Below are 72,089 nucleotides of genomic sequence, written 5' to 3'. Positions count from 1 at the left end.
CAAAAGGCACCTGAACCTCCTAGCCGAAAGCTATCTTGACCCTCTATTTCCACCCTAACTATATTAGCAAGGTTTTTTTTTGGGGGGGGGGACTTTGATATCGTCGGGCTAGAGGTATGCTTGTGGAGCATCGGTTCCAACTTCCTTCTAGATTCACTGTGTCTTCCACACGATGCTCAATAAGAACTTAGTGCCCCTTGCAATCAACTCTAAAGATTTTGGAATGTCTCTATCTGCTATGCTCCACACAAGTAATTGTAGATGTTAGCAAACCCTAGTAGATTCTAGGGTTGAAGTAGAGAAGAAGAAAGAAAAGAGAAAGAAGAAGAAGAAGAAAGAAAGGTTCGGCCAGACTAGAAGAGAGTCAAAATCACCCTTCCCTAGCTGACCCACTTGTATTTATTTAAAAAACATAGAGTTACAGGAAAGACCATTTTGTCCCTTATAGAAGATGGGACACTTAACTTAAACACAGATACAATAGACCTTTCACTCTCAAGAAAGATAATCTAGAATGACCAAAATACCCCTGACTCGAGCATTCTAACACTCCCTCTCAAGCTGGAGAGTATATATCATATAGTCCCGGCTTGTTACAAATGTAATCTATTCTTCCCCGAGACAATCCCTTTGTGAGAAGATCTGCCCACTGATTTCCTGAGCTCACATGAGATGTGGTTATCACTCCACTTATCACCTTATCTCTTACAAAGTGACAATCAGCCTCAATATGCTTAGTTCTCTCAAGAAAGACGGGATTGGAAGAGATGTGAATAGCAGCTTGGTTATCACAGTATAGTTTCATGGGTTTGTCAATTGAGAATCCCATCTCTTGAAGCAAGTTCTTCAGCCATACTAGCTCACATGTGGTATGGGCCATAGCCCTGTACTCTGCTTCTGCACTTCTTCTTGCCACCACTGTTTATTTCTTGCTCTTCCAAGTTACAAGATTGCCACCGAGCAAGGTACAATACCCTGTAGTTGATTTCCTATCTGATATAGAACCAACCCGGTCAGCATCTGTGTACCCTACTATCTCAAGAGTTCCTCCACTTTGGTATAAGAAACCACGACCTGGAGCACCTTTTAGGTACTTAACAATTCTCAGAACAGCTTCCCAGTGAGGAACCCGAGGATGTTGCATAAACTGGCTCACCACACTCACAGCAAATGATATATCTAGTCGGGTAATGGTTAGGTAGTTCAATTTGCCCACCAACCTTCTGTATCTTCCAGGATCATCAAGCTCTTCACCCGCATCAACACTTAGCTTGGCATTGAGTTCCATAGGAGTCTCTGCTGGTTTAGCACCTAACAACCCTGTCTCTTCAAGTAGATCAAGAACATATTTTCTCTGACATAGGTTGATCCCATGTTTTGACCTCGCAACCTCTATTCCTAGGAAATATTTCAGCTTCCCCAGATCTTTCGTATTGAAGTGATCCTGTAAGAATTTCTTCAACCTGTTGATTCCATTGCTATCACTCCCAGTTATGACAATATCATCCACGTACACAACTAGCAAGATTTTCCCATCCTTTGAGTTATAGATGAACACAGAATGATCAACCTGACATTGTTTCATCCCAAAGGTTTTCATCACTTCACTGAACCTGCCAAACCAAGCACGTGGAGATTGTTTCAGTCCATAAATTGCCTTTTTGAGCCTACACACTTTGCCAGACTCCCCCTGAGCAACAAACCCTGGTGGTTGCTCCATATACACCTCCTCAACTAGATCACCATGCAGGAAGGCATTTTTGATGTCAAGCTGTACAAGAGGCCAATCATACATAGCAACTAATGAAATCAGCACCCGAACTGAACCAATCTTAGCCACAGGAGAAAATGTCTCCATATAGTCCACACCATACATCTGAGAATAACCCTTGGCCACCAACCTCGCTTTCAATCGCTCCACACTGCTATTTGGAAGAAACTTCACTGTGTAGACCCATTTACACCCAACTGTGTGCTTATCGGAAGGAAGAGCGGTGAGTTCCCATGTGTGATTATGTTGTAGAGCAGAGAGTTCTTCTTCCATGGCTTGCCGCCACCCTGGGGAGGCAAGAGCTTTCTGGACAGTCTTGGGAATGGGAACAGATGAGAGTAATGATATAAATTTGCAATGAGAAGCAGAAAGGTGAGCAGTTGAAACATAGTGTGAAATGGGGTGAGAAGTTCAAGTGCGTTTACTTTTTCGCAGAGCAATAGGAAGATCAGGGTTTGAAGGGGAAGGAGCAGTAGTAGGATCTGTCGACAGGGGCTGAAATGGAGGAGGGCCTGATGCACTTTTGCGGGTATACACTTGAGTGATTGGCGGCTTCTCAGTAGTAACAGGCATAGGATGTGCATCTGCAGTAGAAACAGGAGCTACTGGAAGGATGTCCACAACAGGTATCGGAAGGGGAACCACAGAGGGAGAGGAAGAGACCCCAACATTTGAGAAGATTGGAACTGACTCAAAGAAGTTGACATCAGAGCACACAAACGATTTATAGGATTTTGGGTTATAACACTTATACCCTTTCTGAGTCCTTGAGTAGCCAAGAAAGATACACTTAGTAGCTCGAGCATCTAGCTTGTCTAACCTAGGCCCCAAGTGTTGAACAAAACAAACACAACCAAAGATTCTTGGGGTAAGAGGAAATGGAGATAAAGTGGGAAACAACACGGAGAAAGGGGATTGACTTCCAAGGATTGACATGGGCATCCGATTGATCAAAAAACAGGATGTGAGAACAACATCACTCCAAAAATGTTTTGGGACATTCATATTAGTCATCAAGGATCGAGTAGTTTCAAGAAGATGTCGATTTTTTCGTTCAGCTGCACTGTTCTGTTGTGGGGTGTAGGCACAAGAAGTTTGATGAATGATCCCATGATGTTCTAGGTATTGTTGAAATGGTGAAGAGTTGTATTCTTTGGCATTATCGGAGCGAAGAATTTTAATATGAACACCAAATTGAGTGCGTATTTCAGCATAAAATTTTTGAAAAATAGGGAACAACTCACTACGATCTTTCATAAGATAAATCCATGTCATCCTTGAAAAGTCATCAACAAAGATTACAAAATACTTATACCCATTGTATGATACCACTTTAATTGGACCCCATGCATCGGAATGAACTAAAGAGAAAGGACTTGAGACACGACTATCAACTCTTGGACTAAATGAGACTCTATGATGTTTACCCAATTGACATGACTCACAATCTAATGATGAAAGATGACTCAAGGAAGGAACCAGTAACTTCAAGGCCTTGAGAGAAGGATGATCAAGTCTGCAGTGCCATTGAAGAGGAGTAAGAGATGACTGAAAAGCTCCTGAAACACACAAGAAGAAGGGTAGAAGGTTACAGAACAATTAAGAGACTTGGTTAATCTGTTGACAGACATAAGGTTAAAAGGAAACTTAGGAACATATAAAACAGATTATAAAGACAAGGAGGAGAGATTAACATTACCAACACCACAGATAGGAGATGTAGAACCATTAGCAAGTGTAACTGTTTGAGGTGTGGAGGAGTGGGAAAGGGAGGAAAATACATCATGAGTCCCAGACATATGGTCCGAGGCCCCGGAGTCAATGATCTAGTGTGAGTCTTTGGAAGCTAAGCAAGCCATATCTGAATGGGCAAGTGTGGCGGTGTTCTGCTGAGATGTTTGAATGAACTGCTCATATACTTCACGTGGCACACTCACCATTTCCTTCTTAGAAGCACAAGTAGATGTGGAGAGGATTGGGTCAATTTGCTGACTTTCGGTAATTGTGTCACTACCCTTAGTCCTAGCGTGGTTAGCCCAAGTGTTGGGTGCACTACGCAAATCATAGCAGAAATTAACTGTGTGTCCCTCTAAACCACAATGTGTACACTTTCTCTGAGTATTACTCCTTCCTCTTCCCGGACCTCCCCCTGAGTCTCGGCCTCCAGCCCGGCCACTGGCCCTGCTAAACATGTGACCACCACGGTTGCTTGGGAGTCCACTCCTGACACGACCACCCTCTTTAGTCACTACCAAACCAGATCTGTTAGAGAGGGAAGAATGTTCTCCCGACTCAATAGATGTCCTCTTAAGACGAGCAAAGACTTCTTCAAGTGAGGGAAGAGCAGATCCTCCCAATATTTGTGCTTTAACAGGCTCATACTTAGCCTTCAACCCCACAAGAAACCTTGTCACATCAAGCTGCTCACGTTGCTGTTGTTAGATCTGAACATCTGATGTTAGAGGATGATACACATTAAGCTCATTCGAATGTTCCTCAAACTTGCATAGTACTCTTCTAAGCTTTGACTCCCTTGCTTCAAATTGAAATACTCTTGGTACAACTGATACACCCTAGTTGTATTGTCTTGTCCAGAGTATAACTTCTTAGCATGATCCCAGATTTCCTTAGCTGTATCTAGGAACATGAAGTTCACAGTAATCTTTGGTTCCATGTTGTTCCAGAGCCATGTCATTATCTGTGCATCTACTTGTTCCCAGTCACTGAACTCAGGGGTATTAGAGGGAGGTTTCTCCTCTCTTACATGTTTTACCTTCCTCTTGGCCTTCAAGAACTCCTCCATAGATTTTGCCCATGGTACATAATTCTCACCATTCAACTTGATGGATGTCAGTTGAACACTTAAATAGTCTGGAGAAAGCATGGCACCTGTTTTGTTATCATCCCCATTTTCAAATGAAGCTATCTTAATTATTTCACCTTCAAATATACAGCACAACCTCACACTCTTTCACAAGACTTATCTCACTTATAACACCACCAATTTCAGCTTCTTTAAATACACATTACACACCACACTTTAAGGCTGAAATCACTCAGTCTTCACATCAAACACCTGGGCTGCACACTGCAGGACCATTCACCATCAACACACTAAGACTGAAATCACTCAGTCCTCACATCAAACACTTGGGCTGCACACTGCAGAACTGATTACACACAAGGTATAGGAGATTACTTTTAAATATTTTTGAAACATAGATACACCAATCACCACGACACAACCACCACCAATCTACTGCTGTTGTGAACTTCAGCAGTCGACAACTCTTCTTTCAACATACATACGAAGAGAAATGCAGAGGAACGCGACTGAGATCCATATCAGTCACACTGAGCACCACCACAACCAACTTTTGAGACAAAAGGAAGCATTCGCAGTTCCTTACTTGGACAAACAACAGTAGTGTTCATACCTGTACACATTCAGCCCTCTTCGATACTGAATAGAGGGTTTAATATACCACTCCAACGACCACCACAGCAACGACCGGAGGCATCCTCACCTCCAGGCCCACAAAACGACAGCTCCTTTTCAGCCCCTTATCGAACCTCCACTCAGATCAGTCGAAAAGGAAGAAGATGACTGTGAAAGTTGACGGCGAACCCAGAAAGAGAACAACAGCAAGAAAGAAATGAGGATACGACCTTACGGCTCTGATACCATGTTAGCAAACCCTAGTAGATTTTAGGGTTGAAGTAGAGAAGAAGAAAGAAAAGAGAAAGAAGAAGAAGAAGAAAGAAAGGTTCGGCCAGACTAGAAGAGAGTCAAAATCACCCTTCCCTAGCTGACCCACTTGTATTTATTCAAAAACATAGAGTTACAGGAAAGACCATTTTGTCCCTCATAGAAGATGGGACACTTAACTTAAACACAGATACAATAGACTTTTCACTCTCAAGAAAGATAATCCAGAATGACCAAAATACCCCTGACTTGAGCATTCTAACAGTAGAGACTCGATGATGTTCCACAAGAGATTTTCCAAATTGGCAGCTATGAAACCTTTTTTTTTTATCAATAACAGAACCAATTTTATTAAAAGAAGAAATTTAGTACAAAGAAGAGGGAGGGATAAACACTCTTAGCCCTTCCCAAAAGGAAGATTACAGTACAACCAAAAATAACTCATTCCTTCCCACTCCTTGTTTAGCAAGTGTATCAGCAACAGTATTTGCATCTCTTTTAACCCGATTACAAGCCACCTCTACCCATTGCGGCATATTAACAGCTTTTCTCTTCTCATTAATGTAGCATCACCATCCCTCTTCCTCCCTTTTTTGAAGTCAACTAATTACAAGCTTCGTCACCTTCTATCACCAACTTCCTGATATTCAGCTCTTTAACCTTTTGGATCCACTCCATAACAACCATAATTTCAGCTCGTAAGGAATCCCCTTCACCAATTGGACCTGAGATAGTGCAATGATATTTCCTTCTTCATTCCTGAAAACTCGTCCAATGCCAGAAGGACCAGGATTGCCTTCACTACTGCCATTAAAATTAAGTTTAATGAACCAACTAAAGGGTGGGGACCACAATGGCCTGACCACCTCCTTAGCTGGAGCAGAATCAGCCACGTCCCTCCACTTCCTTATCACCTCAATGCCAAGAGCATCTCTGAAAATATCCAAAGGCTTTACCCAATGGACTACCTTGATGGTGATAGTTTCAATGACAGCTTCTATACTTCTTGATTTTTAATGGATGGGCCTTTGATTCCTCCCCTCCCAAATTGTCTAACACACACTACCCTTGTGCATCTCCACAGTATTGTTCCCCTCTTTTTTGACCAGCTTAGGAAGTTAGAAGTGAATCGGTTTTGTACACTAGGTGGAGGGTTCCACCTACACCCAAACAAAGAAAGGAACCATTCTCAAATTGATGAAGAAAAAGGGCAAGAAATTAATAAGTGATAGCAATTCTCACCATTAACTTTGCAAAGGGAGCACTAGTGAGGGGTGTGAAAACCTTATCTAGTCCTAGGTTACATTAGAGAAGAAGGAGAAGAAGAAGAAGAAGAAGAGGAGAAGAAGAAGGGTTCGGCCAGTAGAAGAAAAATCAGTCTTCTCTCTAGTCGACTCACTTGTATTTATCTACAATAACATAGTTACAAGAAAGACCATATTGTCCCTCATAAGTGATGGGACACATAACTTAAACTTAAATAAAACAAACCTTTCACTCTCAAATAAATAAACCCAAATGACCAAAATACCCCTGTTTTGTGTACTCTAACACTCCCCCTCAAGCTGGAGAGTGTATGTCATATAGTCCCAGCTTATCACAAGTATAATCTACTCTGCCCCGAGACAATCCCTTTGTAAAGAGATCTGCCCACTGGTTTCCTGAGCTCACATGAGATGTGATTATCACTCCACTTATCATTTTCTCTCTCACAAAGTGACAATCGACCTCAATATGCTTGGTTCTCTCATGGAAGACTGGGTTGGAAGAGATGTGAATAGCAACTTGGTTATCACAATATAGTCTCATGGGTTTGTCAACCAAGAACCCCATCTCTTGTAGCAAGTTCTTCAGCCATACTAGTTCACGTGGTATGAGCCATAGCTCTGTACTCAACTTCTGCACTATTCCTTGCCACTGTAAATAAACCCTATTCGATTCTAGGTTGAAGTAGAGAACAAGAAAGGAAAGAGAAAGAAGAAGAAGAAGAGAAGAAGGGTTCGGCCATACTAGAAGAAAGGAAAAGTCACCTCTCCCTAGCCGACCCACTTGTATTTGTTTCAAATATTAGAGTTACAAGAAAGACCGTATTGTCCCTCATAAGTGATGGGACACATAACTTAAACTTAGATAAAAAAAGACCTTTCACTCTCAAACAGATAAACCAAAATGACCAAAATACCCCTGATTCGAGTATTCTAACACTCTCCCTCAAGCTGGAGAGTATATGTCATATAGTCCCATCTTGTTACAAATATAATCTACTCTGCCCCGAGACAATCCCTTTGTAAAGAGATCTGCTCATTGATTTCCTGAGCTCACATGAGATGTGGTTATCACTCCACTTATCACTTTCTCTCTTACGAAGTGATAATCAACCTCAATATGCTTAGTTCTCTCATGGAAGACTGGGTTGGAAGAGATGTGAACAACAACTTGGTTATCACATAATGGTTTCATGGGCTTATGAACTGAGAATCCCATCTCTTGTAGCAAGTTCTTCAACCATACTAGTTCACATGTGGTATGAGCCATAGCCCTATATTCAGCTTCTGCACTACTCCTTGCCACCACTGTTTGTTTCTTGCTCTTCCAAGTTACAAGATTGCCACCAAGGAAGGTACAATACCTTGTAGTTGATCTCTTGTCTGATATAGAACCAGCCCAATCAGCATTTGTGTACCCTGCTATCTCAAGGGTCCCTCCACTTCGGTTTAGAAACCACGACCTGGAGCACCCTTCAGGTACCTAACAATCATCAGAACAGCTTCCCAATGAGGAACCCGATGATGTTGCATAAATTGACTCACCATGCTCACAGCAAATGATATATCTGGTCGGGTAATGGTTAGGTAGTTCAACTTTCCCACCAACCTCCTATATCTTCCAGGATCATAAAACTCTTCACCTGCATCAACACTCAACTTGGCATTGTGTTCCATAGGTGTCTCTGCTGGTTTAGCACCTAACAGCTCTGTTTCTTCAAATAGGTCAAGCACATATTTTCTCTGACATAAGTTAATTCCATGTTTTGACTTTGCAACTTCTATTCCCAGGAAGTAGTTCAGCCTACCCAAATATTTCGTATTGAAGTGGTCCTGTAAGAATTTCTTCAACCAGTCGATTCCGTTACTGTCACTCCCAGTTATGACAATATCATCCACATACACCATTAGCAAGATTTTCCCATCTTTTGAGTCATGGCTGAACACAGAATGGTCTACTTGACATTGTTTCATCCCAAAGGCTTTCACCACTTCACTAAACCTGCCAAACAAGCATGTGGAGATTGTTTCAGTTCATAAATTGCCTTTTTGAGTCTACAAACCTTACCATCCTCCCCCTGAGCAACAAACCCTGGTGGTTGCTCCATATACACCTCCTCAATGAGATCACCATGTTGGAAGACATTTTTTATGTCAAGTTGTACAAGAAGCCAATCATACATAGCAGCTAATGAAATCAACACCCGAACTGAACCAATCTTAGCCATAGGAGAAAATGTCTCCGTATAGTCCACACCATACAATTGAGAATAGTCCTTGGCCACTAACCTGGCCTTCAATCGCTCCACACTGCCATCATGAAGATACTTCACTATGTAGACCCACTTACACCCAACAACATGCTTAGCAGGAGGAAGACCAGTGAGTTCCCACGTGTGATTGTGTTGTAGAGCAAAGAGTTCCTCTTCCATGGCTTGCCGCCACCCTAGGGAGGTAAGGGCTTCCTAGACAGTCTTGGAAATGGAAACAGATGAGAGTAATGATACAAAGTTGCAATGAGAAGCAGAAAGGTGAGCAGTTGAAACATAGTTGGAAATAGGATGAGAAGTACAAGTATGTTTACCTTTCCGCAAAGCAATAGGAAGATCAAGATCTGAGGGAGAAGAAGCAGTAGCAGGATCTGTCGACGAGGGCTGAATTGGAGGAGGGTCCGATGCACTTCTGCGGGTATACACTTGTGTGATTAGCGGCTTCTCAGTTGTAACTGGCATGGGATGTGAATCTGCACTAGGAATAGGAGCCACAGGGACAGGAAGAGGAATTACGGAGGAAGGAGAAGAACCCACAACATCTGAGAAAAACGGGACTGATTCAAATAAGGTGACATCAGAGCACACAAATGACTTATGGAATTTAGGGTTATAGCACTTATACCCTTTCTAAGACCTTTCCGCAGAGCAATAGGAAGATCAAGATCTGAGGGAGAAGAAGCAGTAGCAGGATCTGTCGACGAGGGCTGAATTGGAGGAGGGTTCGATGCACTTCTGCGGGTATACACTTGTGTGATTGGCGGCTTCTCAGTTGTAACTGGCATGGGATTTGAATCTGCACTAGGAATAGGAGCCACAGGGACAAGAAGAGGAATTACGGAGTTAGGAGAAGAACCCACAACATCTGAGAAAAACGGGACTGATTCAAAGAAGGTGACATCAGAGCACACAAATGATTTATGGAATTTAGGGTTATAGCACTTATACCCTTTCTGAGTCCTCGAGTAGCCAAGAAAGATACACTTAGTGGCTCGTGCATTTAACTTGTCTAAACCAGGCCCCAAGTGTTGAACAAAACAAACACAACCAAAGACTCTTGGGGTGAGAGGAAATGGAGACAAGGTGAGAAACAACACTGAGAAGGGGGATTGACTTCCAAGGATGGACATGGGCCTCCGATTGGTCAGAAAACAGGATGTGAGGACAACATCACTCAAAAATTGCTTTGGGACATTTATATTGATCTTCAAGGACCGAGCAGTTTCAAGGAGATGTCGATTTTTTCGTTCAGCTACATCGTACTATTGTGGGGTGTAGGCACAAGAAGTTTGATGAATTATCCCATAGCGCTCTAGGTATTGCCGAAATGGTGATGAGTTGTACTCTTTGGCATTATTGGAGCGAAGAATTTTAATATGAACACCAAATTGAGTGCGTATTTCAGCATAAAATTTTTGAAAATTAGGGAATAATTCACTACGGCCTTTCATAAAATAAATCCATGTCATCAACAAAAATTGCAAAATTCTTATAGCCATTGTATGACATCACTTTGATTGGACCCCATACATCAAAATGAACTAAAGAAAAGGGACTTGAGACTCTGATGTTTTCCCAATTGACATGACTCACAATCTATAGATGAAAGATGACTCAAGGAAGAGACCAGCAACTTCAAAGCCTTGAGAGAAGGATGACCAAGTCTGTAGTGCCATTGAAGAGGAGTAAGAGACGACTGAAGAACTACTGGAGGGCCACCACCATCAAGGTAATACAATCCACCTGCTTCATGCCCTCCACCAATCTTCCTCCCCGTCTTGAGATCCTGAAACACACAAGAAGAAGGATAAAAGGTTACAGAATATTTAAGAGACTTGGTTAATCTACTAATAGACATAAGGTTAAAGGGGAGCTTAGGAACATATAAAACATATGATTAAGACAAGGAGGAGAGATCAACATCACCAACACCACAGATGGGAGATGTAGAACCATTAGCAAGTGTAATTGTTTGAGATGTGGAGGAGTGAGAAGGGGAAGAAATTACATCAGGAGTCTCAGACATGTGGTCCGAGGCTCCGGAGTCAATGATCCAGTGTGAGGCTTTGGAAGCTAAGCAAGCCATACCTGAATGGGCAAGGGTAGCGGTGTTCTGCTGAGATGTCTGAAGGAACTGCTCATATACTGCACATGGTACACTCACCATTTCCTTCCCAGAAGCACCAGTAGATGTGGAAGGGATTGGGTAGGTTTGTTGGCTTTCAGTAATTGTACCACTACCCTTAGTCATAGCATGGTTAGCCCAAGTGTTGGGTGGACCACGTAAATCATAGCAGAAATTAACTGTGTGTCCCTCTAAACCACAATGTGTACACTTTCTCTGGGCATTACTTCTTCCTTTACCACGACCTCCCTCTGAGTCTCGATCTCCACTCCGACCACCAGCGTGGTTAAACATGTGACCACCACGGTTGCCTGGAAGTCCACTACTACCACCACCACTTTTATTTCCACGGCCACCTCCTTTAGTCACCACCAGAGCAGATCTGTCCGAGAGAGAAGAATGCTCTACAGACTCAGTAGATGTCCTCTTAAGACGGGCAAAAACTTCTTCAAGTGAGGGAAGAGCAGACCAATATTTGTGCTCTAACAGGCTCATACTCAACCTTCAAACCCACAAGAAACCTTGTCACATCAAGTTGTTCACGTTGCTGTTGTTGGATCTGAACATCCGATGTTAGAGGATGATACACATTGAGCTCATTTCGGATATTCCTCAGACTTGCATAGTATTCCTCCAAGCTCTGACTTCCTTGTTTCAAATTAAGGTATTCTTGATACAACTGATACACCCTAGTTGTATTGTCTTGTCCGGAGTTTAGCTTCTTAGCATGATCATAGATTTCTTTGGCTGTATCTAGGAACATAAAGTTCACACTAATCTTTGATTCCATGCTGTTCCATAGCCATGTCATTATTTGTGTATCTTCTTGTTCCCAGTCACTGAACCCCGGAGAATCAAAGGAAGGTTTCTCCTCTCTCACATGTTTTACCTTCCTCTTGGCCTTTAAGAATACCTCCACAGATTTTGCCCATGGTACATAATTCTCACCATTCAGCTTGATGGATGTCATTTGAACACTTAGGTAGTCTGGAGAAAGCATGACACCAGTTTTATTGTCATTCCCATCTCCAATCGAAGCCATCTTAATTATTTCACCTTCAAATATGCAACACAACCTCACACACTTTCACAAGACTTATCTTACTTACAACACCACCAATTCCAACTTCTTCAAATGCACATTGCACATCAAATACTAAGGCTGAAATCACTCAGTCATCACATCAAACACCTGTACTGCACACCACAGAATCATTCACTCACCAAAATACAAGGGCTGAAGTCACTCAGTCATTACATCAAACAGTTGTTCTACACACTGCAGAACTGTTTACACACAAGGTCTAAGAGTTCACTTTTAAATATTCAGAATCATAGATACACCAATCAACACGACACAACCACCACCACACCACTGCTGTCGTGAACTTCAGTAGTCGACAACTCTTCTTTCAGCACACGTATGAGGTAAAACGAAGAAGAACACAACTGATATGCATATCAGTCACTCCAAACTTCCGCAACAAACAAATTTTGTAGCAAAAGATAGCATTCACAGTCCCTTACTTAGGCAAAAGACAGCAGTGTTCATACCTGTCCACATACAGCCCTCTTCGTACACTGAATAGAGGGTGTTTAGTGCACCACTTCAACGACCACCACCACAACGACCGGAGGCATTCTCTCTTCCAGGACCACAAAACGACAACTCCTTTTCAGCCCCTTGTCGAACTTCCACTCAGGTCAGCTGAAGAATGAAGATGGCTGTAATAGTTGGCGGCGAACCTAGAAAGAAGACAACAACAAGAAAGAATGAGAAAAAAGAGGAAAACAAGACTTTACTGGTCTGATACCATGTAAATAAACCCTATTCGATTCTAGGTTGAAGTAGAGAAGAAGAAAGGAAAGAAAAAGAAGAAGAAGAAGAAGAGAAGAAGGGTTCGACCAGACTAGAAGAAAGGAAAAGTCACCTCTCCCTAGTCGACCCACTTGTATTTATTCCAAATAATAGAGTTACAAGAAAGACCATATTGTCCCTCATAAGTGATGGGACACATAACTTAAACTTAGATAAAATAAACCTTTCACTCTCAAACAGATAAACCAAAATGACCAAAATTCAATTTTCCCACCAACCTCCTGTATCTTCCAAGATCATCAAACTCTTCACCTGCATCAACACTCAACTTGACATTAAGTTCCATAGGAGTCTCTGCTGGTTTAGCACCTAACAGTCATGTTTCTTCAAGTAGGTCAAAAACATATTTTCTTTGACATAAGTTAATTTCATGCCTTGACCTTGCAATTTCTATTCCCAGGAAGTAGTTCAGCTTACCCAAACCTTTCGTATTGAAGTGGTCCTGTAGGAATTTCTTCAACCTATCAATCCCATTACTGTCACTCCCAGTTATGACAATATCATCTACATACACCACTAGCAAGATTTTCCCATCTTTTGAGTCATGGTTGAACATAGAATGGTCTACCTGACACTGTTTCATCCCAAAGTCTTTCACTACTTCATTGAACTTGCCAAACCATGCGCGTGGAGATTGTTTCAGTCCATAAATTGCCTTTTTGATTCTACAAACCTTACCATCCTCCCCCTGAGCAACAAACCCTGGCGGTTGCTCCATATACACTTCCTCAATGAGATCACCATGGGATAATTCATCAAACTTCTTGTGCCTACACCCCACAACAGAACGGTGTAGCTGAATGGAAAAATCGACATCTCCCTTTGATGCTTAATATGAATGTCCCAAAGCATTTTTGGAGTGATGCTGTCCTCACATCCTGTTTTCTCATCAATCGGATGCCCATGTCCATCATTGGAAGTCAATCCCCTTTCTCGGTGTTATTTCCCACCTTGTCTCCATTTCCTCTCACCCCAAGAGTCTTTGGATGTGTTTGTTTTGTTCAAAACTTGGGGCCTGATTTAGACAAGTTAGATGCACGAGCTACTAAGTGTATCTTTCTTGGCTACTCAAGGACTCAGAAAGGGTATAAGTGCTATAACCCTAACTTCCATAAGTCATTTGTGTGCTCCGATGTCACCTTCTTTGAATCGGTTCCTTTTTTCTCGGATACTGTGGTTTCTTCTCCTTCCCCCGTAGTTCCTCTTTCCGTCCCTGTTGCGGATCCCCTTCCCATGGTTCCCATTCCAGTTGCAGATTCACCTCCCGTGCCAGTTACTATTGAGAGGCCACCAATCAGACAAGTGTATACTCACATAAGAGCACCGGCCCCTCCTCCAATTCAGGCCTCATCGACAAATCTTGTCATGCTTCTTCTCCCTTGGACCTTTTTGATCTTCCTATTGCCCTGCGGAAAGGTGAACGCATTTGTACTTCTCATCCTATTTCACACTATTTTTTCAGCTGCTCACCTTTCTGCTTCTCATCGCAACTTTATATCATTGCTATCATCTGTTTCCATTCCCAAGACTGTCCAGGAAGCCCTTACCACCCCAGGGTGGCGGCAAGCCATGGAAGAGGAACTCTCTGCTCTATAACACAGTCACACGTGGGAACTCACTGCTCTTCCTCCTGGTAAGCATGTTGTTGGGTGTAAGTGGGTCTACACAATGGAGTATCTTCCAGATGGCAATGTGGAGCTATTGAAGGCTAGGTTAGTGGCTAAGGGCTATTCTCAGCTGCATGGTGTGGACTATATGGAGACATTTTCTTCTGTGGCTAAAATTGGTTCAGTTCGGGTGTTGATTTCATTAGCTGCTATGTACGAATGACCTCTTGTGCAATTTGACATCAAAGACTCTTGGGGTGAGAGAAAATGGAGACAAGGTGGGAAACAACACCGAGAAGGGGGATTGACTTCTAAGGATGGACATGGGCATCCGATTGATGAGAAAACAGGATGTGAGGACAACATCACTCCAAAAATGCTTTGGGACATTCATATTAAGCATCAAAGACCAAGCAGTTTCAAGGAGATGTCGATTTTTCCGTTCAGCTACATCATTCTGTTGTGGGGTGTAGGCACAAGAAGTTTGATGAATTACCCATGGTGCTCTAAGTATTGTTGAAATGGTATTGAGGTGTAATCTTTGGCATTATCGGAGCGAAGAATTTTAATATGAACACCAAATTGGGTATGTATTTTAGCATAATAATTTTTGAAAAATAGAGAACAATTCATTGCGATCTTTCATAAGATAAATCCATGTCATCCTTAAAAAGTCATCAACAAAAATTACAAAATACTTATAGCCATTGTATGACATCACTTTGACCGGACCACAGACATCAGAAAGAACTAAAGAAAAAGGACTCAAGACACGACTATCAACTCTTGGATAGAGACTCTATGATGTTTCCCAAGCTAACATGACTCACAATCTAAAGATGAAAGATGACTCAAGGAAGGAACCAACAACTTCAGAGCCTTGAGAGAAGGATGACCAAGTTTGCAGTGCCCTCCACCAAGGTAATACAATCCACCTGCCTCATGCCCTCCACCAATCTTCATCATCGTCTTGAGATCCTGAAACACACAAGAAGAGGGATAAAAGGTTATGGAACAATTAAGTGACTTGGTTAATCTACTAACAAACATAAGGTTAAAGGGGAACTTGGGGACATATAAAACAGATGATAAAGACAAGGAGGAGAGTTCAACATCACCAATACCAAAGATGGGAGATGTAGAAACATTAGCAAGAGTAACTGTTTGAGATGTGGAGGATCGAGAAAGAGAAGCAAATACATTAGGAGTCCCAGACATATGGTCCGAGATTCCGGAGTCAATGATCCAGTTTGAAGGCTTGGAAGCCAAGCAAGCCATACTTGAATGGGCAAGGGTAGCTATGTTTTGCTGAGAAGATGTCTGAAGGAACTGCTCATATACTGCATGGGGTACACTCACCATCTCATTCCCAGAAACACTAGTAGATGTGTAGGGGATCGGGTCAGTTTGTTGACTTTCAGTAGCTGTGCCACTACCCTTAGTCACAACATGGTTAGCCTAAGTGTTGGGTGGACCATGTAAATCATAGCAGAAATTAACCGTGTGCCCCTCTAATCCACAGTATGTACACTTGCTAGGGGCATTACTTCTTCCTTTACCACGACCTCCCCCCGAGTCCCGACTTCCACTCCGGCCACCAGCACAGTTAAACCTGGGACCACCACGGTTACCTAGAAGTCCACGACCACCACCACCATCTCTATTTCCATGGCCTCCCCCTCTAGTCACCACAAAACCAGATCTGTCTAAGAGAGAAAAATGCTCTTTTGACTCAATAGATGTCCTCCTTAGATGGCAAAAACTTTTCAAGTGAGGGAAGAGCAAACCCCCCTCCCCCCCCCCTAGTATTTGTGCTTGGACAGGCTCATATTCAGCCTTCAAACCCACTAGAAACCTTGTCACATCAAGGTTTGTTGCTGAATCTGAACATTCTGTGTCAGAGGATGATACACATTGAGCTCATTTCGGATATTCCTTAGACTTGCATGGTATTCCTCCAAGCTTTGACTGTCTTGCTTCAGATTAAAGTACTCTTGGTACAATTGATACACCCTAGTTATATTGTCTTGCTCGGTATACAGTTTCTTAGCATGATCCCAGATTTCTTTAGCTGTATCTAGGAACATAAAGTTCACGCTAATTTTTGGTTCCATGCTATTCCACAACCATGTCATTATTTGTGCATCTTCTTGTTCCTAGTCACTAAACCCTAGAGAATCAGAGGAGGGTTTCTCCTCTCTCACATGTTTTACTTTTTTCTTGGCTTTTAAAAGCACCTCCACAGATTTTGGCCACGACACATAATTATCACCATTCAACTTAATAGATGTCATTTGAACATTTAGGTAATCTGGAGAAATCATAACGCTTGTTTTGTTGTCATTCCCATCTCCAATCGATGCCATCTTAACTAATTCCCCTTACCTCACAAAGAAATCATTGCTATATTGTAGATTATTCACCTTCAAATAGATAAACCCAAATGACCAAAATACCCCTGTTTTGTGTACGATAACAAGGGGAAAGTCACCAATTGGGTCTTTTTCTTTGTAGTGGCTCACAAGTATTAATTCTTTCCAAATGCATTTCCCAACACAAGCCACCCACTCCAAGAGGAATAGGATTACACCAAATCTTTTTGGACGAAAAGGAAGGCCCTTGGTTTTCACTTGAATGAATAAGGGCTGAAAAAAATGAACTACAAGAGAAGGTACCTGAGGGTGAGGGGGTCCATATTCTCCTATCCCTCTTACTACCTTCCAAACACACCCCTTCCAAGTTCTATAGGAGGTCAATGGCAGCTATGAAACCTCCCGCATCTCCTATTTCTTTGAAGACTATTGGGCACCAAGCATGAAGGGGCACCCCAAAAACTCGAATCCACCACCTGTCAAAGCCAGAACATTGCCTTTAAAGGAACCCTATTGGTTTCCACCTTGACAGAGATACACACTGCCCGTTGAAACAGGTGATGCCAGAATACAACACTTCAATAGCTTTGGCCTCTGAAGAAAACAAGGAGCCGCTTATTTCTACCCATTCTCCTAGCTCTCTGCTTTTTCAACTTTCTCCAAGACACAATTGCCCATCTCTCAACTTCCTCAAGGACTGGACAATTTCCTATAAAGAGGACAACCAATCATTGAAGAAGGAAATCCTTTTGCTCCCATAAACCTTCTTCAGAAACGAGCACATAATTTCTTTTTTCTTTTTATCAATAACAGCAGAATTTATTAAGAATAAGAAACTTTAATTACAAGAGAGGGGGAGGTAAACTTAACTCCCCCATTTCAGCAAAACAAAAAATACAGGATTAGAAATGAGCCTAAACGAAAGATCCCCCTATTCACCCCTTGCTTGGCTAACCTATCAGCAAGTGAGTTAGCAGTTCTCTTTACCCACTGTATTTCACTTCAATGTCCCTAGTTGGCCACTTAAATTTTTTCTTTTCATTGCTGTAGTTCGAGATACCAGAGTTATCTTCCTTCAGCTCCCTTGCTTTTTGGGCACCTTCCATAGCCGCAAGGATCTCAGCCCTAAGAGAGTCTCCTTTACCAATAGGGCCTGAGAACATGGCTATAATAAGTCCCTCTTCATTCCTAAGCACCCCCCTATACCAGAGAGCCATGGGTTCCTTTAACTACTTCCATCAAAATTCAGCTTCATGAATCCGGGTAGGGGAGAGGTTCAAGAGGGAGAATAAACCGTATTAATTTGGGCAGAATTAGCTATCTCTAACCAATTCCTCGTCAAGTCATCCAAGGAAAAAACTGTGAATGGGTTCGGAGATTTCAGCCAATGAGCCACCCTTAAATGCATCAACTCCATTACATTCTCATTGGTTCTTTCCTTTTCTGAGAAGGTACATGAGTTTCTTTCTTCCCAGATAGACCAGCAGACTGCAGCCCTCATACATCTCCACATAATTCTCTCTCTTTTTAAAGGCCAACTAAAGTAAGGAGAGAAGAGGCTTTGCACATTCAAGGGAGGGTTCAAAAAGGGAGAAATCAATAGGTGGTTACTAGTTCCCTTTCAACTTTGCAAAGAATATACCTATGTGGGGATAGACAAGAATTGGGTCTCTTTCTTTGAAGTAGGCCACCTGTGTTAATTCTTTCCAGGAATGCTTCCCAACAAAAACTACCAACCCGAGGAGGAATGGGCTTGCTCCAAACCTCTTTAATAGGGAAAGATAGACCACTAGAGGCAGAAGGCTGAGATAAGGTCTTAAAGAAGGAAGCACAAGAGAAAGTACCAGAGGAGGATGAGGTCCAAATTTTGATATCTTCCTGAGAGGCCATCCATGCCAAGGTAAGCTTTCTTTAGATTGATAGTTTTTGATTGAGACATTTAGTGTATCATCGTTGGTGAGGGATGAATATACAATCACATTGTTGAAATCATAGTTTTCAAGGCACCAAGAAGACCCTATTCATGGGTTGGGTCGGGCTTTGTATATGTATTAACAGAATACACTTAGGACCGAGCCCGAGCCCGACCCTCGTATAAAGCCCGAAGACCGAGCCTGGCTAGAAATTTGAAAACATAATTTTTTTTTTCTTTTTTTATTCAATAAAAAAGTGTTTTATTTATATTAAAAACCTTCAAAACTCAAAAATAATAAACATCTCACTATTATTTGGAAAAAAAGAGAAGAACAAAGAAAAAATATTATATATATTATTAAATAAAATATAATTTTATTATTTGATATATAGTATCAAGTCGGGCTCGGGCTCGGGTTGGGCTTTTTTGAGAAAGCCCGAGCCTAGCCCGAAAAAAGTTGGGCCCGAGCCCGTGCCTGCAGGCCTAAAATTATGACCAAGCTCGACTTAACAACGGGCCAGACTGGGCCAGCCCGTCGGGCTACCCAGCCCATGTACAGGTCTAGTGCCAAGGTGAGGCTAGGCGACAAGGGGTGCCTTGGCAATGTATTTTTTTTTTTTTTTCAAGTAAAAACATGTATCCTAGGGTACAGGTCTGATCAGAAGGCCAATTCTGAGGAGGTGGTTAATAACATTTCAGTGGATTTGATCAAGATCTCGATTTAAAATCTTAAATCTTTTGCTGGAGAGAATTTTTCATCTTCTTTTTTGAGAATAGACTTTTGGGGGTCCTTAAAGGGTGTATATGGTGTACAGAATCTCTTTGTATAGAAGAGCATGTATACTTTTATGATATATGTTAACTTTTTCAAAAAAAAAAAAAGGAATTCTAAATCACCTACTAGGATCAAATTAAGCTTCATAAACCAAACAGGTCCTTTATAACTTGCAGCTAACTTCTACTTGCTAAATATACCCATTAACATTCTATTTACCACAGAAACCTACTTCTGACCTAAATTGGTAAATCACTATTTTTTATATGAACACAAGTGATAGATGGTTTACCTAATATGAGCCCACTTTTCTCCTTGTCAAGCCCATGTGTATTTAATGTCATTAGCAGTGTTGAATTATTTGAACTCTTGGTGAGAATTGAAACCGTGGACTATCAAATGGAGCAAACTCTTGATTGTAAAGGCAAAGTATGTGTGACAGGGGCATCAGGTTTCCTGGCCTCTTGGCTTGTTAAGCGACTACTCTTGTCAGGATATCATGTGAAAGGAACGGTTAGAGATCCAGGTCTCTCTCTCTCTCTCTCTCTCTCTCTCTCAACACTTAACAACTATGAAACATAGAGATTTTTATTGCATGTGGTTTCACTGAGCAGGGAATGACAAGAAAGTAGCACATTTATGGCAACTGAAAGGAGCAAAAGAGAAACTTCAATTGGTGAAGGCAGATCTAATGGAGGCAGGCAGTTTTGATGATGCCATCATGGGATGTGATGGTGTCTTCCACACTGCTTCACCTGTGATTGGACCTATCTCCGACCCCAAGGCATGTCCATTACTCTTGTATCAAGTATCAACTATCTGGAAAAAAATTTACTTGTTATGTTAGGTCATGTTGTTACTTGTACCATGATCAACTGGGCAATTTGAAAATTGAATATGCTTTTTAAAAAGGGTAACAACTAACAACGCTTTGAATGTGCTGATGTTGTCCCAGTGGGGTGGCAACCAACCAACCAACCCACCACCCAACCAACCCCCCACCCCCACCCCAAAGAAAAAATGAAGCTTGTTTCAAACCTTCATTAATCAAATGAAATTTGGATCGCTATTGTTGAAATCTAAGTTGTTTCATCTGATCATTAACTAGGCTGAAATCTTAGATCCAGCTATAAAAGGCACCTTAAACGTCTTGAGGTCATGCAAGAAGAATCCATTCCTCAGACGTGTGGTACTCACATCATCTTCTGCAGCTGCGAGAGTTCGATATGATTTTGATCCTAAGATACCTTTGGATGAGTTGTCGTGGAGCTCGGAGGAACTCTGTGAAAGGCTTCAGGTAATCAACATTACTATAAATTAATCACTAATTCATCAAATGGTTTTATACTTTGATTGCATGCATAGTTTTTTCATTTGCAGTAAGGCTAACAAACCTTCTTTTGCCATGGTGCTTTTCAAAAGGTTTGGTATCCATTGTCAAAAATTCTGGCTGAAAAGGCAGCATGGGAATTTGCCAAAGAAAATAACGTCAACCTAATTACTGTTCTCCCGTCTTTCGTCATTGGGCCCAGCTTGCCATTCGACTTGTGCTCTACTGCTTCTGACATCCTTCATTTACTTAAAGGTACCCTTCAAAATAAAATTGACATGAAGGAAATAATGAAAGAAAGAAGAAAGGCCTGGTTCACACTCCACAATCAACTTGGTTTAAAAGGTTTAAAATTTTCATCCGTATTGGCTCGTATCGGCAGATATGTATCGTATAAGTGGGTCATTGGTATGTGAAAAAGAGGGATAATTAGGCCTTTTACCAACCCTGCTGAATATGTTCGGAAAAAAACTAAAAAAAGTAAAGCATGTTATTTTAAAGTCCGTTATAATCGGATTGTATCAATGCTTTAAACTTTTTAAAAATAAAATCTAAATTGATTATTATCGTTCTGCATGTATTTAATAAAAAGTAGCATATTTCCATGCTGGAAATAGGTGACTCGGCAAAATTCTCATATCACGGAAGGATGGGTTATGTTCATATCGACGATGTAGCACTCTGCCACATCCTTGTTTATGAAAACATCAGCGCTCAAGGAAGATACCTCTGTAGCTCAAAGGTCTTGGATAACATTGAATTAGCATCCTTGCTAGCAAAGCGCTATCCGTTGCTACCCATTCCCAAGAGGTTAGTTTTCTTGTTTTGCAATTTCTCTTTCTCCAACTGCATCTGCATCTGCATCTTTTTTTTTTTTTTGGGTAAGAAAGATGCTGCATCGCATCTGTACCATAGGAAACAATTTATATTAAGAACGCAAAAGAATTGGTCTTGCTCCTAGATATCATGTTTAATTAATGGATTTTCTAATTTGGGTTGTTATTAATTTCATGTCGGCTTTCAGGTTTGATTCAGTTTTTGGCGATAGGCCATACTATGAATTCAACACCTCAAAGTTGGAAAGCTTAGGTTTCAAGTTCAAAAGTATTGAAGAAATGTTTGACGACTGTGTAGCGTCACTCAGAGAGCAAGGCCATCTCTAGGCCCTAGGCTCAAACTAGACCAAAAACGCCACTAACTGTTACAGTTGGAATGGAAGTTATGACAATAAAAATCCTTTCATTGGACTTCTGTTTGTATTTTAACCGGTATTGTCAGTATGCCATAATTGTCATTTTGTTTCAAAATGACATTTCCTAACCACGTCTACCCACAGGACGTCGCAACCACATTTGGATAACATTTCCTCTACTTGTATGTAATTAGAGGCCGAATCGGCTCTCACACCGGTCTCACAGCATATCACATTGGGAACATCTTCTATAATTGTATTTATCATTCACGGAGAGATGTTCCTAATACATGGTGGGATGTGATTGTGAGATCAGTTTAAAAAACATATAAAATCCTAAATCATATAATCATGGATGGAGAGATATTGTCAATGCATGGCCATAGAGATTCCAATTGCTATCTACATGCTGCATATTTTTCCTTGGGAAAATTATTAATTCTTCCACATCACAAATTTGTCATTGTTTGGGACATGGTTTTTAAAACCTAACCGGTGACCAAACCGGTCAGGGGTCTGGTTACCGGTTTGAACGGTCCAGCTGTTTGACCTGAACATTTGGCCCATTTTGACAAAAAAAGTTAAAAAAACAAAAAAACAGTTAAAACCATTCGAACAGTTCGAACAGTTAACTGACCGATTCAATGGTTTGTTGATCAAAATCAATGGTTTTGGGGAAAAACGAAACCGGTCAGGTTTTGGCTTTTTCAGTCCATTCATCCGATCCGGTCCGATTTTGAAAACCATGGTTTGGGGGAATCTAATACAATACAAAGAGAGGGTTTTATAAAATAAAATAAGATAAAAATTTGTAAGGTGGAAATGTGGAATAAATCATGATTTACCTAAAAGATGGATAAACCATAATACAAGGAGACGTTTGTAGTTGAGGGCTTCTCCCAACTTCTCCCACCCAAGTTGTAGAAACTGATGTCAAAGCAGAACCAGATTCAATGCCACAAGATGCCGATGAAATTTTCAGGAAAATGAAGGAAATGAGTCTCATCCCGAATGCTGTGGCAATGCTTGATGGCCTCTGCAAGGATGGGCTGGTCCAAGAAGCCATGAAGCTGTTTGGGTTAATGCGTGAGAAGGGTACGTTCTCGGAAGTTGTAATCTACACGGTTGTAGTTGAGGGCTTCTGTAAGGCTGAGAAACTTGATGATGCCAAGAGGATTTTTAGAAAGATGTAGAATAATGGGATTTCATTGAATGCGCTCAGTTACACAATCTTCATTCATGGATTGTACAAAGGGAAGAGATTGAAAGACGCCATAGACATCTGCATTGAGATGTTGGAGGCTGGTCATTCTCCAAATGTGACAACCTTTATAGGCCTGGTTGACGTGATTTGTAGGGTCAAGGGTGTGGAAGAAACGAAGAGCACCATTGAGAGATTGGAGAAAGGATACTTTGCTGATGAGAAGGCTATTAGAGAATATTTGGACAAGAAGGGGCCATTCACACCATTAATTTGGGAAGCTGTATTTGGGAAGAAAAGAAAACCAAAATTTGTGGACGAAAAGAAAACCAATTTTTTTTGTTCACCGCTTACATGACCTGTAAGAACGGTTGTAGGAAGGGAAAAGCGATGGACTTGTAAGAACGACTATATTAACTATACACTCAACTCTGCCAGCTGGCTTTTGCTCACCGTGGAACGTCGCAGGTGGACCTGCAACCAAACGCTGTCGCTGCCTGTTGTTGTAGGGTTTTGATTGGAAGAAGAAGATGATAAATTCGAGTGGTGGTAGTTTTGTCATTAAAGAAAAAAAAAAACAGGGACATGCTTGTCCCATTCGAATGAAGAAGCACATCATCAAAAAGTGCTAAAAAAAGTCACATCCATGTCACTTTTTTAAAAAATACTTTTTTTAATAATAAGTACTTCTTATCCTCTTTTTTACCAAATACCCATAAGTACTTAAAAACCATTTAATGTGTGATCTCATGTCTTAAAGAAATACTTGTTTAAATAAGTACTTCTTTTAAGTGTTCTCAAACACTAACTTAACCCGCCTTGCGCCATAACCCAAGCACACATAGCTCTCCCTCACAACCTCAGGCCCACCCAAAGAGAAACAAAGAAAAAATAAGTCTAACAAAACCTAATTAATTCTAAGGATAGGCAAACCCAAATTATCTTTGTGAATAAAACGAGTCAAATCTCTACGAATTTGGGAATTACCACTGATCACTTTAAACGTGCATCTTTCATTAGTTCCTTTGTTAGCTAGGAGATCAGCACAATGATTTCCCTCTCATAAGATATGGGTCCACCTAATATTCATTCTCTGCACTAAGTTCTTAATCTTGCACAAGATGTAAACAAAATTCCAAATATAATCCGATCTACCCATTAGAATGTCAATAATTATCATGTTATCACTTTCAACCTCAATCTCTTTATAGCCTTTTTGCAAAGAAAGGCTTAGACCATCATACATAGATAAAAGTTCTGCTTGAATAGAGGCAGACTAACCATAGCAACATCGAAAAGCAAATATGAGAGTTCAAAAAGAGTTTCTAACTAAACCCCCACCTCCTCCTTCACCAGGATTGCCGCGACAAGCCCCATCTACATTCATGTTGTAAGCAAAATTACTTGGAAATAGAATAGGCCATTCTAATTCTGATTCCAGATCACTATTCCCACGAGCCAAATAGACCCTTAATTTAGTTCTCAAATAAGATAAAAATACGGTCCAAAGGCTCAACTTAATTTAATTTCCCATGTCATCTTAAAAGATAAGCGAGACTTAACTTAGACTTAACCAGGATGCCAGGAACATGTGCCATTCATTAGGTAGTTCTTATTAAAATGATTAAATGTGGATTATTTAGAGTGGAAAAAGAATTCGAGCTCACATTCCATGGACCCTTACATGAACCCTTTACAAGAACCCTTCAATAAAAACTTGCCACATCATTTTAAAAAATAAGATAGAGTTAACTGACAACTAACTGTTTTCTACTCAGCCTCTTCCTTCAATTGAGAACTGACTATAAGAAAGATCCAATGTTTGATGCAAATTTCCCACGAAAATCCAAATATAAAAATAAAACCAAAATGAAAAGTAGAACAGAATAGAGACTTCGGATCTCCTGCTCACGGGAATTCTGCCCATAACACACTACCCCTGTGAATTGGGAACATCTCCCCCTGCATAATACTATGCAGAGGTTGAGATGTTTTCCACGTGTGGCTGCAATAAATGTGGGCAGAGTTTGTATAGGCAGGAGATCCAGACTCATGAATAGAACCCTAGGTGGGTGTGCAATTTCTTTTATTTTCTTAACTTGTCCAAGATTTGTGAGATCCCCAATTTTTCTAGAGTTCTTAACAAATTTTGGCTTGAATCAAGCAATATAGGCCGATATGCGGGTTGGGGCATATTAGCCAGTATCAAACTGCTCTTTTTTTTTTTTTATTTATAATTTTTTCTTTAAACTGGTTAGGGGATCAGTTTAAGACCCGTCTACCCCTTAAACCAGGTTAGACCCCGAAACACCCACTATAGGGGCATATCGGATGAGTTGTCATTACGATAAGTATTGACCAATATGCCCCAATATGTTTTGATACTTTGAACCTAAGCTTGAAGCTTTCTGGCAATGTCTATGAATTCGGCTTCAGCCAGTGGAATGCCCGTTCAAACAGCCTTTACAGCCTTGCATTGAAAATATCTCCGTATTTATGTGCTTTATTTCATAAGAGATATTCCCAATACAAGGTTGCATCTTGATGAACAAGATGTAAAATTTTCCTACTAAACACTAAAACCATATTTAGTTTGAAAGAAAAGATAGGGAAACCTTACAAACCTTGTATCGATTTCCTTAATTTTCTTTTTCTTTCCCTTCAAACTAAACATAACCTAAAAGTTCGTTGAACCTGAATTGTTGTTTGTGTTTTTTGATGCTGCTTGATATGTTTCCTTTTTCTACCAAGTCAAGTACGTGATAGAAATTGGAAAATTAGGTGAAAATTTCGCTTGGAAGCGAAGACACTATATAATCCAAACCAACATTATTTCCCTGCCACACCTACTGTGACAACCTTTGATAAAAGCTGCCTACCGGCAGATGCAACCCAAAATTATAAAAAATGAAAAGAATAAAGAAAAACCTTACTTTATTGTTATTTAAAGCAAATTCAATAGTGGCATGTGATATTGTTGTATGGTGGAAATAAGACCACCCTTTCTCTCAAAAAGGTGCAGGAGAACCACGGACAGTCGGACATGGATCAGATCATCTATGCATTTTTTACCCAAACGATCATGACTTTCGGGTAAATGATCAGAACTGAGCAACCAGTTCAAATAGAAGGTGACAAGATACAGCCAAGAAGGGTGTTTCAATACTTCCAATCTTTCACTTTTATTTTTAGTCTTTTTAAAAATTTCACAGAATTGTATTATTTTATGTATTTTATTTACTAGAAAATAAGTTTAATTTTTGAATCCCTCTAAAATAATCGAGAATCAAAATAAAATAATATGATACAATATAATATTAAAATTTTGAATTCACATGCACATCTCAGCGTGGCATTAGGCTGCTTGGAAACCGTGCATAAATAGAGTGTAAATGCTGATTTAGTATAAATATGCATTCTGGTTCAGTTTTCTTAGTATTTCACAAAAATGCATTTATGCTTTGACAATGACATAAAACACAATTTTCAAGGCATTTACACTCATTCGTACTCCATGTCTCATAGGATCCTTGGCCTTACACAGTTTCTTTGGGGCTTGAGGTCACTTGATAGATGGTGACAATTGACAATTGTTCTCTAGAGTGTTTTTTCACACTATGAAGATGAATGATTTTCAATCTTAATGTATAATCAAAGGATCCATCAAATGAAGTAAAGCGGTTAAAATCACTTTCTTTCACCATTTGTTAAATGCCACATATACATAGGTGGTAAAGTTGCAATGAACAATGATTAATTTTTTTAGTGTAAAAAATAATTTCTGAAGTGCTCTCTGTGGATGTACGTAATTTGGCCTAATTGTGTTAAATTTAATATTTTTTTCTTCTCTTCCTCTCTTTCTTTAGCTATTTACATTTTGTTTCCTTCTTTACATATGAACTAAGCAAGAGATGATATGTTGGATCCCAGCATCTCTGGGATGATGACAGCCAACAAGTAGGGAATGAAACCGATTGTTAATTCCTTATTCCTTGTCCAAAGATCTATTTGAATCTCGATTTTGCACTGAAGACACATCCTTTGCAACGACATCCCAGAGATGCTCGAATAATGGATGAGAAATTCCGTTGCAGAGAATTTTACAATATAGGGCAGGCCTTTCCTGGTTCTTGCCTTCTTCTCTAACAAAAAAGCAGTATTGACCACTAGGCTAGAGAGAGTCAAGGCGACTGTTGATACGTGGTCCCACGTTAGAGTTGATCGATCTTGTATGCAGATTTTGTACTGAGTACTCAAAGGTTATGGTGTTATATGTATGGATGATACTGCACTAGAGAAACATTTGATTTACTGGGTGATTGCAGTTCTGTCCACTACAGATTTTGGTGCAGGGGGCATGGCCTCATGGGTGATGTTGGATGGCCATGACAGAGACCTAAGATCTCTTTATTAAAAAAACAATTATTTTGGCTGCGTTTGGGAACGATGTGAATAGAGTGTAAATCCTGGTTCAAGTTAAATTTGCATTCTATTTCACTTTTGCTTGTATTTGGTAACATTATATTTATGCATTGACAAATGACAGAAAACACATTTTTCAATGCATATTTACATTGATAATAAGATGTAAAAGTACATTAATAAAAAAAATTAAATTTGCATTCAAGTGGATTTTTGATAAAAGAGGCATATGTTTTATTGGGATTCGAATTTGCATCTATTACAGATAAAAGTATGTTTGGTAAGAAAGTAAATTTGTCAATGCAAAACTAACCAAACTTTGCAATTTATATGGACCATTTTACACTCTACATATTTGCATTCACACTTATTTGCATTGTTTCCAAATGCAGCCTTCAGTCATCTCATCAAGTCAATGGATCGAGATGATGGAAGGTTTATCATGGAATATATAAGCCAGGTATCTTTGTGTGTATTCAAGAAGATGACCAACATTTCATATATCCTGTGTGATATCAGAGAATTATTTCGTTATAGAAAAATTTAAAGGTTTTTTGTCAAAATGTATAATTTGTTTTTATAAAATAAATACAAAATATCATCACCATCAGCCAGCCTTATCCCAACTATATGAAATCAGCTAATATCATGAGAATTTGAAAAAAGTTTTAGTGCCGATTACCAATCTGACACACCCTCCTCTTTTATTTGGACTTAGGACCCGCGGGATAAGACAAGCGCACACCGGCGGAGTTAAAACAAATAGAAAATATACATCAACAAAATAACATTGTTTTGCATGTTTTTAAAAGAGACCCAGAATATAGGAGGGCTGACTGACTTTGTGATCTAATTTGAGATTATTATTAGCTTTCCGTAAGTGCCACATAATTACTGCTATCTCCTCAAAAGTCCATCTCCTTTACATTAGACACTGAGAGAGTGAAAGAGCCATTCAACTATGGGCCTATCAATCTCTTCAGATCATATAGATAAATCCATGGCTGAAGGCCCCCCAAACAGACTTTGCTAAATGGCAGTGAGAGATGCTCCAATTACTCTTCCTTAGAGCATATATAGGAGACAAGAAGGATAAACATGAAAGCTTCTCTTAGCAAGTGGATAAACATCTCCATATGAATGTGATATAACCTGTGGGGGTAAATACTTGCAAATCCACAGTTTCTTTCACAGATGTGACCTAGTGCCAAGGCATGTTCTTGGCCTTAAAGTGGTTGATGACCTTGAATTGTTGGAATCCATGGGTCATGATTCATAGTAACTCTTGAGAGTCGAGCCATCTCTAATTAATGAACAACCCCCACGAGAGAGTATAAGTGTACAACTTACGATATATTAGCATTATTAGTACTGGATTTCAATATTTCATATCCCATAACTTGTTTTACCCCCCAAATACCTATCACACTTTTGCATTTCCTTCACCTCTAATATCTATCTATATATATACGTTTCGAAGGACTACACAATGGGATAGTCTATACCCAGCCATCCCCAATCTGGTATAGGGGGATTCGATCCCAAGTCTCTGCAATGATCAATAAGAGACCTTACCAACCAGTTGATTGGCACCTTGCTTCACCTCCGATATATGATTCGATGGAAACATTGATGGAAATTAGGACTGTGTAATAAATAGCAGATTTAAAATAACAAGTTGTCCTAACCACCTAAAATATTGGTCAAGTGTCTGAGTGATGATATCAATTTTCCTTCAAAGTGGTTTGTCCAAAAATATTAAGATCCTATTGCAAACATTAGGTGGGTTATGTCGATTGGGCTTAATATACTATGGATTTGGTGGGCCTCTTGTTGGATGCCTGTGAAGGCTGAAAATAATTTATTGGAGACCATTAATCAGAATGGAGATTAATGAAGTAGCAATGCACATGTTAATAAGAGAACAAAAATTTGTAGAAAAACCCAAGTAGGCAGAAAGCTGTCTAGGAACATCCAGTTCACCCTATCATATAAGGCTTCCACGTTTCCAATTTGGACCCACTCTTCTTTTCTTCTCCATAGTAATGAATTATGGATAACCTCCTGAACAATTATGTAATTGTCATAGATCAGCCGACCAGGAAAGAATGGATTCTGAAATGGGGAGATGATTTTCTTAAAAGAAGCCCTAGCCAGCTGGCAAGTATTTTAGCCACCACATCCTAGCTGGATTGTTAGAGCAATGCACGCATATCATCCGGGCCCGCTGCTTTTAAAGGGCCCATGCTAAAAAAGAACATCTTTGATTTCTTCCACTAGAGGAACTGAATGTTTGTACATAGAGAAGAATTTTTTGAAAAATAATTATAGAATTCTGAATTTTACTATAATTTATACAATTTAAAATGATAAACACCTCACCCTAAAACATCAATACCTACTAATGAATTAGCATCAATTTCAAGTTAACACTTACCCCAGTTATATGGTGGGACTAAAAATTGTTAGGGTGTACTTAACAGTCATTCACCCCAGAATTTTCCTTTTATGTAATAACAGGAGGAAAGAGATTCATACCATCCGAAGTGATATGTACATAGGGAATAAGGACTGATTAGAAATCCTAAAAAGTGGTCTTAATATTTTCATGATCAAATTAAATCACCACAAGCCATCCGAAGCTTTGACTGTAACCGACCTGTTTATTTGTGAGGTTGATTATATACAAGTCAAAGTTTAGAATTGAGTTTCACATGTTAGGTGTTCTTTCCTTATTCAGAGAGGTATTGGCTATCTAATAAAAAAGACGATTGTCAATAAGGGGCTAACTGGCTGAGGGCGTTTTTTAAAAATAAAATAAAGAAAATAAATGGGTTGCTCTCTGCTCTCTGTTTTGATGTTGTCTCACTCGGATCGGATGTTAAACGGTATGGTAAACCATCCTGATTAACGGAACATGGGTTCGACAGTTCAACCGTTCATTTTAACTGTTTAACTAGCACAGACCTCAAATACAACTTTTGAAAAATCAAAAATTAGAAAAGTGGATAATGGTTTCCAATTATGTTTAAATTTTATTTTACATCAAAACGAAGCTTGGAAATATTGGAGCGGTGCATTGAGAACATCTCTTTGTCCTTTATGGAGACATGTTCTCAATGTACAAGTGCAATGGCTGTTGAGAGCAGACCCAGACTCTTATCAATGTGTGGTCTATGTGCAAAGTTTTGAGTTGAGTTTGAGTTGGGCAAACTAAGAACCAAGAAATTTTATCAATCAAAAACATTTTTGGTTTAGCAAACCTATCCATTGAGAGTGAAATGGAGAGTTGAAAAGACTTGTTGATTGGCTTGATTCAAGCATTCTTCTTTCTTAGTCTTCACAGTTCATCCTCTGGGCCTGGAGAGGAATTTATAGTACGTAGCCTATGGCCCTTCACAGTTCATCCTCTGGGCCTGGGAAGGAATTTATAGTATGTAGTCTATGACCCTTCACAGTTTTCCTTTCTTATTCTTCTGTATCTTTTTTGGAATTTTTTCTGTATTTTTTGTATTTTATTATTTTTTCATATGTCCTTTTTTCTGTGTAATTCCTTTATTTTATTTAATTTTTATGATATTTTTTTATATATTTTATTTTTAGGTTGAACCGCTGAACCAGAAAACAGTACCTAAAACAGTTCCATTTGCAAATCGGTTTTTAAAACCTTATTCTTCAGCCTCATGTGTGGGTACAAATCTTGTTGGTAGCGGTCTGGATAGTTTTTATTGTGAACAGATCCGCAGCTTATGGTAAAGAGTCACAAGAGAGAGAAATGACTATGAGTTATGAGACTATGACTAATAAAGGATAAATATGCCAATACAGCGATAATAGCATCGGTTTCAGCAAGTAGCTCTGCAAGGTGGTCACTAGTTGTCATCTGCCCTTTTCCTTTCTGTTTTGCAGGTGGATGCATTATTTCATTTATTTCATTCAGGATAGGGCCGTAGGGGACGGGGAGAGACAGAGCCCGTGAAAACTATTAGTTTGCATTGGCAGGTAAGGCCCTCCCTACTTTCTATTGCATTCACCTCTGCATTATGTTCTTCAGATCATTAATACCGACTGCACTAGAGTATCAAATATTGTACATTTGCACTTTATTATGCTTCTTTTCGCATCGAAATGTTCAGGCTTCAACAATCCGAATCTGATCCTCACAAAACGTTCATTAGGCTTAGTTTCTATACTTATGTATTTTTATTCATGGGGAGACATATTCAGTACATATGCTGTGAAGTGTTCCTTAGGCTTAGTTTGAAAGGAGTGCGAATTCAAATATGTAGAGTGTAAAACTTTGTATTTTGTATATATTTATATTATACATATTTGTATTTGTACTCCTTTCAAACTGAGGCATTTATACTTCTTTCAAAAGGAGCAAATCTTGATTCATATGAAGATCCCATTCCCAACTAATGCTGTGGGGGCCGGACAGTCTAGATTTCCTACTAACTCTCCTCTATTCCCCTCTCTACTAACTCAATAAATTGATTCTAGTTGTTTTTAATCATGTTAGAGAAGTTCCACTTTAACGTAATAATTAACCAACAGCTTAACCCCTCCCTTAAATACTCTTTTTAAAATGTATCAATCCTTTCAACATTAATTAACCCTTTCTTTAAAAAAAGGTAAAAGACTTAAACCTCTCCAAATATTTCACCTAAATACTGAAACATCCCCTCATTTTTTTTTTTAAATTGGACTTACACCTCCCTTCTCAAGTGACATCATCAAACAAATACCTCCCTTTTGGTCAAGATATCTCTGCCCATGATTTCATGTGCAGGTAAAATCTATACTATTATAAAAAGTATGAATGGGGGTATAGAACTTTTTTTGACTAAAATGCCCACCTTTGTTATTTAGTCAATCTCTAATTATGAAGGTTGAAAATATAATTTCAATTAATGCTTTTTACTTCATTTAATCATCTCTCATTAGCTCTTCTATTTAAGGTATTAAAATGCTTTTTACTTCATTTAATCATCTCTCATTAACTCTTCTATTTAAGGTATTAACTCCATTTCTCTCTTATTAAATCTCATATTAAGTTATTTTCCACTAATAAATGCTACTAATTAGATCTATGTTCAATACTTTTAACAATATAAACCCATATGTTTTAAAACTTACTCAAAAACAAAACCATTCTTTATCCAAGTGATGATTAAGTAATTTAATTATCCAAATAAAATTAGTCAACTCATGAAGTCATTGTTAGATAATAAATTTTTTAAATAGAAATAAATATAGAAAATTACAAAAGTGTAAAAAAACATTTATGGTATTTTTATTAATCAAATTAAAAAAAGAAGTGTAATAAACAATAATTATTTTTATTGATGATGAAAATGAAATACATAATTTAAAACTGACCAAAAATTAAATTATTTTCCTGTTTAGTGGAAATCAATAGTTCAATTTTTTGTCAAAGCTTTCAACCTTTAATGCCATAATTAAATAATAAAATAAAAAAACACAAAAAAATACATAAGTTTTACAAAAAAACATTTGGGCACATGTATAATATCATATATTTATCATATTAAACAAAAAATAAGTGTACATAATGGTATTATTTTTACACACATAGAAATAAAAAATTATAGAAAATTTTGAATACATCTATAACTCCATATTTACACTACTATTAAAAATATGAATAAGATTGTGAAATTTTCTTTTGACTAAAATACCCATTTTTTGAATTTCATCCTATTTAATTGTGAGGTTTAAAATGTAGTTTGAAATGCAAATTTCACGTCATTCAATTCCCTCTCTTTAAATCTTTCATTTTTTTTATAAATGAACAAAAAAATATATAATAAGAAGATAAAACATTACAAAAAGAAGAGTATGGTCAAGTATGTAGGCCTATCAATGATAACCAAAACTTTGCAGCCCAATACGAGGTGCTTACGTGATCAGATTTAGATTTTGCAATATGCATCTGATTAATAGTAAAAAACAAAAATATAAAAAATAAAATATACATGAATTTTATAGAAATTTTTGGATACACTATTCCTATATTTTATTATCATCATTTAGAATTGCCACATGTACACTTAGTATTTTTTTTTTAATCCAAATCTGTCCCTATTTTTCATCATCCTTTCTTTAGAAATGTATACCCTTGATGCCGCAGTGGAACGGTATCCTTATAAAATCAAATTTTATTGCTGACATTGCTCCTGAATGGCTGTATCTTCTTTTCTCAGGTAGACTACGAAGATGTTAATAGCAGGCAATTGAAGTTGTTGCATCTATAATTTGCGGCAAGTCTACGAACGTTCCGTTTGTTGGCAAGCTTGTGTAGTCTAGAGTCATAAATAAACTACGGCTGGCTATGGTGGAAAAGACCATTCGATTGTAGATGGTCAGCCCCACCACATCACTATTATCCAACAAACAGAGCTAGGCGTTAGAAGGAATACAAATACAAATATGTAGAACACAAAACTTTATATTTTATATATATTTATACTATACATATTTATATTTGTATTCCTTCCGAAATCAGCCATGGTGATTGAGCCACTCGATGATCACTTACAAGGCTACAACCAACTAGGCCGGATTCTCAAGATTGTGATGGTTCGATTCTTTTAGACGACATCCCTGACTTCATCGGATTGAAGACAGAAAATCCCAACAACAATTATGGGCATTGAGGTAGTAGATGAAATCAATCCATGTGGTATCCTGTGCAAGACTCTTAGCTGGAATAAAAGTTGAAGGAAATGGTAATATTCATACAATCAAAACCAGAACTGAGTGTCTTGTTTTTGGTTTCGTGTTGTAGTTGGGACGTCTATCATACTAAGATTTACTTGGAAGAAGAGATTCAATGATTGCTATTAAGGAAGATGCAAACAGGATTATTTTCCCACTTTGGTTTTTGATTATGCAACTAGTTATTATGGTCATATTTTTATAAATGTTTATGCCTCTTTCTTTACAATTTCAATGGATTTATTTAAAAATTTAAATAATTATAAAGGGTTAAAATGTCTTTTCATTGATTCTATCAAATTAAATGGCTTCTTATTTTGATGGGGGAGGTTTTAGTCCTATTAGAAATAGGAGGGGAAGTTTAAGTATTTATCTTAAAGGAGGTTTAAGTCTTTTACCCTAAAAAAAAAAAGCCCAAATTTCTCCAAGGATTAAGAAAACAATCTCTGTAGTTCTAGCCACAATCCACACTAGGGGTGAACAAAAAGACCCGAAAAACCAAATTGATCGAAACCGAACAAAAAAATCAGTTAATCGAACCGGTTGGTTTGGTGTTTTTAAAAAGACAAAGGTATCGGTTCAGTTTCGGTTAACCAATATAAAAAATTGGCTATTAACCGAACCGACCGGGATACATGTTTTTCTATATATTTGTGTATATTATATATATTTGTTATATATTTTATATATTATAAATTAATAAATATGCATTATATATGTATATATATATTTATAATGTATTATATATTATTTATTATTTAAAATATAATATTATATATATATTTATAATATATATTATAAAAACTAAAAAACCGAAAAACCTGCAAACAAAACCGACAGTTAATCAAACCGGTCAGCTGATTAATCGACTGGTTTCAGTTCAGTTCTGGTTACTGATTTTCCAAAAACCAATACTATCGGTTCAGTTAAAAAAAAAGGCCCACTATTTGGTACCCCTAATCCACACCAATCGATAGAAAAGTTATAATAATTCTCTTGTGCTATCCATCACTATAATTGCGAGGATAGCACCTCCAACCATTAACTTCAACTCACTCTAAAGCCATCTCACTTGTTTGCCCTGCCTCTAGAAACCATGGCTGCACTCCGCACGTGCGTAAGCTCTGGAACATGATTGTTGGACTATACGAGCAATAGTCAAGTTTTGAAACTTTGAATCGGCGCCACATTTCTCTGAACCGGTTAGACCGCACTTCGACAGACTCACAAAAATTGCTTAGTTCCTCAATCGAGTAGTGTAGGAGCTCGTCTACTTGATTACGACCAAGCACCTCTCTCATCGACTTCAGATCTAAGGGACTGGTGTTCGGGTCGTGCCTCAAATGTCGAAGTTGCCATGTGGACACTTTTGTGGCTGAAGATTTTGGTCCACGTCAATGGATAAGGATAAGCGATATTGTCCATGGATGGACACCTCGTCAGGGAAGGGAGAGCCTTCCAAAGACCTCGACAGGTGGCCTCTTCCCTAGAATCCTGGTAGGAGCGTGTCTGAGTGAATTATGACACTCGACTATTTAAATGCAACTCCCATCAAAGGTTGGGTATCTCTTAGCTCACTCTCTTGCTGTCATATCTCCTCCTCGGCTCAGACCAGCTCGCTCTTAACATCTTGGCCCGACCGGCTTCACCCTTTGTTATTGACTTGAACGTCGGAGTGCCTTCCTCGGGGACCTCATCCTTGGACTTCTGACTTTGCTTATAGATCCGCTCGGTGTGCCTTTTATCCTTTCACCTTGGCTTCTTCCAAGTTAATAGGACTATCTGTTGCCTATCCCACTTGACTACACCTTGAATCAAACAGCATTAGATTGATGTTGTCTGTAGGAACTAGTACAAAAAGTTTTTGATTTCTTCCCTCTTTCGTGCACTTGTGATCATGCCTCTCAAGAACACCTCTGATCGCTTTAGCGCTCAATCCCCATTATGGGAGTTCCACTCTTGCTGCACCTCCCCTCCCCGTGAGACTCAAAAACTAAAGCAGGTGACTACAACGCCTTACAGCAAATGATTGACCGATTTGTAGTGATGATGGAACTAGGACAGCCCGGATGCGCCCTGCGACCGCACCACCAACTCATCCAATGTCCGTCGTGGCCAAACCTCAAGTCGAGGACCCCAAAGGGCATTTCAAAGATCTCTAAAAGCCTAAGGTTGAACGTGAGCGACCCCAATCATCTCGAAAGTCTGGCTCTTAAGCCTAGATCTGAGCCCATGACACTAACTCATGATCCCGACACTCCAGAACACGCATCCCAGTTAAGGAACGTCTCGAACACCAAGGGCCCCGCCATTAACCGCAGACTTCCCAAGTCAAGTCTAGCTCTGTCAGAGACCAATGCGTACCATCAAACCATCAACTTCAACTCATTCTAAAGCCATATCTTCCATCTCAGTTGTTTTCCCTTCCTCTAGAAACTATCTGCTTGGAACTGAAGGTTTTCTATTTTACCCATAAATAATTCAAAATTTTCTCACAATTCAAAAACGTCCTCAATATTGTTCATAGAAACATAGAAGTTATACTCCTCCCTACCAAACATCTTCATTGGTATCAACGATAAAAACAAATACAATGTTTAGGGAGAAATTGAATGTGTACAATCTCCTTTGCAACAAAACTATATGTCCATGTCCAAAAGAACCTCTTCAATTCATAGCTCATATGAAGCATTAAATGTATTAATACCCAAAATAACTCAGCTTGATCCTTTATATGTTTTAAACCCACAACTTGAAAGCTAAACCAATTGAGAATTATTTCTTGATCCTTGAGAAATCGAAAAGGGGTTTTCATTGAACAAACAACAACCGTAAAGATTCAATGAATAAGTGAAAAAGAGAGAATGGGGAAGCGGATTTTGTGTATAATTAAAATAGATATTTTTATTTTTAAGCTTAGTAAGGCAAATTCATGCATCAGCAAAAGAATTACAGATCACCCAAGATTCTTTTTATTTTTAGATACATTTAATTAATCTATTTTCTTTGATAGAGTATCTAAAGGAAGGGTTAAGGCGTTGGACAATCGTGTTGCAAAGACTCAGCGACAGCTGAAATCATTGGGTTAATAGAGAGGGGAGTAGAGTATAGAAAATCCTGATCGGGGGAATTAAAAACCCTCCCGATATCATATCTTTCCGGCATGATAGTAACCTAACTGAAAATTTCTATGTCGCCCTTAGAAGGCTGCTCTAGCCTCTGCATATTGACTCAACCACGACTTACAAAAACGCAGTTCTGGACACTGCATTGGCTAAGATGCCCTTTGGTAACAACTCAAGTGAATGAACTTTTGTCTTTTCCTTGAATAAACCAATAATAAAATAATCAACTTTACATTCTGTTCATCTGTGATTAAAGAGGTCGTGACAACCTAAACGACGAAGCAATAACCAATAAACCCTGCCAGTTCAGCTGTTTTCAAGTGTCCCCCAAGGTTTTGGGATATGGCCATGCATTCAATTTGCAATACGGCCAAGATTTTGGTCTCACAACTCACAAGTATTGCATGTAGAGCTTCATAATTAACTGCGAGATCCTATGGATGTCCATATTTATGGTTCTGTGTAAGAGATGTCAAGAAATTTATATCACACCCAGAAATAACTAGAATGCCAGCAACCAGAGGTTCAGAATTCAGCAACTAAGAACTTCAATGTTTGTTTCTTTTCTTTTCTTTTTCTTTTTTTTTTTTTTTGGATTTGTTAGCCACTAATGAGTTTGTACCTCTTTAATTATAGAGTTTGGATGTTGGAACTATTGTTACACATGTCATAATATTCGCTCGCTTTATTTTCAGAACATACGTGGCAAATTCTTAATTAGTCATGTTGTTCGAGTTTTTACAGGCTGAGATTAGCCCTACTGACTTTGGCTAATGTTAAACGTTGGACCATGCACCGGCCATATTGTTAGGGGTGGCAATTTTTCATCCAACCCGCTAAATTCATCTAACCCACCCAATTCGCCCATTTATTTTTGATCACACAATCTCTCATTTAAATGGGTTGGATTGTGGATAATTATTGGGTTAATCATTATAGATATAAGTATTAATTTCTTAGCTTTTTTTTATTTTCTTGATTTGAATTAAATGATTTATAATTAATGCATTAATTTTCTATTAATTGTTGATTAAAATTAGTTTTGTCTTAAATTAATATACTTTACCCAACATAAATCTAAATCAATTTGACCCGAGTCCGAATCAGTTCAATGTGATATGACCCGAATCCGAAATAGACATCGGACGGGATGGTTCGGTACTGCTTGCTTTGCCCGTTTTGGGTTGTCCGGTCCAACCCAATTTGACCCAATACAAGCCGATCCGAGTCGACCCGAATCCGAAGCAGATAAGGTCGGGTGGGGTCTGGACTGTAAATCCACCCCACTTGCTTTGCCCGGTTTAGATCGCTTGGCTTGGTTTGTATCTGCACAACCTGACCTAAATCAGGTCCGATCCGATTTACTTCTCTTGGTCCGCATCGAGCCAGTCGGTTCGGTCCCAAATCCGTGTACAAACCTGACATGAGCCGACCCAAGTCAATCCACCAGTGACTGTATTGGACCGGTCCATCCGGTCAGGATATGATCCAACCGGACTGATTTGGTTCTAAACGGTTCAACCACTCTTGATGTGATTAGCTCGAAGACGATCCAATTAGATAGTTCAAGTTGGTCTGGCCGGTTTGAACTTAAGTGGTTCGTCAAATCCGAAACCCAAACATAGTTAAATGGCTTTGCTGCTAAAAATAACATGCATGCAATGTGATTTGAACCTTCACCACTTGGGTTAAATGGGTTGGGTTGAAGCTCAACCCTAACCAAACCCAACCCAACCTGCCCAATTGCCACCACTATATATAGGAAGAGAGGCTTTTGGTCCAACCAGTTTTTCCAAGCTGAGTAATAAAACCATGTAAATGCGATGGATAGGAAAAAAAGGGAAGATGGAAGGAAAAAAAAAAGGATCTGAAACATTATGGAACCCATTAGCGTTTAGAGGTTTATATAGTTTAATTCACCCCAGAAATCTGAGCCCCACCGTACAAGTGGAATGAATTTGGCCATGGATGGATCTTAAATTCATGGGCAGGTTATGGTTTATAGGAGGCTATTAGAAGAGGCTGTAATTTCAGATTTCTAAGGTGGACGGCAGTCTATTTATCCCTAGCATTTAATCAATTAGCTTTCTTATTCAAAAAATAAAAAAAGGGAAAAGAAAACTTGTTGAATTGAAATATCTGCTGTCCAAAAAAAATTGAAGTATCCAATTTAATGGTATAATTGTATTAAAAAATAAAAAAACTTTTTCAAAGATCTCAAGCTTTTAGGTTGATTGATTTTTTTGAGATGATATCAGTCACTTAAACAAATGATCTAATATTTGATCCTCATTGTCTTTATTATAATTAATTAAGTTTCGGCAGAAGCTTATTCATGCTTTAAAAGGCCAATGAACTCTCACATGATGGAAAAATTTAGAGAATAACCATTTTATGTCCGGTATATGTACTTTATGAAACAATGCTTTTTAGCCGTTAGTATTTAACTTTCCCGACAAACAGTGGATTTAGTTATAAAGGGTTCACAACGCAACTGTGATATGTGTGTGACTTAACAATATGGAAGCATTTATCCTATAGGGTACTCGCAGTGATGAGCTCTTTCTAATACCAAGATACATACTTTAACAAAACGACATTTGGTGGATGGCCGTGCCGTGCTCTCTTTTTTGTCATGTCACGGAGGGCTACAAGGTCGAAGCTTCCTAAAGGGCTTTGAAAAGGTCCTTGTGATTGGAGTTGTCGCCTTCAATCGGCAATTGTTAAGTAGAAAACTATATAAATCATCATGTTTTCTTTCACCATAGCATATATTAAAAAGATGAATCGATTAGTAGGGTTTTAAATATCGATACGGGCCGATATGTTTGTTGGGTGCTTTTCGGCCTATGATTTAAGGCCCGTATACTCTTAAACACCTACTATATACTATAGAGATGTATCAGAAGATCACCGATATATATGTTATATTACAGGCCGATATTATAATTTTTGAAGCATTAATTTCCTATGGAGGGTTGGTGGCAAGCAGATCGACAAAGGCCCTAATCAAGGATTTACAGGGGCCCATGGATACTGCAACATAAATCTTAAACATTCCCTTCCGCCGGCCCCAGGAGGCCGCAGCCAGCACCTTTGCTTCTCGTGGTAGGTTAGACCTTAGAACCCCCCTGTAAAGCATTATAAAGATTTTGCTGATGCATGCTTTGGCTCCGAATCACTAAGCCTACCTCCTTTTTCTTTGCCTGCTTTATTTTAATAGGTTCCATCTTATATTAATTAGTGTATACCATCCTCAACTTTCTCATGTTCGGCTTAAATACTCTAACTTTATCATTAATTGTTTTTGCTGAATTGGTTCTAGCTGCTACGAAGTTCAACTCTTTCTCCCTCGGCTCACATCATTGCCTTCTTCTTTGCCTTTCAATCAACGAAAGGGAACCAAGCAATTAGAGTCATGCACATGTGGGGACATGGGATCTAGTATTGATTGGTCACATTTAGTTTCTGTTCCATTGTTCTTATTCTTATTGATTTAGAATCGGTTTTGATGTTGTTTGATCCTAACTAGTGCAAGAATCAAGATTACAGTCAGATAATCCTTGCCAATTGAGCGGAGTTGAGAAAGAATGATGAAGTTATGCAATTAAATCCGAAACCAAGAAAAGATGAGAGGCTTGAGGAATTATCCTCGGGTAGATACTACGACACTCAAGTTAGTAAAGAGTAGTGGGCAGTCAAATAAAGTAATGGTATGGAAGTCGAAAGTTGGACCTCTTATCTTGAGCGAGAGGTACATTTTTATAGTTAAGGATCCGTATCCTAATCCGATGAGGCTTTCAAGATTGTCGTGATAAGGTTAGCCGTCAAAGCCTTCAAGATAAGATCTAATTCCTAACGGAATTGTTCCCATTTGCTATCATGTCTTAATCACGCTTATCCACATGACATGATATCAACATGGCTAGAAGGATAAAATAGGGCCGCGGAGGTGATACGATGCTGGCGTAACCGAAGAGATAAAACAGCCACGCAGGTACCACGTGATACCCATAACCTGAACAGGTTTTTATCTAATTTCAAATCGACTGAGCCATGTTTTTATAAGATTTATTATAATCAGATTCATAGGATCAGACCCTGTTATCGTAATGAAAACCATTCTATTCAATTCTGGGTCTAAAACTATATATCCTATATAGGGTCTGATTCGACTCCAGTTCTACCCAGACCAGACCCATTGACAGTCCTATTAATTATCAAAAACTGGTTAGGTCCCTTCTCTCAAATCTCTCCTCGCTCGTTGGTGCTTTTCCACTCTAAGCCGGTCCCGGCAAGCAACATCAGGAGTGGTATAAATTATAAAATGAAAGGTGTATGATGTACAGGGGATAGATAGAACCAAGCACGATTAAAGAACAAAAAAATAAGAAAAAGAAAAAAAAGAAGGAACCGGGTGGGGTCCTTAGGTGTTGTAATTTATTTGTTTTGGTGCACTGGGAAATGACCTTATTCTTTGTATTAGCAGCGAGATTGTCCTTTGCAAGGGCATCATTTGTTTTTGTTCTGGACTCAACCTTTCCCGAAGGCATCATTCCAATTGTTATTATTAAGATTCACTTGTACTCCCAGACATTGCTCGTGTATACCTGTCCTACCTAATGTTGAAAAGAAGGGGTAGATGGTGCTTCACATAGTAATGATAACAAATTTTGCCGCTAATCAGCAATGCAACGCCCAATAATTTATGCCCGCAATAAAGTTCTCTGCTGCTTTTTATTATTGATTATTGAGATGAGAAAGGTTTCACTAATTCAATCAGGATGTGACAGCCCACAACACTACTCAGCCTTTTCACGTTTTAATGTGCCACGTCATTCGGGATGTGTCAGTATCATGTATTTTTTGTTCCCATCATTTATGATAGTGGAGATTTTCTAAACCAGGGTCATGGCTCCCCTAGGTCCCTTTTTCTATTGCTACGAAAATATATTGAGGAAGGTGTTTTAAAAAACATATTGAAGAAAATGTTTCTAAATTCTATATTATGTACAAGAAATATCAATCCAATGTTTTAAAAAACAACCCTTTTTGTTTTGAGACTAGGATCTCATTGTGATGCCATCCCCTTCTTTCTTTCATTTATGCTGGAACCCTTGAATTTTTTAGATACCGATTTCTATATCGAAAAGCTGTTTCTTCTTATTTGATTTCTTGCCTATCTTTTTTCATCTCAAGTTAAGATCACTAGTTTTTGGATCAATGATTCAATAAAATATATATATATATATATAATTAAAATAAAAAAAAACCAAAAATTATTGAATGGGTGGATAATTTGATTGTTCGGGTCAATGGATCATTGATCGTTTCAATGGATTTGGTCAATAACTGGCTTAGGGTAAAATGGAATTGATTGTCTAAACAATTCTTAGACCGAATGGTTCGACCGTCCAAATCAAATGGTGGTTTGAAAACCATGAATCAATCAATATCTACATTCCCAATTACCATGATAAATTGCAAATATAACAAATTATCTATATATGCATACAATTGTAGCAAAGAAATTAAGGAGAATGACTCTTCCGTCCACCCCTATAATTCTTAATCCCATCATACAACTAGGATAGGTGTTTGTTCGAAATTGATGCCAATACAGGTGGGTATTGGTGTTTGGGCCTGTGGGGGTATTTGATATTATGAATTGTTGTAGGTGTACAGTGGAATTCAGAATTCTACGGTGGAGTGCAATATATTTGTCAAAATTCTTAACCTCACCTTATAATTAGATATGTACCAATTTGGAATTAATGCCAATATACAGACGAGTATTAGTGTTTAGGACGAAGTTACTTTTGACATTTTGAATTATTCAAACAGTGGGGTGCAAAAAATTATCTTACTTTACATTGTGCGAGTTGGGATGACTACAACATAGGTTAACGTGGCAAACAATGTATTATGGTCAGTCGATCAAAATCCGCATTGTGTTCGTTGTTAAGACTTGAGAGAGGGTGGAGGGTACATGGACAGGAACAAGGAAATAATTAATTAAAGTTGTGCAGTTTGGTGCACGGTGCACCTCTACACGGGATGGGACAAGTTGAGCACATAGTCATGCGCAACCTGTGCAATGGTTATTCCGTCGACCATCGGTCCTCCGTCCTCGGTGTATCTCAAGGGTGCCTAGCACATTCCAGCCAGAAGCGGTTAGCAGAGCTTGGGTGTGGGGACATATGATCAGACAACGGCCTAGCGCCCATGACTCGCATGTGTCCCACTCCCACATTTGATGTAAATTCTAATTGGTTTACATCAAATGTTGCTTTCTTTTTGGCGTGTAATTATTTGCATGGCGAATTAGGGAGATGGTTGGGACCAATGTTGATTTTTTGAATGAGAATTCTCAAACATCAATTCTTGAGATCTATGGTTTCCCATAAATCAGATAAATTATTTATTTGGCATCGTTATTGTTATGTTAGCCAAGCCAATTCTTTCTTATCAAATTTTTAAATTTGAAATCAGTGTTTTTTTTTTTAATTTTAAATTTGAAATCAATGTTTGGCATTGATAATTGATGTCGTGTAATCTGGAAGTTCCCTCGTGTGTGATGACTCTACTTTGATTTAGATGTTTCCAGGTCAGGGCCAAGTTGATACATACTACAAGAGAAAGAGAATTAGAGTGCCCGGGTGTCTTTACCCGGGGAGGGTGCTTCTATGCTTAAGCCAGAGGGGTTTTGTAAAAATCTTTTGAGAGCTTGAGAGAGCTATAAAGTGTATAATCATGCATACCTTTCTAGGTAGAAGTGAGTGCCTTTTATAGGCATCAGTGGTTAGAACCCTTTTGTAACGGGCCTATGCTTCTTGCAGAACCATTTTTGCTTCGTTCAAGCGTGCTAATGTACGGTTGTGAGATTTGTGCGAGGTTACTATCTAACCGAGTAACTCCGTGGCATGCGATGCAGTAGGCTAGTCTAACAGTCGAGGTATCAATGCTCCGGGGATCTCAGGTTGGTAATGTACTGCTGGGTCAACGAGCTCTTCCTCGCATGTCGCCATGAACTCCTACAGCTTGGTCAACTCCTAGGATAGGTCACCATAATTTTACGAGGTCAACCAGTTCAGCACTGCCAAGGTGGAGGTTGGCCTGGACGAGGTGCTCCAAGTTGGCTTGCCGAGCTAGTTTGCTTACTCAACACCGAGATGTCACCCGAAGGTCATGTGGTGCAACATGATTGATTGAACCAAATTACCCATCACTAATAATGATTCCTCCTTGTCGATTATTCAAAAAATCGGTGATTTTTTTGGAATCAATGATTTCTAAAAACTCACCAAAAATTTTGTTTGGTATCATTTATACCTTGTAAGCCCATTTTTGAGAAATCAACTTTTGAGTCTCTTTGGTACTGATTCTCAAGGGTTGATTATTTTTGTATTAGAGTTATTATTCAAAGTCATTGGAGTGAAAAATCGGATTCTTTGAATGAGAATTCTCGGTCAAATTCATTCTCTCGATGTCCTTCTTTAAAAAATGGAACACATGTGACAAGAGTTGCACATGATAGTGAGGGTAAAATGGTATTTGCAAACATATTCAACCTAAAACCCTCGTTCTTTTCACATTTTTCTTTGCATCTTCTTGCAAGTTGCAGCTACTCACTTCATCCCCTCTCTAGTGTTGTCAACATCATCTTCCTCATACTCTATCTCAGGTAATATTTCAATCAGTTTTGCTTTCTCTACATCATCTTCCTCATACAACATCTTATTGCAAGTTGCAACAACTCTCTCCATTGTTATTTTCTTTTCTCCTCAGTCTAAGAATTCTTTTAGTCATTCTTTCTCCACCAGTCATCTCCAACACCGTCGTCACTCTCCAAATTCACAGGTATGAAACTCTTGATCCCAATGAATTTTATTATTGGTGCATGGGCTGTTGCAAATGCATCCACAAAATGATAAATTGATTGTTTCATTCTCTCTGTGTTTGTTCTCTCTTGATCCCAAAAAATTGATTGTTGCTCACAAATGGTGATGCTATAGCTAGGACGGCAATGTAACATTTATTAGTTAAAAACTTTTTTAGTTGAAATGCTTGTATTCCGGTAATCTATCTTAACTTGTATGAAAATCTGACAAAGAACATGTCAAGCTAAGGCGTTTTTTACCCATCTCTCATTCCAATAGTTTTGGAATGCACGGAATTTCTCCCTTTATATTAATATAAATCTGTCTTGTATGTTACTGATAAAAATTAAAAAAACAATATAGTAGAGGTGAATAACAATTCTGAGAAGTTGTTTCTTGATGTTTATACAAGCATGCAATGGTTCTCCAGAAAAAGCTCTTATAAGGATGTACTTGAGCTTTATGAAGAAATGAAACTTAAGGGGACTCTTCCTAATGCTTATACTTACAAATTGATGATCGATGCATATTACAAGGAATATATTTTGTATTAAGTTTTTGGATTGTATTGGTAAAAAAAAATAAGGATTTTGAATGATTTGGTAAAAAATACAAGAGAGATATTGCATATAAGGATTTCGAATGGTTTGGTAAAATTCAGCTTCTATAAACCTTTCAGAAGTTATAACCAAATGGGCCTGCTGAATCTCTTGGTCAGACCGGGAGGGGAGGGATCATCTCAGTTATCATCTACACAATTGTCATGACTGATGACCTCATGGGTGGGTGTTAATTACTTTTTCAACATTTATTCAACTAGTTGGTGCACGACTAGTTATTAATTGAAATCTCTCTCTCTCATAATTCATGTTAACCCGAATGGGTTAACCCAACTGACTGAATGATCTCAATTCTCAACCATACTATGATGAATTCCTTGTCTTCTTTTTATTCTTCAATCCCGTATCCTAAATGGCTAGACCATAAGAAAAAAACAAGAAAGATTAGGATTCAAAATTATTAGATAGCAGTCCTACTTCCATGTTTTGGAATTACTAGATAGCAATCTACTTGTTGGGCATTTTTTTATTACACGTATGTGTCATTTTTATTTTAAAATGAAATGTGTTAACACGTGAACCTCTCTCCTTTTTTCTTATGGCCACGTTTGTTTGGGGTGAAAAATTGAACCAAGGTAAATTTTACACCCCGGTTCAGTTTTACATTCGTGTGGAAAGAGTGTAAATTTACACCATAAATTGATGTAGAATTTCATTTTGAATATGTTTACACCGATGTAATATATACATCAAAATTATCAATGTAAACGTCTCTTTCTTCCTCTATTTCTCTCTCTAGCTCTCTTATCCTTCTCTTCTTCTTCCTCTATGTTACTTACTCTCTTCTCCTTCTCTCTTCTTCTTCTTAACCCATTGTTGGCAACAAGCAGGGAAGAACAGAGTTTCAAGTCACCTTGTGTGCTGTAGCAAACAATTTTTGGGACCTATGTGTTATGATCTTTGCAAAGCACAACAAGGATGGGACCCATGACAAGATTCAGAACAGAGCCAAGTTTCAGAACAAAGTTTCACTTTTACATCGGGACAACCAAACGACATGAGTGAAAATTTCTAAAATACTCCGGTTCAATTTTCCACCGACCACTAAACCGGGATCAAAATTTCCATCAGTGTAAATTTGAATTTACACTTGAAACAAATGCAGCCTATATATATTTGACAATTTCATGTAATAGAGTGTAGGGTAACTTCATTTTAACTTATATTTATTAGAGTTTGCATCATTTTGTTTATCAAATAGTTGGTTCAAAGAAATTGGTTGCTGCCAAACATGCTTCTACTTCTGAGAAATAGGAATCAGATGACTGTGCCAAATAGACAATAGTGATTCTCAAGATGAAAATTTTCAAAATCCATCATTTTCAAAAAGGGTTACGAGAATGAGATTATTTGGAGTGATGCCAAATGAGGCCTTATTCCACATGACACGGTATGAGGCAAAAGAGTAATAGTATTTAGGAAACTTGGACGAAAAAACAAAAAAGGGTCTGAATAGGTTGACGTGTCATATAGAAAAAAAAACTCTTCAATAACCCCCCAAAGCCAAAGTATTATTACTAGTAACTATGGAAATGGGCTTCAATCAGCGCCATGCTCGTTTGAAAGTCTTTACATCATTGAATTAGGAATATCTCCATATTTATGTGCTTTATTTCATGGGGAGATATCCCAATGCAAAGCTGCAAGAGGGAACTCGGCTTCAGTCATTGCAAGAGGGTATTTGAATGGTGTGAGCACTATTAAAGCCGATCTATACAAGATGGTGTTTGAATGATGAGAGCATGGACTTGCAGTGATTGAAGCTGAACTCGTAAACCATTGGTCCCTGGTGGTATATCTAGCCCGACTCCAAATTAACATCTCCCCTACATAATACTATATAGGAAAATGAGATATTCTCCATGTGTGATTGTCATATAATGTTGATGGACGTGAACAGAATTTGTGTAAACAGGGAGATTCGGACAAGATCAAACCAGTCCCCCCCCCCCCCAACGTCCCAACCCGATGCACGATGGGGATGTGCTCGGCGACGTTGCGGGGGGCAGTCTTGTGAGGGTTTATTCTCTTCTCAATCCCTACCAACTCACGCGCTAACGACGCCCTACGCGTGTGATACATAAGACAAACACTACAAATGTATCTTCACTCTTCAATACGAGACCGGATCTGCTCCTCACACATTGACCTCACACGCACATCCTACCATGAATTGGTTCCGATGCACGGTGCACGGTGGATGTGCCTGCGAGGCGCTCCTGTGTGTGGAGCATATCCCGTTCCCTTCAACACTAACCCTTCTACGTTATATCCCGCCCGACGGGGCTTTTTCAATTTAAAATGGAACTACCCAGGGTCAATTTCGATATTTACTGAAAGAAATAGTACCAAAATTTTATTTCTTAAACCTTTTTTCTTTTAAATTTCTTATTTCTTTATTGTTGTCTTCTTCTCCCCAAAAAAGAGAGATCTCTGTGTGTTGTTGTTTTTGACATATTCTCGTGACTTACTCCAACTCTTCCCAGTTCCCTCCGCCTCCTTTCTTCTCTTGAGGAAGAGAGAGAGATTCAGGGATCCTTTTTCTCCAGAGGGCACATTGGGTATTTCGAAAAGAAGCTCTTGTTTTTGTGTTTTTTTCCATGCGACATCGCTTCGAACGTCTCCATTTATCTCGTAATTCTCGTCTTCTTTCATCTCTCTTCGCTTCTGGTCCTTTCGAATAATCACTTTCATTTCTTAAATCTATCAGCTATCTTTAGTCCTGGTTTTCAGACAAAGCTTGCATTGCCTTCTTTCATTTCCGCTTCTGATACTGTACTTTTGTATTTTTGTTTTTTTATTTGTTTTCATTTTCATCATTTTCACTTCTTGAATCGATTTCATCTCTTGAGAGTGGTTTCTTAAGTTTTCCGATTCTCCTTTTTTTTTTTTTTCCCTATTTATTTTAAACTTCGGTTCATCTTCCACAGTTTTTGTTTTTATACTCTACTCATCTGGCTTCATTTTCGCTTAAATCTGAATACTTTACCTCATTGTCTAACATTTTCAGTTCTTCAGTATTGCTTAGCTCGTTTCTTTGTATCTCTCTTCAATGGAAGATTTATTGAAGATTCTTTTCATTTTCACCTCGTTTTAGTCAAACTTTTGTTGTGTTTTTTTTTTTTTTGATTGATTTTTAGGTTCTCTTCTCTTAATTTCCACTTGCTTTGTTCATTTTTATTCTTTTGATGCAAGCAAGAGTTGGCAAGTTGGAGAACTCTTCAATCTGTTTAACTGATTTTTTTGGAAGCTCTGGTTTGATTTTCTGAAGAAAGGTTTTGTTCGCTTTCGCATCTCCTTGCTCTGTTTGATTTTTAAATAGTTTCTGAATGGAGCCGTATTAATTCAAAACCACTTAATTACTCTTCGGAGGAGCGGTTGCCTATCCTCATTCACCCTTTCTTTTTGTTGGATTTCTCCATATTAACGTACATCTGCGTCTCGTCTGTTTCAATTTGAGTTGGTGCAAGTCATACACAACAACAAGGTTATACTGATCAATGTTTCCTCGATTTCAACTGCAGGGGGTGTTAATTGATCCAAATGACGGTTGATACACCGTCAGTTATGTCTGAAAGCGTCAGAGCAAGTCAATCTTCTTTGATCTCTAGCAATGGCAATGGAACCCCTTTCCACAGCTCGGCTCGCTTCTCTAATGGGGATGGGTATGATAGTGATGGTTCTAATTTTGCACCCTCGTAAGTCTTCACTATCTTATATTATTTCAAGGTTTACAAATCATAGTCACGTCACATTGTAGATTACCAATACTTTGTGTTGTTTTTATCAGTCCCAATAATGTTTTTTGCCTACAAACTTTAATTTGTAGAGCTGGTTTTCTTGTAGTTCTTTGTAACTCATGTAAGACTGTTAGAACGATAATGCTAATGGGTTTTTTCCTCACCACGCTTGTAATCTCAATTTCAAACCTAGGCCAATAATTGTTTCAATTCGTTCTAAGTTTTGAAATGTCAGAACTTATTCTTGGAACCATTTCCCAACTTGACTCACGACTCCACATTTTGTTTTGTATTGATGAGATGACGTGGGACATCTTTTTCTCTCTCATTTCTTCATCCATTTACGTTTTTTGATAGGGTTTTCTGCTCACTTGCGCATGTTCTTATTTATGCGTCAATTGATTAATTGGTTAGCTTAAAAATGCGTTAGGGGTTTGTTGCATTGTTTGTTATTTTAACCTAAAGTAACATGTTCACTGGTTCAAGTGATCTCTCTCTCTTTTTGCCTTGAGCAGCACACCAATGTCTCTGCCAGTGACCTTTCCAGCAGAACTTGCAAGTGCTATACCATTGATCGATAAATTTCAGGTGAGAAGATGTGCTATGGTTTTCTAGATTACTTTGTTTTATTTCCTAAGTTATTCATCTTTCTTTTATATTCATGGAAAAATTAATTGTCGTTTATAAATTTGAATTGGTAGGTTATCTAAGAAAAGCCTTAACAAAAAATTCATGTGAATGGTAGAACAAATGTTTGGAAAGAGTATAAATTAAATGTGCATGCGGGAAGGCACATGGTGTTAAATAGTTGACTATGAAATGGGGTATCCACTCTATATAGTAATAGATAAGCTTAAGTTAAAACAAAGAGCACTGAACAATTAAAATAACGTATAATTGATAATATGAAACCATTGAGTATAACAAGCATTCATCCCCTAATTTTCCCCAAGAATTCATAATGCTAGGTTTTTTACTCACAAATTGAGGATTCTACAATGAGAGGCGTCCCCTCACGGGAAAGGATTTTGGCCATGGAAGTCGGCTTACAACACAAGGGAAAAATTGTGGTGCTGTGACATTCAATTTTCTGGTGATGGGTCCCAAGTAAAATTTCTGGTGATGTTTACCTTGTATTTCCTGTGCTAGAGGCTTAATAGGATCTATCAACATAGCCTCGTTCCAACTGTAAGGGGTTGGCTACATGAATCATGTTCCACCTCTGCTCTTTGTAGTGGCATATCCACCAGCTTTGGGGAAAGCACCTTCACTAAAATTGAGCCTTTTGTGCTATGCTCTGGAGGACACAACTCCTTATAGGAAGCAGCCTTGTTGACTTGAACAATTCCCTTAGCACAAGTCTCTTCAGAGTTGCTAATTAGGTTGGAAGGACCTTTAATAAAATATATTCCTTGAAGTTGACTTGGATTCTTACTTTCTTCCAGCCTCTCTTAAGTTGGGAGACCAATAAGTGCTTGTATTTATTCCAAATGGACTTTGCCCCTCTTTTCAGTATGATCTTCCTATTTTGCTTTTTCTAGAGGCTCAATGGAATCTATTGAAGTTGGTTAGGTTTAGGAATGCAAATTCCTTTTCAACTCTCCTTGTCTCCTTATTTTCCATTATGCTCCCTCTTCTTTAATAAGAGATGTCATTTCCTATTGGCCTTGTTTATTTTCAGGTTGTAGAGGTAATCTGACTTGGGCAATGATTTTTTATTTTCAGCTATTTGCTGTATTTAAGAAAGGAATTGCATGATTTTGAAGGGAGATTTCATTTGTTGTGCATAGATGCTTGTAGTTTGGTCTTTAGTGCTTAAGGGCTTTGTAGATTTCTACAGAAGGGATTTTATTTAACTGAGATATTATGGGTATAAAGGATATTACATTTTAGTCTATGCTGAATTCTGTGAAAAAATCATCATCATCATCATCGAAGCCTTATCTCAACTATATGGGGTTGGCAACATGGATCCTGTTTTTCCATCTCGTTCTGTTTAATGCCATATCCCTTGTTAAATTATGATCATTTAAATCATTTCTAACCACTTTGATCCATGTCCGTTTTGGTTTACCCCTAGCCCTTCTAGACCCTTCAATTTGCAACAGCACACTTCTTCTTGTGGGTGCTGTTGGTGGTCTTCTATGCATGTGCCCAAACCATCTTTGTCTACTTTCTATCATTTTATCACCTATTGGAATTGTTGTGCTTTGTTTATGTTCTTTCATAACAAGGAAAGGTTGGAATTGTTATGCTTTGCTAGTGTTCTTTCATATTCTCATTCTGCTGTTGTTTTTGCTTTATAGGTAGAAGGGTTCTTGAGGTCCATGCAGAAGCAGATCCAATCTTCTGGAAAACGTGGGTTTTTTTCTAAAAGATCTATAGGCCCTCATATTAGGGAAAAATTTACATTTGAGGATATGCTTTGCTTTCAAAAGGTATGACAGGAATGGATTTGCTTTCAAAAGAAGTCTTCGCTTTTGTAATGTTCTTGAGATTCATCCTATCTTTCTTGTGCGAACTTGTGATATATCTATCTTAACTTTTGCCAGGACCCCATTCCAACTTCTTTGCTCAGAATTAACAATGACCTTGTAAGCCGGGCTATAAAATTATTCCAGATAATTTTGAAGTACATGGGAGTTGATTTATCAGATAGGGTATCTCCTGTAAGCTTAGAGGAGCGGATTGAGCTTGTTGGTAAACTGTATAAGCAAACTTTGAAGCGTTCAGAACTTCGAGATGAGCTTTTTGTACAAATATCAAAGCAAACACGCAATAATCCTGATAGGTATTCTGATTTTTCTGCTGTTTGAAGTTCAATTCATATCAGTTGTTCTATCTAGTTGTCTTACTTTTCAAGTAACCATTTTATTTGGATGTACAGGCAATCCTTGATTAATGCATGGGAGTTAATGTATTTGTGTGCATCTTCGATGCCTCCTAACAAAGACATTGGGGGATATTTATCAGAGTATGTCCATTATGTTGCTCATGGGGTGAATACAGATTCTGAAGTCCAACTATCTGCATTGAATACATTAAATGCTTTGAAGCGTTCTGTCAAGGCTGGTCCTAGGCATACCATTCCTGGGCGAGAGGAGATTGAAGCCCTTTTGACCGGAAAAAGACTTACGACCATAGTGTTTTTCTTGGATGAAACCTTTGAAGAAATTACCTATGACATGACAACAACTGTTGCTGATGCTGTTGAGGTATTTTTTAGAGGCCTTCTTTCTCCTCTTTGCTAAATGCATGGCCTTAATCTTTTTTTTTTGGCACGTGTTATGTTTGTATTATCATTGCATTCTCTTTGCTGTTTTGTGTGTATAACTATCAGGTCTTTTGCAATTATATTCATTGCATTCCACCAATATCATGATGTAATTGCTTGGTGTTTGGGGTATGCATTTCAAGGATCCTAAATAAAATGGTTAACTGAGGCTAACCACCTCTGATGGATTAGCCATTTGATGCATGAAAACATCTTGTGACACCTTTCTCAATTCTCATAAGTCATAACCAAATCAATAACCCCTATCCATTCAAAAGTGGATAGATTTGTGTTCAATATAAATTTTGAGAAAAATTAACCAAAATTCATTATGAAAAGAAGTACATGAGGAGATGTACAACACAGAGGGGGAGCCCCATAAGCTTACACAGGAGAAAGGCTATCACTATACAAAATCTCCAAAAGAGCACCAAATTTGGCTAAGCCTACTGCAATAGGATTTAGCTCCCTTATCCAGATCTGGTTTGCATTTAAACAATCCGGAGAATCCCTAGCCTCTGCCAAATAATGACTCAATCTCCGTGGTCCACCCTCCTTCTCCCTTAGCCATTTTATGGTATTAGCTGAATCGCTCGCAACAGTTAAATTCTGAAAGCCCATGTTGTTCACTATTCTAATTCCTGTGAAAGCAGCCATCACTTCAGCCTTAGTAGAGTCGGAAAAGCCTATCGGACCACTGAAAACCCAACAGATATTATCCCTTTCATCCCTTGTAATGCCTCCAATGCCAGTGAAATCAGGATTGCCTGAAGCGCTTCCAAGACAGTTTGAGAAAGGTGTGGGATGAACAGAAAAGTATGAGCTCTTCTGATTAGGTCATTAACTGAGAAAGCTTTGAAATCTGAATTAACGGCCCAAAGGTTACAAAGGTAAGGCTATTGGGGAAGGCTGATAATGAGGGTTTTGCCTATGGTTACTTCAGATTGCTGACCACTTAGTGGAAGAATGGTGCAATGAGGAGGTGAGGGGTGTTGTTTGGGAAGGAGTGAGGTTCCATAGAAAGATACAACGCCTAAAAAGCAGATTAAAGGAGTGGAATAGAGGAGGAGGTGGAAGGGCTTGATTGGCCAAGGTTTGATTCTGATTTAGCAAGATTATTGAAACGGGATTTTGATTTGGAAGAGATTAGGAGGGCTGTTTTCTCAATGGATGAGTCAAAAGCACTGGGACCAGATTGTTTTACAATGCCTTTTTATCAAGATTGTTTGGAGATAATTAAATTTGATTTGATGGGAGTTTTTGAGGAATTTGTTGAGGAACATTTCATTAGCCCAGGAATTAATTTTACTTTTTTCATGGCTTTGATACCTAAGAAGTGGGATGTCATCAAGCTGAGAGACTTTGGACCCATTAGTTTGGTGATTAGTATTTACAAGATTTTGGCTGAAGTGTTATTGGTAAAATTAAAACTAGCCCTCTCAAATCTGATAACACATTCTCAAGGGGCTTTTGTTCAAAGGAGACAAATTACTGGTCAAATTTCGATAGCTAATGAGTGTGTGGACTATAAGGGAAGGAGGAATGGTTGTGTGTAAATTAGATTTGGAGAAAGCATATGACATGGTGGATTGGGTCTTTCTTTTGGATGTCCTGAAGTGTTATGGTTTTGGGGAAAGATGGTGTGGATAGTTTGAAGGTTGCTTGAAAAATTGTCATTACTAGGTGTTGGTGAATGGGGTGGTTAGGGATGACAGTTTCTACCCTACCTGGTGGGTACCCACTTGGCAACCCCTACCTACCCTGATGGGGCAGTTTCTTTTTGCTTGAGGCAGTTAGGGATGGCAGTTTCTACCCTACCTGGTGGGTACCCACCTGGCAGCCCCTACCTTCCCTGATGGGGCAGTTTCTTTTTGCTTGAAGAACGGATTTTGGGGTCGGGACGGGTTTTGGGATTCTACAACATGTACGGGTATGGGTAGGGTGCAGTATTAGGTTAAATCCAATCCTCCTCGACTTGCATATCATTGGAAAGCATATGAACCTCATGTATTAGGTGTTGAATTTAATAATATTTTGAATTTTATGTGAAGAACAATTGATAGTTTATGTGTTTTTTACATGTGAAGAATGTGTTTTTATGGAAAGAATAATATTTTGAATTTTATGTATCATGTGAAGAATCCAATCCTCCTCAGCCAATCTGGTGTTTGCAGTGGGAGTCCCTCAGGCCTGTCCGTTTGTGGGCAGGTTCTGTTCTGTACTTTTATAAGTTAATTTTAATAAATTTATCTTACCTTTAAAAAAAAGTAGTTTATGTGTTTTTTACATGTCTTAGTCAAGTATTTTGAAAATTTGTTATTTGTTTATGTTATTTTACTTATTTGTTGCTTATATAATGGTTTTGTGGCTTGGAGCCCAAATTTCAGAAGACCACTATACGATTGGAAGGTGGACTGTTTGGAATTCTTGGCAAAACTTCAGTCAGTGGAGATTAACCCCTCAGCTGCAGACAGTCAAGTTGATGTACTCTGCATTGATCAGAAATTAGGTGGAGGCTGATCTAGTGAGGGGTGTTTGGGGGAAACCAGTGCCCCCAAGGGTGGGAACCTTTGCATGGCTGATTTACAGAGGCTGTATTTTAACACAGGACATCTTAAAGAACAGAGGTTATCGGTTTCCAAGTAGATGTGTGCTGTGTCTTGTTGGAGAGGAAAATATTCTACATCTGTTGTTTCAATGCAGTTTTATAAATCTAATATGGTCCTTTTTATTCAATAATTTTAGGGTGGACATGTGGTCTATATCAGTTTCAGATGAAATTTTTGGTTGCTGGCCAAGAATTCAGGGTGGTATTACAGTCAAAACTTTTTGGAGCTGTATCCCCTTTGCCGTCTGTTGGGAGGTATGGAGGGAGAGAAACAAAAGGATTTTCGAGGATAAAAAGAGAAGTAAGAAAGACGTTGTGGTGGTTATCAACTCTTTAGTTATTGGATGGGTGTTTCTGCTTCCAGAATTTCAAGGACTGAAGAAAGAATACTTTGGTGCTGATTTTTGGTGTTCTTTGAATTTGTAAAAGGAGTCCTGTTGTCTTTGTTTTGTACATTGGAGCATGTTATTTATTAGATCCTGTTTTTGTTTGGTTGGAGTGACTTCTTGTCACCTAGTTAAGATGTATTTGCCTTTTCTTTTTAGCAATAAAATTTTATTTATTTATCTTTACCCACTATGGGTTTTGGGGCGGGTATGGGTTGGGAGGTTTACGAAGGCGACTGGGGTCTAGAATTTACAAAACCCTCCCTAAACCTGCCCCATTGCCATTCTTAGGGTGGTAAGAGATTTTTTCTATCTACTAGGGGACTAAGACAAGGGGCCCCCTTTCCTCTTTACCTTATTTGTGGATGTCTTGAGTAGAATTCTCTTGAAGGCATATATGATGGAACTTTTTAGAGCATGGAGGTTTGGCGGAAACAATACTTTAGTAACGCACTTGTAGTTTGAGCCTTGGGGATGATACGATCATTTTCTATGAGCGTGGGGATCCTAGGAATGTAGGATAGTTAAGGGGGGTGATAAAGCTCTTCGAATTTATTTCTATGTTGAAAATCAATTTTGAGAAGAGGTGTGTGGTGGGGATAAACTTTGAGCAGAGGAGCTGACTGTTGTAGTGAAGTCCCTAGGTTGTGCTATCACTAACTGGCCAATGAAATACCTCAGGTGCCACTAGGAGATATCATCATCATCCATTCCTTATCCCAACTACATGAATATTGTTTCGACAATCTTTTCTATTTAAAGCCATGTCCACTATCAAATTTATTAGTGCTTGGATAATTTCTTACTACTACCATATCCTTTTTGGTCTACCCCCATCTCTTCTAGCCCCTTCCACTTGTAACATATCACTTCTTTGAACTTGAGCGTTTGGTGGTCTTCTATGCACGCGACCAGACCATCTTAGCCTACTCTCTCTCTCTCTCTCTCTCTCTCTCATTTTATCACTTATTGTAGCTACTCCTAGGTTGCTATGGATGGTCATTCTTGATCCTATCCTTACTAGTTTTTCCACTCACCTATCTTAGCATCCACAATTCTGCCACACTCATTTTTTGAACATGTTGTTTCTTGATTGCCTAACACTCTACTCCATACAACATTAGCCGACCTTACAACTATTTTTTAGAATTTTCCTTTTAATCTAAGTGCTATTCTCCTATCACACAAAAGTCTAGATGCACCCCTCCATTTTGCCTAACCTGCTCTAATTCTTTGGGCGACATCCTCCTTAATCTCTTTGTTGTTATGAATTTTTGAACCAAGGTACTGGAAGTGGTCACATTGAGTTATCTCTTGGTTTCCAATTGCAAGTGTATATTGACTCACACCTATTATTATCAAATTTACATGCCATATACTTTGTTTTGGTGTTACCTATTTTAAAGCCTTTTGTTTCTAGGGCATTTGTCCTTAAGCTTAATTTTGCATTTAATCTTTCATTAGTTTCTTCAATTAAAACAATGCCATCCGCAAACAATATGCACCATGGAACTTCTTGAATATTTTGAGTCAATTCATCTAATGATCAGTGCAAATAGATAAGGGCTAAGTGTTGAACCTTGGTGAAAACCATCATAACTGTAAAATCTGAAGTTTCTCCCATTAGTGTTCTCACATTGGTTGTTGCCCCCTCAATCCTCATACATATCCTTAATTAGGTCTATATACATATTTTGAAGCGCTTTCTTTTCCAAGACCCACCATATGATCTCTCTAGGAACTGGCCTTTTCTAGATCAATGAGCACCATATGAAGATCTTTCTTCTTCTCTCTGAACTTTTCTATCAATCGTCTCAAAATAAATATAGCTTCCATGGTTGATCTCCCTGTCATAAAGCCAAATTGGTTCTTTGATACACTTGTCAAAAAAAATTATGATAACAAAATTATGATTGTGTTACTGATAAAAAAATTAAAATAAAGATCATTACTTATAAAAAATCAATAAAATTCTAAACTTCTATTCATTATAAGAAAGAATTGTGGATTTGTGAAATCTAATCTTGCATATGAAAGACAGGATGTGACCAGAAATCAGCTGTATAGGGGGGTCCTATTAGTCTGGAATTTTATTCTAAGTTAAAGCGCTGAAATCTTTTTTGAGTTAGGCAGCAAAAGGTAGCCTAAGTTGTTTTTTTTTTCTTTTTTTTTTTTGAGAAATGTAAGGTGAAGTTTTATTAATAGAACAACAAATTACAACAGAGGCCTCCAAAGACAAGGAGCCAAACTCACTAATATGAAGCTAGCCTAAATTGTCATTTGGAGTAACTGGCACATCTCTGTTGTATTGTTCTACTATTCTTTAATTCTTTAAATAAAATGTGAGAAGTTACCAATAAAAATAATCTCATCTAACTTCTCAAAAATTTTGGGTATAAAGGGATTGGCCTATGAACTATGCTTGGTGCTCCAAGACAACTTAGAAAGTTACATTGGACTAGTAGGCTTTGGCTTTATTTGAAGAAATTTTGAAAGTGATGTTGGAAACTGCCTCTAAACCATGCTATCTAGGCTAATAATCCATTATGAACCACATTTGAATATATTATTTCATGAAATTTGTTTGTGTGGCTTGTTGGTTATTAACATTTATTTTTGATTTCTTCATATTTGGCTAATAATCCAAGTTTCACCAGGTTTTCAGAATAGTTTTTAGAAGATGAAAATTTACTGTTTGGAGCTTTTACTGTATAATTTTTCATATTTTTTCTCTACTGATTTAATATTTGCCTTTTAGGAACTTGCAGGGATTATCAAACTTACGACATATTCTAGTTTTAGCCTATTTGAGTGCCGTAAAGTTGTTACTGGCTCTAAATCACCTGATCCTGGAACTGGTAACTATCTTTAGCACTTTATTAAATTTTAGTTGCTTGTTTTAGATTTGTATATTGTATACAATCATTTGGTAATGCATTTTATCATGTTACGTAGAAGAATATATTGGATTAGATGATAATAAATACATTGGAGATTTGCTGGCGGAATTCAAGGCAGCTAAAGATCGCAGTAAAGGAGAGATCTTGCATTGTAAACTTTCATTAAAAAAAAAGTTGTTTCGAGAATCAGATGAGGCTGTGACAGACCCGATGTTTGTGCAGTTGTCCTATGTGCAGGTATGTAGCTCAATTTGTAGCAATATTTGAATAATTGAAGTGTTTCTGGTGTCAGGGTGGACTGTCTAGCCAAGCAAGGGGCAGCTAGGGAAGTTTTGTATTGGGCACAACTGTAACTTATTACTTTTGTTTTCTTCTTTAGTGGTGAGATCGCAGCTCGCGCCTCTCCAAGGGCTGCTTGTATGCGCTAACTTTTCCAAATCAATAAAATGTTCATTTATTTATCAAAAAAAAGTGTTTCTGGTGTCAGGCCATTTAAGCTGACCCCAGATCCCTTGGTAACTTAGTTTGACCATATACTGGAGTCATGCCCGGTAACAATATAACCAGTAACCTGGACAGTTCAAATCTCAGACTGATGAACTTGTACTATTTCTGGGAAATATGGGGATGGAAGAGATTTTGCCTTTACAATGCATCTATTGTCACTTCTCCTTCGTTTTTCTGTTTTATTATGAGTAGACATGTGGAGTGCATAAGAACAAGAAAATGCTAGAGTTCCAATTACAACAAATTTCTCTGTTCTCTATCCTTGTCTAAACTCAAACTAGAGTGGTTTCTTTAATTTCTTGACCTATTTTTGCCATTGTACTAATTATCTCTATACGCAATGGTCTCCAGCTGTGTCTGTGTAGTATAGGGCTTTATTTGTTTATAAAGTCATTTTTGCAATCTGTTGACCTAGGCTAACCCAATTGCTTCCTCTGGATTTAATTTTTTCTTTCCTTTGCTGGACCAACCTTTAGTCCTTGTTTTACTATTATAGTTTTAGATAGCCTTAACTTCTTTTATCCATATTAACAATGCCTAATCTTATTGGTCATTTATAATCCAATTTTACTTGATGAGTTTTAGATTTGGTAAAATACTAAATGGTTGCTAATCATTTTTATTTCAGTTGCAACATGATTATATTTTGGGAAATTATCCTGTTGGAAGAGATGATGCTGCACAACTTTCTGCGCTGCAAATTTTAGTTGAGATAGGATTCATCAGCAGCACTGAATTATGCACGTCAGTAATTCAGAATATCCTCTTTTCTTGCTTGGCTATTGTATTTAATTTGTTATTGTGTTCCTTTGGTCATAATTGAATTAATTTTTTATGAGAAAAGGTAACATATTATATAAAATATCTGCAAAATTTACAAAGCTCTGCACAATGAGGCTATGTGCAACTGTAATTTTTGAGACAGAATCAAAATTTATTGATTTTTATTTCTGAAACTGCTGTTATTTTTTCAGTGACTGGACATCACTGATTGAGAGATTCTTACCCAGACAAATTGTAATTACACGTGCAATACGGGAGTGGGAGCTAGATATTCTTTCACGTTACCATTTGATGGTAAATTTAAAAAGTGTTATTTCCTTTCTGAAATGTTTTCAGCAGGGAAAAAGTTGTAAGCTTGCAATTCCTTAAATCAACTACTTTCAAAATTTTGATCCTGGATTTCAATTTCCTTGCCCGCCTCTTTGCACTGCATGAATATATTTTACTTTTACACATAAATCAATGTTTCTTCCTTTTCTGGAATCATGATTTCTATTCTTTTTTACTTGCTTTTGAGAAAAAAAAGGTTCTCATAGATTTTTATTGTCTATTTAGAAGCATTTGTCAAAAGATGATGCAAGGCAACAATTCCTTCGGATCTTGAGAACACTTCCTTATGGAAACTCGGTGTTTTTTGGTGTTTGCAAGATTGATGACCCCATTGGGCTTCTGCCTGGTCGGATCATTTTGGGCATCAACAAGCGTGGGGTGGGTTAGACAATTTTAACTCTTCTGATATTATGTTATAAACTATTATTTGTAGATCTACTAGATTCTGAACTATGGATTTTATTGCTTGCTTCTCCAGGTCCATTTTTTCCGTCCTGTTCCAAAAGAATATTTACATTCCGCTGAGTTGAGAGATATAATGCAATTTGGTAGTAGCAATACTGCTGTATTTTTTAAGATGAGAGTAGCAGGTGTCCTCCACATATTTCAGTTTGAAACTAAGCAGGTCATAAACATCTTTTATTGCTTTTCTGTTGCATGTCATTGTATTCCTTTTTAGATTCTGGGGTTTTATATTTTTCATTTGTTAAATAGGCATCCTCATCCTCCAGATGTCTTTATCTAGATTTTTTTTAGTAGAATATGTCTTTATCTAGATTGGAATTCCCAAATTTGTTGCAGGGAGAAGAAATTTGTGTTGCCCTTCAAACACATATAAATGATGTAATGCTGCGGAGATACTCCAAAGCACGCTCTGCTGCAAGTGGTTCTGTTAATGGTGATCTTTCATGGAATGTCAAGCCCCCAAATCTTGATGTTTATGATAAACGTGTGGAGGAGCTGTCTAAAGCAATTGAAGAATCCCGGAAGAATGCTGATCAAGTAAGTAATCTAGGTTATTAGTGCTTTTCAACATTATGATTTATTGTTTCTCTAACTGTAATCTTTTATCTGAGAATTTGGTATGCAATAGAGACATAGTGGGGATATCAACCCTGATAACAAAGAAATAATGTTTTCTCTAACTGTAATCTATTTTTTTTCCATGAGATTACTTTTCTTCTTCTCTATCACTATGGACTTCCTTAAGACTCTCTAAGAGTGGTTGTCTAAGAGATCTTTTCTTCGAAGTAGGAGAGGGCTGAAGCCTCTCCAAGAATTTAAATTGGGATTTGGGTAGTTGTATAACTATTATTCTCTATTGGTGAAAGACACCTGGCTTCCCACTTGAAGAGAGGGATACCCGGTGTAGAGCTCCTCTTTGGTCCAAATGGGCTCTAGTTAGCCTACTAGCCCCTGAACTTGGATTTAATCAGCCTTAAAATTATTAGATTTCATGGGTAACCAAGCCCGTTTTCTCCTATTGCAAGTTTCACTTTTAACGCCTTGTTAGTGGGTCAGGGGTCAGATATTAATTCTTTTTTCTACTTTGTTTTGTATTTTTATCAACTTTCATAATTAATAAATCTGTTCTTGTTAATCACACTTTTGTTTAATATGATGGAGTCCAATCTATGCGCCTCGCTATAGGCCTTGAAGGACCTTGCGCTTCAACCTAGGCATTTGCTCACTCACTGAAGCTCCAAGAACCCCCTATTTGCTAATGTCGTTCATTCATTCATCCTAATAAAATGTTTTCTTAAAAAGCAATTAAAATTATGAAATCATTTTTTTTTTGTGTAATAACTAAGAATTTAAGACCCTAACATGGACTTGTTTGGGCTTGTCTTGAGGGACATGGCACAAAGGCGGCTCGTAGAATCAAGAGTGTAATATGTTTTACATCACATTAGCTACTTGAAGTAATGCAATTGAGGGAAAAAATGAGATTGTGGATTTTACATGCTTAAAAATGTTTTATATACTTGATTTTATTTTTAAATTTTCATTCAAATACACTTTACATGTTGTGTATATGTATTTTTATTTTATATAATGGGTTTTTTAAAACACTTGTTTTAAAATTTAAGTTTATATTATGTTTAATATATATATATTTTTTTATTTTTTCGGCCTTTTTTTTGAATTTTCTGACTTTTTTTATAAATTTTTAGCTTTTTATTTGTTGTATTTTTGTGTCATGCTTCAAAAAGGCACAGATCTCACCTTGCGCCTTGAGCGCAAATTGGCCCCTGTGCCTTTTTTGTGCCTTGCGCTTTTTAAACACTGATTTTCTATGAACTTATTTTTATCTATTTATTATACTTTTATAATTTAGTTATGACATCATGTGTTAACCCATATGACCCAACTGGTTGAACCATTAAAGCATTTAATAAACAATAATGCTTATTCATCAAACTTATTTTTGACTAGTATAATGAATATACAATATTAGAGATATGCCAAAATTTTTTGGGAAATTTTCAGCTTTTTTTTTTTTATTTCAACTAGTTATTATATTTTTATTACTTAATTGTGTAATCATGGGTTAATTCATTTGATCAACTGGTTGAACCACTAACCTGTCACCTAGATAGAAAAGTGGTTCCATTGGTCTTAAAAGAAAGCAAGGAAGGTACATTTTGTTTATGTTAGACAAGTCTCCTCCCCCTCTTTTCCCATTTTTTCACACCAAAATGGTGTGTTTCTACATCCTAAGAATTGAGAACTTGCAATGCAAGCCTTTTTTCATCCCATCTTTTGACATCTCACAAACCAAACATGGGAAGGAACAATTATTTGAGAATATTGCATTTTATTCCCTCCCTATTTATGAATCAATCTCAGCCTTGGGGTTCCAAAGTTGAATGCTATCTTGTTGAGAGACTAAAGGATGGTTATACTGGCTGGTTCAAGGGTAATAGTGAATGTTCTTTGCAGTACTATAACATGCTACAAGGGAAGTAAGATAGCTGGTAAGGGAAACAAAAGGGCGGCAATCTTCACATTGACTCATAAATCAATGAATATTTTTGATGATGCACAATCCAAACAAGGACTAACCAGAAATTATCTATATTGAGTCTCCTCCCATTGGTTGTATGTACTATGTAATAGATGGGTTAGGCATTGCTAACCTAAATTCCGAGGTTCTTGGCACTTCTTACGTTGTAAAATTTTCGTTCTTTCATTATTAATAAATTTTTTACAATTGCCAATCTTCTATGCAAGGTTCAAAGTATCGGAAACACCAAGTGTATCGGAAAGGCAATTTTAAGAGACGTATCGGGATACGCCTTTGATACACATTCATATTGGAGAAAAACTAAGATATGCATAGATACACTTGGAAACACTATAAATACTTTAATAAATCATAAAAATGCATCAATAACACTAAATATAAGACCTCAATGAGGTGTATATACATTAAATTAACATATTTTAATGATTTTATGAAGAAATATATTGTACTTAATTATAATTTCATTAAATATCTTATGCTTAACTATAATTTATAAATTATAATTCTTAAGTTTTAATGTTTTATGGGATTGGAAAAACCCAATCTCTTATGCAACCATAAAACATGCATTGGCACAGCTTCTAAGTGAAAATATAATAAACAATTATTTATTATTTAAAATAATAATAATTATTTTTTATTTATTTCAAAAAATTATAAAAAATAAATAAACATTTAATAGTATGTTAAAAAAAAGTTGTTAAAGATGAAACTTTAATCATTGTGATTACTTATTGATTAAAAAAATCATTGTGATCAAATGATAAAATATAATTAATTATATTTTAATTCTAAAAATATAAAAATAATTATTAAAGATGAAATTCCAATTGGTCTGTGGATATGATAGGTCATCCATAGAATTATAAGATAGTCAATTGTTGTGATGAAATGATAAAATATAATAAATTATTATTTATTTTTTAATTCTAAAAATATAAAAAATAAAAGAATATATTAAAGAAGAAATTTCAATTCCTCTATGGGTATGATAGATAAATCTATAGATCTATAACATATTTAGTCTTTATAGGCAGAGAAAAATTACATTTTCAAATTTTTTGTTAATTTATATTTTCCCCAATTATCTTCATGAAATTTCCATAAATTTACCGACAACACAAAAAAATATTGTGATTTTGGATGTAAGAAATGTAGATCAACATAAATTTAAACATTCAAGAAAAAAAAGAAATCACAAGATATTGTAAAAATCTGACAAAACTTGCTATTTTGCCAATTGCCATATTTTTTCAAAATTTGAAAAATCTTCAAAAAAATAAAAATAATGACTCACACGTGTTTCATGCAAAGGTTTGCAAATATAGCACTCTAGGAATGAGGTTTGAAGTTTTAAAGTCATTTGGGGGTAAAAGAAGGTTTATTTCTGGGAAAAGAAGCTTGCTTTCCCCTTTATATTTTTTCAGTTTTTGGTCTTATCTTTTTCGTTGATACGATACCGATACGCCCGCCCTTGATACACCCTCGATACGGGTCTGATACGCATGAAAAAAGACGAGATGACCAATTTCAATGTGTATCCCGTATCTGTTTTTCAAAGATACGATACAATACGCCCCGTATCGGGATTGTATCGAAATTTTAAAGCTTGCTTCTGTGACTGTCACATGATTGCTTTGTGACTCTATGTCCATGTTTCATTGGGGACTATGACTGCAGCTACAGCAGATGCATTCTCCCATTTGCCACATCTATTACAAATCAAGAAAAGGTTGATGTAAGATGTTGATTTTTTCGTTTTCTATTTGTTTCTTTGTGTTTTTTTCTTTTACATTGTTCACATTATTGCACCAACAAAAGGGTTAAGAAAAGAAGAATCCACATTGCATCTCTTTCATCATCATTACCAAACTTTTTTGTTTAGGAGCATCCTCATTCAAGTTCATGTATCTCTCCTTGAGCACAATTTGCAGCCAATTTGCGTGTTATCAAACTATGATGCCAAAACTTGCCGTGTTTCATTCTCAATATGGATTTCTTTCAATCATTACACGTCTGAGTTGGTTGTAATCAAAGGTCTCATTAATTTTCACATTCGACTTTGTATTTGAATATTGGACCATTGGTTACATATCAGTTAGCAGAAAAATTACATGAAAAAGAAAGGCAAGAAATTAAATTACGGGAGGAGTTGGAGCTGTTGAAGGATTCCATGAGATCTGAAAAGCAAAGCTTAGCAGAAATTGTATGCGATCGTGATAGACTGAGATCACTATGCGATGAAAAAGACTCTGCACTTCTGGTGATTATGATGTGTGAAAATGATATTATATGATTTCTGGCATTCCTCTTCTTCCCATTGTATTAATGATTTTGCTATTTTATTAGGATGCACTGCTGGAGAAGAACCGCTTGGAAGCTAGATTGACAAAACTAGGAAATCAAGGGTATTCCTCCCTAGGGAGCAATGTCAGTAAGGATTTAGTTGGATCTAATATTGCGGTAAGTTTTAAAATGTGATGGTTTATTGCAAAATTGCTGTTCTGTTCTATCACATTGTGGATTTCTATATAGTGATTCTTTTTTTTTTTTATTGGTTCTGGTGCTTTTTTATAGGATATAAATAAGCTTCAGGAGGAGTTGAAAATGCGCAATGAGGAGGTGCGTTCTGCTGGAGAAATTGTTAAGAGGCTTGCAAATGAAAAACTATTGTTGGAACAGAAGATTCAAAGTGTTGAAAAGAAGAAAGGGGAGGAGGTGAGTTATGTTGTTTGTGTAGTTCTTCTCCATCTAAGTTTCCCAATATTCCTTCTCTTCTGGCATTTCCTGAGTTGCAAGCTAACTGTTTTTCATTTTGTTTTTTATTGTGTACATGCAGATGGAAATTCTTGAGAAAAGATTTGAACAAGAACTACGAGAAATGAAAGAGGTAATGCTCCTTTTTTATTTTCTTAGTTTATGTCATTTATATAGAGGTAATTTTTCTGTTTTGAATATTCCATTTTCACTTAATTTCTACCTCTTGGTGTGGAAAAGAAACCTGAACATGTTATAGCTAATAACATTTTTTCTTTTTTAGGACATTGATAGAAAGAATGAGGAAACTGCTGCTATTTTGAAGAAGCAAGGGGCTCAGTTGGTTGAGTTGGAAACACTTTACAAGGAAGAACAAGTGTTGAGGAAGCGATATTTCAATACAATTGAAGGTTGGTATGGTATTATCTTTTGATATGTCAATAGGAGATGGGTGCTTTTCATTTTTTTTTCTAACTAAGGGCACCGTGTATTTTATTGGGTCATTTACTAGAACACCCTGTGTAATTTCACAAATATACTTAAACCTACCTTGTAGTTTTTATTTACTAAAACACCCCCTATAATTTGCAACCTATTTACTTAATTGACCTTTTTCTAAGAAGTGTTTGTTTTGCCATATAAAGGTAGTAACATGATCACCTAATAGAGTGGTTGTTTATTCCAAAAGTACCCCTAACACTTCTTTGCACAAAAATCAAAATTGACCAAATAGAGTGGTTGCTTATGTCTTATTAGGGTAAAAATGGTATTTCAAATTTTATTTTCTTTTGATTAAATTTATTAAATGGATAGTAGGGTATAAACTGTCATTTTCCATTATCATCTAATGGATGGTTGATTAACTAAATGAGTTGCAAACTATAGGAGGTGTTTTAGTAAAATACAAACTATAGGGTAGGTTCTAGTAAATCCATGAAACTGTATGGGATGTTTTAGTAAATGGCCCTATTTAATATTATAGGAATTCTTGTTTTAGTTTTTATTGTCTTAATAAGTGTCTATTTTTCAATTGATGTTCAATTCCAGATATGAAAGGAAAGGTCAGAGTATTTTGCCGATTAAGGCCTCTTAGTGAGAAAGAGATGTTAGAAAAAGAAAGGAGTGTTCTTACAAGCATTGATGAGTTTACAGTTGAACATCCTTGGAAGGATGATAAGATGAAACAACACCTTTATGACCGTGTTTTTGATGGCAGTTCTTCCCAGGAAGATGTATTTGAGGACACTAGGGTAAATTTTGTTAAATGTCAATACTTAAGCATTGAAGTGGAATATTGTACAATTTGAACTTTTGATTGCTAATTTCTTGGTGGCTAACTTTCTCTGGCATGATTTAACAGTATTTAGTGCAATCTGCCATTGATGGATATAATGTTTGCATATTTGTTTATGGTCAAACTGGTTCCGGAAAAACATTTACAATTTATGGGTCTGAAAGCAATCCCGGATTGACACCAAGAGCTATTGCTGAACTCTTCAAAATTTTGAAGCACAACAGAAACAAATTTTCTTTCTCCTTGAAGGTAAGTAATGTGTTACAAGTTACAATGAAATTGTAGAATGGTGACTTTTGATGGTATCAAACATTGTTAGAGTCATTTACTCAAATGAATTCAACAATTCCTTTTTTATACAACATATATGGCAGAATTTAATGACCTTTCATAAACTACCTTTTGTTCTTTGTTAAATGGTGATAAAGATAAAATATAAAGCCTTTATCTAGTGTAATATTGGCTAGTTGAAGTTTTGAGAGGGTGGATTGATTATGGATCTTACTTCCTGCATATTTCCATGTTCTCACACATCAACCTGAGTCTTACCATCTCATGCAGCAGTTGCCCCTTCCATTGAAATAAAATAAATAAATAAACTGTTCAACTTGTATTTTTTTTTCTTTACACTAAGAAGATGATGACGTGGGGACGGAGAGGAGTAAAGTTGGAATTTTGGAAAGGGTGGGTGTTGTGGGAATAAGCAGGGGTAAAGAGGGGGAGGAGTTTTAAGGAGAAGGAAAATCGAGAGGTGTTTTGGAGTCAAGGAAGGTGTAGAGACATAGGTGGTGGGGCAAAGTGGAGGGGATTTGAATTTGAGTAGAATCCACTTAGGCAACAGTAGTTTGAACAAAGCTTACGTGGATTTTTGGTCAAATTTGCTGAAAATTAGGAGGGGCAAGGGCTTTATTGGTAAAAAACCAATAAGAGGGGAATTTTGAAAAAAAAATGGAAAGGAGAGTCTTCAAAACATTAAAGAGGAGAGCTGGATTTGGGTGATTGCCATGTTCAAAGGAGGAAAGAACTCCTTGGAAATTCAACGGAGCATATGAAGCCATGGCTTGGATGACAAGGGGTCTAAGAGAAGAAGGTACTCGAGAAGGGCTAGAGACGATATGACGCTGACTGATGCTATAGAGGGTCAGATTAGGAAGGTGACATCATCACTGCTACATGTCCACCTTTCTCAGTTGGTAGTAGGGGATTGTCTACACTAGAAGGGCTGTGGGTGGATGACGATGAAAACAAGTTGACTTGTGAAGAAAAGAAACTTGAGCATGAGAATAGTTTAGTTGCTGATTAGACAGATGACGAGGTATGTATGAAAAACACTCTTAATGAGATGACTTTGAAGGAGTTGGGGAAGGCTTAGTCGATCGTGGAAAAGAGAGCTGGGGAAGAAAGTGAGTGTCTTTGGATGACAACAACTGAGGTAGACAAGCCAAAAAAAGTTTATAATAGAAAGAGAATAATGATTGGAATTGATATGAAACCTGAGAGTGGGAAGGAGGTTGGAGCAATAATCCAGGAGGTGAATTCAGTGGAAGGTAGAGGGGGAGGGGGAAGAGGAGAAAAGTAGAAGTGAGGATTAGGGAGGGTTGACAAAAATCGAGAATGGAGAAGTGGCGGTTGGCAAGTCCTTAGGTTTGTTCTTCTGGGAGGGGAAGGCTTTGCGAGAAAAGCCTTTGAGTAGTTTGAAGAAAAAAGGAGGAAGAAAACAAAAGGAAAGGAGAGGAAAGGATAGAGAGTGACATGAAGGGGACGGGGATGAGGTGTTGGGTGAGGATATGTGAAGTTTGGGATGAGGGTGTTAAGCTAGGATGCAAGAGGGCTGAGAGAGAAACAGGAGAACAATGGTGACAAATCTGAGAAAACTAGTTGTGGACTGGGGTTGGAGCTCCCTATATTTGATCATATTAGTATCGGAACTAGGGGAGAATTTTTGGCATGTTCTTGAATTTTAGTTTAGTATTTCTCAATTTTCAGCATGTATCTCTAAATTTGTTTTGATTGTGAGGTGCCACCTTGTGACCTCTTGGTCTGTTATTTTTCCTTTGATTAATGCATTTCTTTTTACTCTTCCAAAAAAATGTTTTTTGTATAATAAAATTTATGTATTTCATGGCCACTAGCTAGCTAGGGGTTGCTTTTTTTTCCATCAATTTAAGTTTACCTCATTACCTTGAACCTTTTATTTATTAATAATATTCTTGATATTATCTGCATTTTGAAATGGTACAGGCCTATATGGTGGAGCTATATCAGGATACACTTGTAGATCTTTTATTACCGAAGAACGCAAAGCGTCTAAAATTAGATATAAAAAAAGATTCAAAGGTGATTTCTATGTCTAAGGATGTAAAATGTTTGATTGGATATACCCTTGTCAGAAATTACTGAATTCTTATATTATAGTTTTTATTACTTTGTCTTACTAATTTGTTATCTTCATATTTCTAATAGGGAATGGTTTCTATAGAGAATGTGACAGTTGTTTCAGTTTCAACTTATGAGGAACTAAGAACTATTATTTTGAGAGGGTCTGAGCAACGACATATGTCAGGGACTCAAATGAATGATGAAAGTTCAAGGTCTCATTTGATCCTTTCAATCATTATTGAAATCACTGATCTTCAAACTCAGTCTGTCGCAAGAGGGAAGGTAGATATGCACATTCATTAAGTAGAAATAGTTTCTTGTTTGATTAAATTAAAAGGAATTTTTACACTTTCACAGTTGTATGTTTGCATGAACTAAGAAGCTATGTTTGTCTTGTCATAGTTATTTTTTCTTGGTGGAGGTTCTCCATGTTTTCAGTTTTCATCTGACTAGTATTTTCCTCTACAGTTGAGCTTTGTAGATCTTGCTGGTTCAGAGAGAGTTAAGAAGTCAGGTTCTTCTGGGAGTCAACTGAAAGAAGCTCAGAGTATCAATAAATCACTTTCAGCCCTTGGGGATGTGATCAGTGCTTTATCTTCTGATGGTCAACATATACCATATAGAAACCATAAACTAACGATGCTCATGAGTGACTCGCTTGGTGGAAATGCTAAGACTCTTATGTTCGTAAATGTATCTCCAGCTGAATCAAACTTGGAAGAAACCTATAATTCTCTGATGTATGTGCTTATTCTATTTACCATGTAAAAAATTTTATGTGCATACCTAATTGTTTCATACTTGATTGTTGAGCATGTTCTTGCATTGTAGTATATAAGAATATTGTTTCTAGGATATTTTGTTTCGTTTTTGCTTGATAATTGCTTTGATCACATTTAGTAGGATATATTCAGTACTCTGATAATGCTATTTTCATATTAAATTAGGTATGCTTCAAGAGTCAGGTCAATTGTCAATGACCCAAGCAAAAATGTTTCATCAAAGGAAGTTGCACGTTTGAAGAAGCTACTGGCTTATTGGAAGGAACAAGCAGGCAAGAGGAGTGATGATGAAGATTTAGAAGAAATACAGGATGAACGCCCTGCAAAGGAAGGGGTACATAGCCGCTGTTCCATGTAAATTACTGTCATTAATACGTGTTTCATTTTTCTGTGTTGGTTAAATGTGGTTAGCCAGCAGCATGGGAAAGGTCCTCCAATATACAGTTTATTGACAGTTTCTTAATGTCATTTATTGGTATGAGAACCTTCTCAACACATCGCTGAGGGTTGAGATTTCACGTTGATTTTATAAAATCAATATCAAAAGATGTAAAGTTTGAAGCAGTATATATTTGCTTAGCCCTGTATTTTAATAGATCTCAAATGAAAAATCCATACTTCTCTCGTTTGTATTTCTGTTTTTTTCTTAATTGTAAATAGTAAAATTTTGGGCCCCTTCCCATTTCATTTGGTATTTGTTTAATGTTTTTATGACTACAAACATACATTAAGGTATATAATCACACGTACATGCAACTTCTTTTCCCTACTAAACATTTACTTGTGACCTGAGAGAGAGATGAGATGAATAAAGCTTGAATGATTGTGTGAATGATCTTATAGGGAGATAAAGTTGAGCTTTCATACAATTTCTCCTAAGGAACTATAATGGTTGGTTCTTTGTGTTCATATCAAGGGCTTTATTTCTTGAAAATTTAACAATCTAATCAATTTTAATGGAAATTGTGTACTAAGATCATTCTATTCTCCGTTGTAATACCAAAGGCTCATAAATTTAATGAACTGTTTTGGGAATACAAGGGGGTTTAACACAGAAAACCGTTGTGGATGCCCTTCGTGTCCTTTGCATAGTAAAGATTCTTCAGTTGCAACAAAAAAACC

The 72,089-nt window shown here is 37.6% G+C and overlaps 2 protein-coding genes, 1 long non-coding RNA gene and 1 pseudogene across 9 annotated transcripts in view; all 4 read left to right on the top strand.

The window, feature by feature from the left end:
• The window catches only part of LOC148849626 (dihydroflavonol 4-reductase-like1), a 29,586-nt gene extending 2,737 nt beyond the window's left edge, over positions 1-26,849 (top strand). Inside the window, exons 2-7 of one of the 5 annotated variants that reach the window (XM_088951624.1) lie at positions 20,012-20,214; positions 20,303-20,472; positions 20,797-20,985; positions 21,111-21,273; positions 21,636-21,828; positions 26,428-26,849. In XM_088951624.1, coding sequence (XP_088807750.1) covers positions 20,088-20,214; positions 20,303-20,472; positions 20,797-20,985; positions 21,111-21,273; positions 21,636-21,828; positions 26,428-26,497 — 912 coding nt within the window. In that variant the 5' untranslated portion in view covers positions 20,012-20,087 and the 3' untranslated portion in view covers positions 26,498-26,849. Of the gene's footprint in view, positions 1-19,869; positions 20,215-20,302; positions 20,473-20,796; positions 20,986-21,110; positions 21,274-21,635; positions 21,829-22,042; positions 22,337-26,427 lie in introns of those variants that run through there. The other 4 variants (XM_088951621.1, XM_088951623.1, XM_088951622.1 and 1 more) reach the window with 4 other exon arrangements.
• Positions 23,017-23,860, top strand: LOC148849627 (uncharacterized; annotated as a pseudogene).
• An 18,471-nt stretch (positions 26,850-45,320) lies between the features above and the next one.
• Positions 45,321-47,342, top strand: LOC148849625 (uncharacterized). Its single transcript, XR_016100592.1, has 3 exons — positions 45,321-45,383; positions 45,488-45,559; positions 47,030-47,342. It is a non-coding gene; the product is annotated as an uncharacterized LOC148849625 (long non-coding RNA).
• Positions 47,343-48,339: 997 nt separating this feature from the next.
• Positions 48,340-71,599, top strand: ZWI (kinesin-like calmodulin-binding protein (ZWICHEL)). Of its 3 annotated transcripts, none has more exons than XM_088950305.1 (24): positions 48,340-48,833; positions 49,724-49,897; positions 50,455-50,527; positions 52,246-52,377; positions 52,492-52,730; positions 52,827-53,154; positions 58,966-59,065; positions 59,163-59,344; positions 60,243-60,358; positions 60,589-60,691; positions 60,953-61,105; positions 61,206-61,352; positions 61,529-61,729; positions 65,854-66,018; positions 66,105-66,218; positions 66,333-66,473; positions 66,595-66,645; positions 66,796-66,922; positions 67,560-67,762; positions 67,873-68,055; positions 70,048-70,143; positions 70,270-70,467; positions 70,654-70,925; positions 71,133-71,599. In XM_088950305.1, exons 2-24 carry the CDS (start codon positions 49,743-49,745, stop codon positions 71,323-71,325), a joined length of 3,672 nt encoding a protein of 1,223 aa, XP_088806431.1. In that variant the 5' UTR covers positions 48,340-48,833; positions 49,724-49,742; the 3' UTR covers positions 71,326-71,599. The 3 variants fall into 3 exon arrangements, with proteins under 3 accessions (XP_088806431.1, XP_088806432.1, XP_088806433.1); XM_088950306.1 differs by having other exon boundaries at positions 48,604-49,627; XM_088950307.1 differs by lacking the exon at positions 48,340-48,833 and adding an exon at positions 48,843-49,474.
• The last annotated feature ends 490 nt before the right edge of the window (positions 71,600-72,089 follow it).

Source organism: Nelumbo lutea, chromosome 6, assembly GCF_056320005.1.
Source record: "Nelumbo lutea isolate HS-2025 chromosome 6, American lotus-T2T, whole genome shotgun sequence".
In the NCBI taxonomy this organism is placed as follows: domain Eukaryota; kingdom Viridiplantae; phylum Streptophyta; class Magnoliopsida; order Proteales; family Nelumbonaceae; genus Nelumbo; species Nelumbo lutea.
Note: the sequence above shows the minus strand (reverse complement) of the source record. Positions and strands in the feature narration are given on the sequence as shown.

Bases quoted from the DNA above. Each gene is read 5' to 3' on its own strand.
- ZWI (XM_088950305.1), top strand. From the start codon at position 49,743: ATGACGGTTGATACACCGTCAGTTATGTCTGAAAGCGTCAGAGCAAGT. The intron at 52,378-52,491 runs GTATGACAGGAA...AACTTTTGCCAG, and splicing joins ATATGCTTTGCTTTCAAAAG to GACCCCATTCCAACTTCTTT. The intron at 66,219-66,332 runs GTAAGTTTTAAA...GCTTTTTTATAG, and splicing joins TAGTTGGATCTAATATTGCG to GATATAAATAAGCTTCAGGA.